This window comes from Mauremys reevesii, linkage group 9, assembly GCF_016161935.1.
Source record: "Mauremys reevesii isolate NIE-2019 linkage group 9, ASM1616193v1, whole genome shotgun sequence".
In the NCBI taxonomy this organism is placed as follows: Eukaryota; Metazoa; Chordata; order Testudines; family Geoemydidae; genus Mauremys; species Mauremys reevesii.
The window spans coordinates 63,787,652-63,850,400 of record NC_052631.1 but is presented as its reverse complement, the minus strand read 5'-3'; the positions used below and the strand labels follow the sequence as shown (position 1 = coordinate 63,850,400).

Sequence of the window (62,749 nt, the reverse complement as noted above, 5' to 3'; positions counted from 1 at the left end):
GACCTTGATTGTACCATGGTGCCTATGTCACCTCAATTTCACCTCTCTTTGGCTCAATTTCCAGGCTCTAAAATGGGGAGACTATTGAATTACTTTAGTAAAGCATATGGAGATGTATGGTAGAAAAGCACCATCAGTATGTGATCACTGCATAGTCTTAGGCCTGGTCTACACTAGGCGTTTAAACCGGTTTTAGGAGCGTAAAACTGATTTAACGCCACACCCGTCCACACTGAGAGGCCCTTTATATCGGTATAAAGGGCTCTTTAAACCGGTTTCGGTACTCCTCCCTAACGAGAGGAGTAGCGCTAGTATTGGAATTACCATATCGGATTAGGGTTAGTGTGGCCGCAGATCGATGGTATTGGCCTCCGGGCGGTATCCCACAGTGCACCACTGACCGCTCTGGACAGCAATCTGAACTCGGATGCAGTGGCCAGGTAGACAGGAAAAGCCCCGCGAACTTTTGAATATTTCCTGTTTGCCTAGCGTGGAGCTCAGATCAGCACGTGTGGCGATGCAGTTAAAAATCAAAATAAAGAAAGAGCTCCCGCATGGACCATGCGGATGTGATCGCTGTAAGGGCAGGCAAATCTGTTCTATCAGCGCTCCATTACAGAAGACGAAGTTCAAAATCATTTTTAAAAAATCTCCAGACAGACGCCATAGCAGGGGCTCAGCGCACTGCTGCGTGACAAACGTAACGGAAAGCCAAAGAATCAAATGGACGCTCATGGACTGGAGGACTCAAGCTATCCCACAGTTCCTGCAGTCTCCGAAAAGTATTTGCATTCTTGGCTGAGCTCCAAATGCTTCTAGGGTCAAACACAGTGTCCACGGTGGGTCAGGGCATAGCTCGGCAATTTACGCACCCCCCCACCCACCCCCAGAAGTGAAAGGGAAAACAATCCTCTCTTGACTCTTTAACATGTCACCCTATCTTTACTGAATGCTGCAGATAGACCCGATGCTGCAGCACTCAACACCAACATCCTTGCTCCCCCGCACCATGGGTGGCTGATGGTGCAAAACGACTGATCACTGTCCTCATCATCAGCCTATTGGCACATGGGGCAGTGCAAAAGGACTGGTAACCATGCAGACTAGCATCGGTGAGGTCTATCAAGGGTGCCTGGCCCTAATTTTTCCTGGTAGATGGTGCAGTATGGCTGATAACCATTGTTGTCATAGCAACAGGGGGCTGAGCTCTGTCAGCCCCCACCCTTCATGTGTAAAAAAAAAGATTCAATTGCCCCTGGACTAGCAGAGGGATGCTGGGCTCCTCTCCTCCACACTCCTTACTGTCCTGTCTGGACTATCATAGCAGCTGGAGGCTGCCTTCCACTCATTTCTCACTAACAAGTCAGTGTGTCTTATTCCTGCATTCTTTATTACTTCATCACACAAGTGGGGGGACAATGCTACGGTAGCCCAGGAAGGCTGGAGGAAGAATGGAATCAACAGGTGGGGTTGTTGCAGGAGCACCCCCTGTGAATAGCATACAGCTCATAATTTCTGCAGGATCTGACACAGAGTAGCTGTGCTCTCTGATACAGTGGTTCTCTAGTACACTTGCCCATATTCTAGGCAGGACTGATTCTATTTTTAGATACCAAAAAGGAGAGATTGACTCTGGGAGTCATTCCCAATTTTGGCTTTTGCGCCCCTGGCTAAGAGCAGCCAGGGGCACTTATGACAGCAGCAAATGGTGCAAAATGACTGGTAGCCATGATCATCTTTTTACCAATCTATGGATTGGTAGATGGTACAGTATGGCTGGTAACCATCTCTGCTGTCATGCAAAAGCAAAAGCATGCTGCTGTGTAGTGCTGCTGAATTGCCTCTGTCAGCGGCCTCTAGTACACATATGGTGACAGTCACAAAAGGCAAAATAGGCTCCATGATTGCCATGCTATGACATCTGCCAGGGCAATCCAGGGAAAAAATGCGCGAAATGCTTGTCTGCAGTTGCTTTCCCAGAGGAAGGAGTGACTGACGACATTTACCCAGAACCACCCGCGACAATGATTTTTGCCCCATCAGGCACTGGGATCTCAACCCGGAAATTCCAAGGGGCGGGGGAGGCTGCGGGAACTATGGGATAGCTACGGAATAGCTACCCACAGTGCAACGCTCCAGTAATCGACGCTAGCCTCGGACCGTGGACGCACACCACCGATTTAATGTGTTTAGTGTGGCCGCGCGCACTCGATTTTATACAATCTGTTTTAGAAAACCGGTTTATGCAAATTCGGAATAGTCCCGTAGTGTAGATGTACCCTTACTCTTCCCTCTGTATCCTCAGCCACAGAACGCTTCCAGTTCTATGTTGAGTTTTGAAGATTCCACACATTCTGCTTATAAAGAAGTCTGCAGACCCCTCTTAGAAGCTGATGCAGGGTACCTGGGGGCAGCCAACTCTTATTTCATCAGCAGGATTCAAAGCTTTCCTGCGATGAAGGCAGCAGGGCGCATGTCTAGAAAAAAAATGAGCCAGAAATGAAGTCAGGGAGATGAAGATTTAGACCTTGATTCTGCAGCCCTTACTCACATGAGCAGAGGTTGCAGAAGTGGTCCCACCAGTAGCATGGCAGAGGAACAAAATATTTACTTTCAAACTGCCATCTTTATTTATTTGAATAGTTGTCTATTGTTGAACTTATAACTATTCCTAAAAGAGCTGCAATTGCTACTAAATTGGCCTCAAAGATTGTGAACATAAAAATGTAAGAATGGCCTTATTGAGTCAGATCTAGCCGAGTATCCTTTCTTCCAACAGTGGCCAAAGCCAGATGATTCTAAGGGAATTAACAGAACAGGGCAATTCAGTGATCTATCCCCTGTCCTCCAGTCCCAGCATCTGGCAGTCAGAAGCCGATATTGTAAGTCTCCATGCAGCTGTATTTCAGGGAGATTGTTTATGTTATATTCTTCCTGAGGTCTAGGAATTTTGTAATAGTCTGCAATTAGTCTTGTCTTTTGAAGGTGATACTGAACTGGAATCTGGATGTAATATTTGCTTATTTAGAAGTGTCACCAGTGGGAGAATTAAGTAATATAGATACACAGATATCGATATTGATGTATTTGTCTATACGTTGTGTCCTTACGATAGCATGCAGAGTACATGTACTGCAGCACCCCACCCCCTCCTCCAACACAGGTTATAAATAGCAGTGCAGATGGTAACGCACTGCTTAGATGAGTAGAGTAAAGACACACCAGAACCTTAGGGTATGTACCCTACACAGCTCTCGACACACCTAAGCAGTGCCTCCCCCGTCTACACTGGTATTTTTAGCAGCGTAGTGTCCCACTGCTGGGGTCCTTTCATGCCACAGGGAAAGGATCCGGCAGCTCCCTGCTGCCAGAGCCTTTCCCCACTGCCTTCCCCCTTCATTGCCACATGTAGCGACTCACTGCAGTGAGGCTGTAGCTTTTTTTCACTGTGGTGTGTAGCTAGACTTGTAATATCTGCACCCCACACTCCTGGCCATAGACAGAAAACTATCACTGAGAGCAGGTCTGAGGAGTACACCCTAGACATGTGCAGAAGCAGCCGCTTCATTCCAATGTGTCGTATTCTTGCCATTCCTATTTCCTCCATCCCTCATCCTTAATCCTGTTCAGACCCAAGAGGAATAGTCACTGCAATAAGAATGTGTAGCACAAAACTCCCCAAGATTTAAACCCATTCACTGATTGATTGACCAAACTCACCATGTGTGTGAAGTGCAGGAAAAGCACCACGAAGAGGGCCCCAATGGTGATGAAACCGCAGAGCACAGAAACTGCAAATATGGCACATACTGCTTTGGATGTACTCCTTGCCTTCATATCCTCTGATCCTGAACAAGTCAATTGGAAATAAAGGGTGAATGTGGTGGTATTGCACTGGTTGGCAACTAATGCCACTTTCACTGGAGTAGTGGTCTTTTCAGGAGGGAATTTATAATGTCTTTTCTACATCTTGAATATTGTGTTAATATTATTGGGTTTTTCTATGTGCTGTAAGTACCAGCGGCTCTTTTCTCTTCCAGAGCTGAGAAGCAAAAGATACGGAAATAGAAAAGGAAATATTAGCAATGCAGGAGCTGGGTGGGAACATGTGACAGCCTGGTATATTGGAATTCAAGAATTGCAATAACCTCCTTCTGCAATTCAATTGGGGTCCAAAATCTAAGATATGCACATTAGAGTGAAAATGGAGCAGGCCCCTTTTGACAAGGTGAAACCAAAATTGATCCTTTTGTCAAAATACCTTTCAAACTACTTTACAAATCGAATCAATGTGATTTCTCTCTATCACTGCTGACCCTGGTGTGGGAGGGGGTGGGGAAATCAGACCTCTTTCTGGGCTTATTGAACACTCAGGCTATCCCTATTACTGATGCTGAGAGCTGTATCAAATCTGCTACATAATCTGCATTTTCCTATTTTGAACTGAGGTTTTGTTGATGGCTCAGTGTCCTTCAGTGCTCAGCATATCATCCATCACATACCCACCAGTATCTGCATTTCTATGGTTGAAATGAGGTTCAGACACAATTAATGTGATGCGTCTGGTTTGCTGTGGTACTTTGAAGATGACGCTATAGACTCCGCTGTCGCTGAGCTGCAGGTTCTGAAGGAGCAGAGAAGCATTTTCAGGGAAAAATTCAGTCCGGCCTTGGTATGTGGGATGTATATAATTATATCCAGAGCAGCGGGTGGGAATCCCCTCAGCACTGACAGAGCAGTTAGTCACTGTGTACAAAACTAATGGATTAGGGTTGTTACTGAAATTCCACTGAATGGACAGAGGAGAGGGAAATGGCCCCTGGAGCCTATAGGAGACGGGCAGAAGGACAGAATGACTGACAGTTCCATTAACTGAATCCAGAGGAACGTCAATGAGAAGAGCCTGGGAGAAACCTGCAATAAACCAACACAAATAGAGATCAGCAAATCACCCACCCCTGATTCAGGAGAGCGAATGCAGCCACCATTGTTCTCTCACCACCAGTGTGCATGACAGTTCCTGTTTCTAGAGCCTAACATGGGGGCTCTTTTGGACACACAGATACTTGTTATTGTGGGACTGAGCCAGTCCAGTTTGCAAGGGAAAAAATCCTACTCTCCCACCCCTTCCAAGCCTGGGTGTGTGAGGAAAACAAGCTCTCTACCCCCAAGGAGCACCTCTCCATTGTGTTTCTTCTACAGCTGGAGCCATGCAGGGAGTGGGAAGCCCATGGTAGCTCTCTGTGCTGTACAGCTCCAAAGGGAGGGAAAGTGGCCGGGGAACCTTTTTAGAAAGGCGATGGAGCAAAAATGGTGATGGAAGGAGGTTCTGGATCCTTTGCCCCACAAATGTTGTCTGGGCCTGGCCACTTTTTGGATCCCCCAGAAGTTGGAATCAATGCATGTGGAAGAGGCCTTTGCTCTTACTACTGTTGCAGCTGCTGTGTTTGTTTTGCATCCACAGTTCCTGCACTCTTCGTCTTCTGTGAGACTCCAGTACAACCCAACTACTGAGTTTTATATTGGAGGGAGCCCTGTCCTCCCCCCAAATTGTTATATAATAGGGGCAGACAGAGATCTTCAGCTCACTATGCCACTCCTTCCCAGTGCACAGGAATGTCCTCACACAGACTTGCAGTGAAATATCAAAAGGTGTGTATTACAACTGATTAACGTTTTTTATGCAAAATTTTGCAAACATCGTACATAAGCAGATTTAGAAACCAATTTACTTAAGATGGTACAACCAATTTCAAATTGAGTGTCTTCTATTGATTTACCAATTTAAGCTAAGTTGATGCAGGGCATTCTGGATCTGAAATTAGTTTTAATGAAATGTTTGAGTTGATTTAATTAAATGGGTTTCCAAACTAGCTTAATTGGGTTCTTGGTTCTCAATCAACTGTTTGTAGACAAGCCTTAAGCCTTTGTGTTTTGCTCTCATTTCATCTTCTTCCCTCACTGACACCCTCTTCCTAACTAGGCATTGGAGGAGGCAACTGAAGGCTTTTAGTCACAATCTCTGTCCCTCTGGAGGTGTGACCATAATAGCATTCTACAACCATAACCAAGGGGAAAGATGCCCATTGGAATAGGGGGCTTCGTCTGGGGCTGCAGAACCCTGGATACTCATGGGGCTTCTGTAGGTATGGGGTGAATGGAAGCCTGTACTAAATGTGTACTGGGTCAGGAGTCAGCCTACAAAAACCTTCCATTTCACACAGTTGGATAATGGAGCCTGGGCACAAGAGAGACTAAGGGAAAGGGGTGTCTAATTGTTGCTGGCAGTGCATCCCAGGTGCAAAGACTCTGGCAGAGCTGTATATGCTGTTGATCTCTTTCTGTGGATGACTTTGTGAAGAGCTGGTGCAGAGGAAAGAGGTGGCCCTCCACTGCAGCTGCAGAGGGGAGCAGCAGAGCTGAAGGAGTCTGATGAGGGATCTCCCCCGACCAAGCACCGCAATAGCTGTAATCACCATGGCTAGCTTAGGGGACGGAGCCTCCGAACCAGACCAGGCAGCATTTCCCCTAAGGGCGGATACAGACCTGCTCAAACTCTGGACTTCACTAACCATGGACAACAAACGGTGAGCGGGGGGCAGCAGAGGATGGGGGAGGGAGAAATGACTGGTAAAGGGCCATTGTCTTATTGGAAGTTGACATCAGCAGCTGTCGAACTGAGCTAAAGACAAAGTGGGATTGGGGAGTCATATTTAGTATTCAGATCTATCTGAGTTTTTATTGCTGTTTTCACACATTCATTCTGTGTCCCCTTTTCCCCTAATAAATTTGTCCTTGTTTCATGCAAAGACACAGTGCTTGTAAGCAGAGAAGAATTGTCTGTTAATGGGACCCAGGGAAGGTATCTGGCTTTTCCTAGGTTTCTGAGTTGGGGAAGGAGGGTCAAGCCAGTGTGTTTGTTAATTCTGAGAGGAATCCAATGATATTTGAATCCAGCCCTTTATGCTGCTGGCAATACCCGGAAGGAGGATTATTCTATAGAACACCTGCTCCTGACCCCAAATCTGACTATCCCCAACACTTGGGAGTGTTTAGATTCTGAACCTGGATTCAGATCCAAGTTCATGGAGAGCTTCTATCTTTGGGGAGAGTTAAAGCAAAACCCCAGCTCAGAACATCCCCAGACTTTGGACTGTTTAAAATCTGAATCTGACTTTGGCACCTTAAGCCGATCTATGATTTTAGATCAAAAATTCCCAGTTCTGTCCCATTCCCCAACTTACCAAGAATGAGAAGGATGAAAAAGCAGCTCTGGACCCTCCTGGAAAACATTGTGTGTCTCCAAGCTCAGACAGTGGCCCCAGCAGCACCTATGCGGGAGGAGGGTGATGTGTCACTGATCTCATGATTCAAGCAAATGGCTCTGAAATGTCCTCTGTGCTGAGGAAGGAAGTTGATACCACTGGGAGAGTTAATGTCCTTTAAGCACTTCCCCTCTTTTAAAACCTGTGAGTGACTGTCTTAACAGCTGGAGAACATGTGTGTGATTTTCATGTGTCAGCTGAAAGGACTCTCCTATTTCTCTTGAGACAGAGGAGAATCTCCTTTAGGTGTTGGTAATATAGAGTTCATGACACACAGCTGAGTCCTAATTCCCATCTGGTCCAGGGCATACATTTTAACTTAGGCTGGTCTGCTGTGCTATATTTCATAACACTCTTGCATCCCTCCACAGGGCTCATGTCTCACACTCATTCTGCTCCCCTTCATCCAACCACGTGGTGAAGCAGCTGTATAGACAACTTTTTATTTATTTTGGGACGCTAGAGTTAAAAAATAGTAAAATAATAGTTGTTAAATGTCACTTTAAGGAGTAGTTTTGTACCATGATCAAATATATCACTTTCAATTAAGTGAGATAATTGAGCTTCTCTTTCAAATACTTTCCTTTATCAGTGCAATCCCTAGTTTCTGGGAGGTGGTTAAGGCCCCCCAAGTCTCCAGATGTCTACGCCCACGTGGAGGGAAGCTGTGGTGCTTCACAAAATTTTCCTGTTCTTTACTCCCCACATGGGTTGGGATGAAGTCCAAAGAATCCTCTTATCTTTGCCCCCAAATGGCAAAGATAATGCTATTGTCCCCAAATGGCAGGGGAAAGAATCATGCTCTTCTCACATTTTTGGGGAGCTAAAAAGTCTCTCCTCCTCCCCCAAAGGCATCCAATACATATCAGAAAATGTTGAGAGACAACAGCTTAGAGCTGCCATTGTCCATTCTGCTTTAGTTGGGGACTGGTCCTACTTTGAACACGGGGTTGGACTAGATGACCTCCTGAGGTTCCTTCCAACCCTGATAGTCTATGATTCTACGATTCTATGATTCTACCGGAATGGAGCATTGGTTTATACTGTATTTAAGTGGAGCCCAGAAATGAAGTTTCATAGCTAAAAATAAGTTGAGTGTGAATCTTAGAAATTGCAGACACTTTAATTTCTGAATTCCTGGTACATCTCTAGTCTCATCTGGAGGTGTGAGATAAGAGGCTAAATGCTTTCAGATGATCTTGACTCTCCCTGTTCACCATCCGCTTCATCCATATTGTTTTGTGCCATTCATCAAGTATCCGAAACAGCCCTGTGTGGAAGTTAGTTCCAGGAAACCAGATATTATTTCTGTGTACTGAGATGCTGTGCCAAACATAAGAACATAACATAAGAAAGGCCGTACCGGGTCAGACCAAAGGTCCATCTAGCCCAGTATCTGTCTACCGACAGTGGCCAATGCCAGGTGCCCCTGAGGGAGTGAACCTAACAGGCAATGATCAAGTGATCTCTCTCCTTCCATCTATCTCCATCCTCTGACGAACAGAGGCTAGGGACACCATTCTTACCCATCCTGGCTAATAGCCATTTATGGACTTAGCCATCATGAATTTATCCAGTCCCCTTTTAAACATTGTTATAGTCCTAGCCTTCACAACCTCCTCAGGTAAGGAGTTCCACAAGTTGACTGTGCGCTGCGTGAAGAAGAACTTCCTTTTATTTGTTTTAAACCTGCTGCCTATTAATTTCATTTGGTGACCCCTAGTTCTTGTATTATGGGAATAAGTAAATAACTTTTCCTTATCCACTTTCTCAACATCACTCATGATTTTATATACCTCTATCATGTCCCCCCTTAGTCTTCTCTTTTCCAAGCTGAAGAGTCCTAGCCTCTTTAATCTTTCCTCATATGGGACCCTCTCTAAACCCCTAATCATTTTAGTTGCTCTTTTCTGAACCTTTTCTAGTGCTAAACCACAGCAGAAAGAAGGAGGAGACATAGTCCCTATCCTAAAGAATTTTCTCTCTGAGTAGACAAACAATACAGTTCATATACATAATACACCAGGTGTTAAATATTCTATAATTACTTAGACAGTGAGGCCCAGATCCTCAAAGGTATTTAGGGGCCTAACTCCCATGATTTCAGTGGGAGTTAGGTGGCTAAATATCTTTGAGGACCTGAGCTTTAGGGACAGATTTTCAAAGGGATTTATGTGCCTAAAGAGCAGATAGGTGCTAGTGATATTTTCAAAAGCATCTAGGTAGCTAACTTCCACTGAAATCACGGGAGTCAGGTATCTAACTTGCATAAGGCACTGTACAAACCTCACTAGAAAACCTACATATCTTTGAAAAACTGGCCCTAGGTCACTTTTGAAAAGATGACTCAGGCTCTTAAGTCATTTAGGTGCCTTTGAAAATTTTAGCCCAGTTGACCAGAAGATGAATCTAAAGCAGTGCAATTAAACAGAATCTGAGCTATATTTTGGCTTTAAGCCCTTGGCTTCATTGTGGCCAGAATTCCACTGGGGGAGCACAAACTGGAGTGGGAGAGTTGCACAGTGCACTCCCATGTATCCACACAAGTCCTCTGGGCAGCATGAAGGCATAATGAGGTCTTGGCCCTTGTTTCATCCTACATTTTACTACCACTTGTGCAGAGACTAATATCCCTGGACTAGTAGAGTATCTGCACTCCCCAGCAAGTATGTGGCTGCCCCCTTCACAGAAGCTGCACCCTCTCCTTCTCATTGTCCACCCACGCAAGGCCAGCCATAAACATTAATGCTGGTAAGCTTTGCATGATAAGAATGCTTTAGGAGTGATTTAACTGAGAGGAAAAGGAAATTCAATTCTATCAAGAAAATGTCTCCAAAGAGTAACAACTCCCTAATATCTTGCTCAACATGTGACAGTAACTGCCTCTGTTCCAAACATTTAGTCTCATCAGATAGAGGGAAAGGCTCAGGTCAAATGGTACCACATGAATGAGTTGGTCCAGTCACTGCAGAGCAAGAGAGAAAGTACAATGTCCATGAACATCTACAGTACTTCAATCACTCAGAATTATTTTATCTGATCTGAAACAGTAGGCAAAGCACTACAGCATCTCAGAGCTCTTATGAGGTCTCGAAAGCAGAAGTATTAAACCAAGCTTTTTTTGTCACAAGCTATTTCACAACCAGCTTTTGACTCTCCAGTTCCGTCAGTCGTCTCATCCTCGTCTTCCCTTCAGAAATAGAAAAAAGTTCTCTACAACTAGACATGTATTGGTGAACAGAACTCCTCTTCCTACCACATAGATCTCCCACTGGTGAGAATTCGTAAGTGATAATGCACAAACTCACTCTTCTGGCAAATGGTTGCACATCCACAACAGTGGCTGGTTGCATGTTGATAACTTTTTCTGCTCTCTGTTATGCTGGTGTAGCTAAGGGCAGAATTCACTGCCCCAGAAACAGAAGGTCAGGAGGAAGCAGTGGTCTCAGTCTAAGATCACCAATGCAGAAAGTGTGAGTCAGTTAGATCAAAGAAGCGTTATTGCTGTGCTTAGCTGGGCTCCTTGACTAGCAGAGGTTTAGATCATTCTGAATAGCATGAGGTAACCACATGTATTATGGGGGCTTGTGTCATGCACATACAGAAAGTTACAGGAAATGTTTGCTGCCTTGAAACTGTTACACCTTGAATAATATTTAAATATTTAAATATTTAACTTTACTGAGGTTATGTCCCCACTGCAGAGCCTACACTGGCATTGCTGTGCTGGTATAGTCCCCTAGTGCACACACAGCAGATGCTGACAGAAGGAAGAGTTCTGCCATTGTAGGAACACTCCCTCCCCAAATGAGTTAGAATCATAGAATCATAGAATTCAAGATCAGAAGGTATCAGAGGGGTAGCCGTGTTAGTCTGGATCTGTAAAAGCAACAAAGAATCCTGTGGCACCTTATAGACTAACAGACGTTTTGCAGCATGAGCTTTCGTGGGTGAATACCCACTTCTTCGGATGCAAGTGGTGGAAATTTCCAGGGGCAGGTTTATATATGCAAGCAAGAAGCAAGCTAGAGATAACGAGGTTAGTTCAATCAGGGAGGATGAGGCCCTGTTCTAGCAGTTGAGGTGTGAAAACCAAGGGAGGAGAAACTGGTTCTGTAATTGGCAAGCCATTCACAGTCTTTGTTTAATCCTGAGCTGATGGTGTCAAATTTGCAGATGAACTGGAGCTCAGCAGTTTCTCTTTGAAGTCTGGTCCTGAAGTTTTTTTGCTGCAGGATGGCCACCTTAAGATCTGCTATTGTGTGGCCAGGGAGGTTGAAGTGTTCTCCTACAGGTTTTTGTATATTGCCATTCCTAATATCTGTTTTGTGTCCATTTATCCTTTTCCTTAGAGACTGTCCAGTTTGACCTTCTTTTGGTTAAGGAAAACAAACCGAGCTCCTCAAGTCTCCTTTCATACGACAGGCCTTCCATTCCTCGGATCATTCTAGTGGCCTTTCTTTGTACCCGTTCCAGTTTGAATTCATCCTGCTTAAACATGGGAGACCAAAACTGCACACAATACTCCAAATGAGGTCTCACCAACGCCTTATATAACGGGACTAGCACCTCCTTATCCCTACTAGAAATACCTCGCCTAATGCATCCCAAGACCGCATTAGCTTTTTTAACGGCCACATCACATTGCCTACTCATAGTCATCCTACGATCAACCAGGACTCCTAGGTCCTTCTCCTCCTCGGTTACTTCCAACTGGTGCGTCCCTAGCTTATAACTAAAATTCTTGTTAGTCATCCCTAAATGCATAACCTTACACTTCTCACTATTGAATTTCATCCTGTTACTAATACTCCAGTTTACAAGGTCATCTAAATCAGTTAATTGTGCTGACAAAGGCACGCTGCCATCAGAACAGCTGTGACTACACTGGGGGGTTTGTGTTGCTAGGTGGTGTGTTTTTTTCACACCTCTCACTGATGTAGTTGTGCTGGTATACGTTTTAAGTGTAGACCAGGCCTGAATCCCCTTTGGACACTGAAAGCCCTCGCTGCCCCTTCACCGAAGGCATTTACTCTTTGAAAAGGAATGGCCCTTCTTGCATGTATCTAAAATCACTCACCCCGGACATGGCTGCACTTGCAAATGTGGAGCACTGTGAATTAAACGAGCCCTTGGAGAGCACAGTAGGGAAAGCACTGCAGTCTATCCACACTGTCAGATTCAAGCACACTGGCGTGGCCACTTTAGAAGCTCTTGCAACACCACAAAGAGAGCAGTGCATTGTGATAGCTATCCCAGCATGCAAGTGGCTGCAACATGCTTTTCAAATGGGGGAGGGGTGGAATGTAACAGGGAGTGTGTTGTGTATATGTGGGGGGAAAGAGAGTGGGTTTTGGGGGGGCTGAGAGCATGTCAGAATGCTGTCTTGTAAGTTCAGACAGCAGCAGACCCCTCTCCATCCCGCTTCTCTCTCACACACTCTCTCAAAAGCAGCATTCCACAGTAATGGCTTGCTTTGTCCCAGAGCAGATAAGCATGTCAGCTGTCAAAAACGGAGCTTTGAAAGGGCATTTCTGCATTCCTACAGCAGAGTTCAAATCAATGACAACAGTGGCCACTAACATCTGTTAGTCTATAAGGTGCCACAGGATTCTTTGCTGCTTCCACTTGACTTAAGGGGATTATGGGACGTTTCCAGAGGCCGATCAAAGTGCAGTAATACAACACCTCCTTCACACTGATGCTGGGGTGTTTCAGCCGAGGCACAGCAAGCATTATGCTTCTCGTGGAGGTGGATTACCAGGAGCGCTCGAGCTCAGGGCCGGCTCCAGACCCCAGCGCACCAAGCGCGCGCTTGGGGCGGCGTCCCGCGGGAGGGCGGCAGGCGGCTCCGGCGGACCTCCCGCAGGCATGCCTGCGGAAGGTCCGCTGGTCCCGCGGCTCCGGGGGACCTCCCGCAGACGTGCCTGCGGAGGGTCCGCTGGTCCCGCGGCTCCGGTGGAGCATCCGCAGGCACGTCCGGAGCCGCGGGACCGGCGGCTGGCAGAGCTCCCCCCCCCCCGCGGCGTCCTGCCCTGCTTGGGGTGGCGGAAGTCCTAGAGCCGCCCCTGCTCGAGCTGCAGAGTCCAGGCGCTGTAAGTGCCTTGCCAGTGTGGATGGGTCGTGAGTTAGAGCGCCTGGAGCAGCTTTAATGCGCTCTAACTTGCAAGTGTAGCCAAGCTCCCAGCCACCAGCCAGGAGCATTAACCAAATGCTGCACCATAGAGAGCCTCTCTCATTCCTGGGGCAATTTAGCAAAAGGCCTTTGGATTGACCTTCGTGGAGACTGTTTGAGGGAAGCACTCCAGGCAGAGTGACATTCCTCCATGTGAGCATTTCCTGCTGACCTCTGTATTTATGATTATGTGGCAGGAACTTTTTGTATTCAGAGTACAACGATTTTAACACATGCTCTTGCCTTCCTGGTTCTATACACAGTGACTTGTCACTTTCAAACTTGAACCTCTACAGCCCCATGTGGATATCTATGGCTGGTGTCCGATGAAGTACTGTCCTTTAGTGACCTTGTTTTACCTTTATCAGTGAAGGCAGCTTTGAGGATTTAGTGCCTTTCAAACGTAGCTTCTTTAAACCACAACAACATGCACTGGGCCAAATTTATCCCTGTGAGAAGGAGAAACAAGCCCTCTCTTCTTCTTTGTCAGAATTCCCCGGTACAATTGATTTCAGCTCTGTGGATAATACTCTGTAACACAATATAGTGTATAAGTTATACTGTGTGTTATCAAGTGGGTGGAAAGTTACGAAAGAAGGGGTTGAATGTCATTCTGTTGTTAAATATTTTCTTCAGGAGCAGATCACTTGATTTGCATTTGAAAAGTCTGCAGTTAACCTGGCTTTTCCCATGTGACATAGGCTCCATCAACAGAAACTTCTGAAATGTTTTACATTCATAGTTGTCTGTATCACCGGCAGTGAAGGAAATCACTCACAGGTTCTAACAGAGGTGAAAGATTGAGGGAAAATCAACTCTCAGAATAAAAGCAACTTCCTTCCTGGGAGGAGAGGGCATCTCTGACATCAGTAATGAGACAATCTCTTCCTCCATAATTGCTGCCACAGTTTGAGCGCAGAGAAACATGAGGTTTCACAGGAGCTGCCAGAGCTTCTCCCCAGTCCTCCTATTTATCGGTAAGTCTGGGAAGGGGGAAAAGCAGAAGATACTTAATAGAAAATGTAATAATTGGAGCTTGATAAATCTCAATAGCTACCAGGAAAAAAACAGAGGGAATCATCATGATGTAGAGCAATGGGTACAGGCTCAACAGCCAGGATCTTCTGTGTTCTAATCCCAACTCTACCAGTGACTTGCTGTGCAGTAGTGAGCAGGTCATTTCACATCTCTTTGCCTCAGTGTCTCCATTTTCAAAATGAGTAGGATACTTACCTCATGGAGGGGGACTTAGCTAATATCTGTACAAAGCTTGAAATGTGTTACTCAATATATGTAATATGCCTTTGAAAATATTTTTAATGATTTGTAATTAATTCTTTGTTTCACTCTAGACACAAAGAAGGGAGCAATCCCCAAATCTTTTTATTAGTATTTAATCCAATGGCCTGTATTGTCTGTTTATATAATGGTTTTGTTACAATATTTTACAGGCTAGAATTCTGAGATAGGGTTTATAACAAGATTAGCCCTTACACAGCGCTAGAGCACGGCTCTGTGTTTGCATGAAAGACACTATAAAGAATAGAGTCGTATTACATGGATGTTTCTGATAGCTGGTTAGAGCTGCATAGTAACTATGTGAATCCACCAGCCATTTCCATCTGCTTAGTGGCACAGCCTGTGTAGGAGCCACTGGGCCCTGTGGAAGTGCCTGTGGAGCTGCCATGCCATGGCCAGGAGATGAAGATTATAACTCACATGGAGAACCTCTGTACTAATCCTGTGTTCTTCAGCTTCTCGTGGAGTAGAGGCATTGGCCTTCCATTAATGAAACAGAAAAGTCCATTCCCTGAAATGATGAGTTTACTTGTACTTTTCAATATGGACAGACGCAGCCTAGCCCAGCCCACGGGTGTTATACTAAGACCCTAGAACTTGTTCCAGTCTCTAAGGAGCCTCAGGGTATTTGCTGTTATAAATGAACCAGAGCAGTAGCCTCTTCTTCTATGTATATTGACTCAGAATTGATTGTTCAGTGGATCTCCTAGGAATATTAACGCCTGCATTACTGGTACTCTGCAAAGCGACTGTATAAGATATATGAGATATGAATTTAGCCTTATCTCATCTGTATTGGGTTGTTTTTTATGGGACTTATTGTGATGTCTGGAAAATTAGCATTACAAATAGCATTACATTATCATTTTCTCTCCAGAGACAGGGGATTCTCATTACAATGTGTTTGCCAAATGACACTAGCTGCAGATTTGCACTTGTTTTGGCTGCAGGTAATTTTCTGGTCTCTGTGTGTTTATTGCAGGTGTTTCTTGTGCTCTTCTTGTTGAAGTTCCTCAGGATTCACTCAATGGAACTGTCGGTCAATCTGTCCTTCTCTCTGTCACCTACAAACTCCAGGGACCATTTCACTCTCCATTGGCAATTCAGTGGAATTTCAGCAATACCACCAATGTGCTTGTCACCTACACAGGGACTAACTTCTCTGTCAGTGCTGAGGGGATTCCCACCTGCCATTCTGGCTATGTTTTTATACATCCCTCATATCAAGGTCGCATTATATTTTTCCCTGAAAATGCTTCTCTGCTCCTTCAGAACCTGAGGCTCATTGATGGTGGAGTCTACACCGTCAACTTTAGACTATTGAAAAAAACTAGAGACATTGCATTAACTGTGTCAGCTCCTCATTTTAACAATGGAAACCCAGGTAAGCATACAGAAGTAATTTATAATATCCATAGCATTAAGGGAGACTGACCTATTGCTGGTGCAATCTATACACAGTCATTTGCAATAAGTAATTTTTCCTGTGGGATGTAGATCCAGGGCAAAGCATGAGAACCCAGATGATGTTACAGTCTCTGATATATGTGAAACTTTAAAAGCAGCAGCCCCTTAAACCCTCTTCCTCCAGATAAAACCAGAGATCCCAGACTTGTGGAGTATTTCATGGCTGTAGGTTTATGTACAAAACAGAAAGAAAATATTTTGATTCACCTATCATGAAAATGCGAACAGTTTTTTGATACATCATCAGCTTCAAGTGAAACAGACAGACAGGACCAGATTCTGCACATGGCACCTTGGTTACACAGCTATTTATTATGAATCTAATCCCTGGAGCATGTTTCAGGAGTGTTGATATTAATACAGAGTCTTTATGATTGATCTTCTTCCCTGGGAAAAGTTAACAATCCCTGAAGTCTCCATAGTTTTTAATCTTTCAGTTTCCATTTGCACTGCTGTGGAGGTATTTCCTGAAGGTTTTTTCCTCTGGGTTTTATACTGATTAGTAATTAGTTTGAGGAAATATGAATATTGTTCTTAGCTGAGCATGAATCTGATAGAGAAGGGGTAGTGCCATTTTTTTTTCTTTTTAATTATAGTTTTGGAGCCTGGTAAACCTTAAAACTTGTGTTTGTTCTCTTGGTCAGACCGAAGTATGTCTAAAATGGCTGGCTACATCTCTTTTATGGATAGGCAGTTATTTTAAATAGAAAGACCAATTACAATAATTACTATAAACCACAGTATGTCATGTGACAAGATCCGAGTCAGCCTAATCATGTCACAACCATTTATGATTCTTTATTGTCAGATTCCCGTGTATAACCTAAATAAGATCTAATGACAAACTCCTCTGAGATCCTGATGTGACCCCTACACTTTGCTAGACACTAACGATAAATGTTTACACAATAATATAGAGAATCCTGGCTGCCCTGCTAAAACAATTCAGTGCTAGACGTCCTGTAACTGTGAGAAAAATAAAGTCAGATTTGACTTTCAATATACTGTATGCAAAGTACTGTATTATACTGGCCCACCTGATTCAATTACATGGATTCTTCTTATTACTGCTATTTGTTAAGCATCTAGAATGGGCTTGGTAATGTACAAGACACATAAAAAGGCAGTGGTTGCGCAGAGGAGCCTACAGTGTAAAAGACAGACACATCTGAGACAAGATCCATTGGGGGACCTAGGAGAGGTGTTAGATTAGGATGTGTTCTTCTCTTTTTTTTAAAAGATATATTTTCTTCCTGTCTTTCCCTTTCCCTTAAATAACAATGGGATGGAGAAGGAATTTGACTGATGTGAGTGGGCCTTGTAAATTAACCTTTGGACACTGCAATATTACAACAAATGAATGTAACTCATATGTGTATTCACTGGAGAATACGCTATTGCAGAGCATTATTCCCTCGGAGCATGTAATCTGGCATAAGCCTACAACAAAGCCAAGAAACTAGTTCTAAGGCCTGAGATCCACAACAACAGTTTGCATGGACTCATAGTTTATCTGAGTTGCCCCAAGCATTGCTACCATTGGCTCTCCCTACATGTATGGGTCACACTGTGGAGGCAGAATTCTATACACACACACACACACACATATTACATCATAAATTATATCAGATCTTGAGGGGACTATGCCATGTAAATTGGCTCCTCCTCCTCCTGTCCAGCGGGCTATGTCTCTCTTCCAACCGTGCAGCAAATCTTCATCATAAATGCTGTGCAGGGAGAGGGGAAGGGGAATAAAACTTCATAGCTGCTTACCCCCTGTGTGCAAACTCCCATCCTTATTGCATGATAATCACATCTTTCTGCTCCCTTCTAGACTGCATGAAGGCATGAGAGGCGCACAGAGGCCAGTGTAAGAAAGGGAGCTTTAAGCCACTCTGTGCAGGTTTTCACAGCTTCTCCCCAACTGCTGAGTACAAAAGGTTTTTAGGGCCAACACTCAATCAATTTCTCTTAACTTCAGAAGAACCACTAACCAGTGCACTGAGGGGCCTTAGCCAAAAAGCTTCCTGACCTCTCATTTAGTAACTAGCTGCTGCCTCTAACAAAACCCTAGACTGTGGCTGACATTTTTCCTGTGGAAAAAATTGTATGTTTAAGGCAAACTCTAGCTACTGCTAGATAAAATACACATAGCTCAGAATTCTTGTATTTCTCAGATTCCAGTGACCCTACAGAAGATAACAACCTCGCCATCCCTGGGCACCCAGTAACCTACATTGCTGGAGGCTGCTTTACTTTACTCTTCCTTCTGCTGCTGCTGTTGTGCTGCACGTGGTGCCAGGGTGAGTAAATCAGCTCATTGGTTTCACTTGCTAATATTTGTGCTTTCAGTTCTTCAAAGACATTTTTTAAAGCAAATTCAAAGCTGTATTGGTGGGTTTGGAGGGAGATGGCATCACTCACAGTACAGGGCTGGCTGCTCTTCTATCCCCTTCTTGGTTTGTCTGAGTGAACCCCCTCCTGTGTCAAGCCCATTCACAGACTGGCCCCGCATTACAGCTCCCTGTGCATCAACCGAGCTTACCCAGCAGGTCTGACTGGGCTCAGCCCCTGCAGTTCTTGCCTTCAGGAGTCTGTGATCAGTGGTGCTCAGTAACAAAACATCCTTCTTAAACCAAAGGGGTGCTCAGTGTAAAAACAAGCAAACAAACAAAACACCCTTGAGTGACATAGTTATGTCAACCTAGCCCCCAGCGTAGGCGCAGCTATGTTGACAGAAGAGGCTTCTATCAACATCACTGCCATCGTTCAGAGAGCTGGTGTTTCTACACTGAGCGCTGGTCTGCACCGAAAAGTTACTTCACCATAGCTATGTCTCTGGTGTGAAAAATCCACACTCCTGAGAGAGGGCGTTAAGCTGACCTGAACCCCAATATAGACAGTGCTAGGTGGATGGAAGAATTCTTCCTTTGATCTAGCTACCATCTCCTGAGGAGTTGGATTACCTGCACCAATGGGAGAACCCTTCCCAACACTGTACTAAGTGTCTACACTGAAGGGCTACAGTGGTGCAGCTACAATGCTGCAGCATTTTAAGTGTAGACAGACTGACAAAAACTTCTTCCATCGGTGTAGGCAGCATCTACACTATGGGGTTATGCCAGCATAGCTATGGTGATGTAGCTGTGCCTGTATAGTCTCTGTAATGTGGACAAGCCCATTTAATCTGTTTCTCTTCCATCTCCTCCGGCATGTCTCACTCATAGTCTAAACTTAATATGGCCAAGCTAATCTTCTTAGATCTGAATCTGCTCTCACTTACATTCATTTTACACTGGTCTAACTCCATTAGAGTTGGGGGAAAAATGAAAAATTCATTTTCACAAAAAAAATTGACATTTCAGAGTTGTTTGCATTTGGAAGGGTTTGAAATGGACCCATTTTTCATTGTTTGGAAAATTGTCACTGATTTTTTTTTCAATTTTTTTTTAAATATTACTGCAAGTGCTAGTACCATGGTATCTGTAATTCTGTTGTTTACTCAAAATCCAACTGCATAAGAAAAATGTTGATAGCCATTTTGATATTTTTTTATTTTAAAATGTCACAATGTTTCACAGACACCAAAAAAGTCATTTAGTCTGACCAATTGTCTCCAAAACATTACTTTTCAAAACAATGCCAAATTTCACTTTTCTTTGTGCTACATTGCACGAGGCTTTTTTAAATTTCAGGAAGATCATGAGAATCATCAGTAATTGCCAGCAGTACAGATATTACTTGTATATGCAACATTGAGGGCACAGACTAATCATGTCTATACAATATGAGCACAATCTAACTTATCTCTACTAACTATTAAAGTAAACTTTACAGGTGCAGCTGGATCACAAACAACCAGAATTATAAAGCAAGAGCAGGTAAGAAATAATAAAACTATGACCTGGTACATCTGCATGGAAAATAAACCCACACCGTTTGAGAAGACAGAAAGTAGGATCTGGTTCTAGCTGAATAGTAACCACATGGGGGAATTTCTTTTTGTGGCCAGAACATTTATGTGTGGTTGCGTTTGGAAAATCAACTCTGTGGAAATGGAGTTGAGGGATCCCATTTTGATCATGTCTTGAGAATTTCTTTATCAGATGTGCTCAGCTCGCAAGGAGGATGATAACTTTCCTAACTCCCAGCCCAGTAAACTCGCAGCTGGCTCTGAGAATCAAACTAGGTGCTTTCCATCACATGCATCATCACCGGTGATACAGCTTTTGTAGGCCAACTTATACTCACAGTGCCACTCTTCAGAGTAGACCCAGGCTTCAATGAAACCTGCTCTTCCATCAGATAGTCTGGCTGGATCTAGAGAATAGCATGTGTGTGCTCATATGGAAAGAGGCAATTTTAATTGATGGCTGGCGTTGCACTCATAAGGGAATATCAGGGTTGTATGTACCTGCACCCTGTCCTTTTAAGGGTTGAAGGTCTCCTGAGGAGTTTGAAAACTTCCCCTGGTCTGGGAGCAGAATACTGGCACAATGCATTAATGGGTAATTCAAATTCTGGGCATCCATTAAATGGAGCTCATAGACACTAATATCTGAACTATAAGCAGTAGGGAATAGTCTGGGGACAAGGTTTCCTTCCCATCACCTTCCCCAAATTCCAAGTGTATTAGTTGAAGCTGGGGATGTTATTATATAGTCGCCAGTTACCCCCCACCCCCTGTCCCGATTTTTCACACTTGCTATCTGGTCACCCTACTCAGCATCAAACCCACAGCCCTTCTCTCAGAATCAGTGATCAAAGTGAGACGGAGCTCACCAGAGCTGAGCTCCAGCAAATCTATCGTGCTAAACCCAAACCAGAAACTCTGCTTCCTGCGGATGTCACAGGATGAGAACAAAGAGGCCAAAGGCTGAGAAAAGGAAATAATAGAAATTCGTGTAAAAAATTGAAAGTGAGGCGGAAGGAAGGAGGGTCAGATCAGATCTGCTCTTTGATGCTGCCTGCTCCTCTGTTTCCCTCTTCTCCTCCCTTCCCCCCACTCTCCTGCATATCATCACCCACTCCCTGCTCTCCAGCTCAGCCCTGTGCTCCATCGTGAAATAGTTTTTGTGCTTCCCCATTTACTCCCTGCACTCTGGTCCCTGACTCAGCCTGTGCTACAGCATTAGAGACTTCCTCATTCCTCGGCCTGGCTCCACCTGGCAGGCCTGGACTCAGCCGCTCTGTGAAGCTGCTACTCCCACCCGCTGAAAGTCTGTGTGGTTTTTCTCGTAGCTGTGCGTGGTTTGCAACACGCTCCATTCTGTGCTCTTGTGCTCTCTTTCCCACGCACTGTGCTGCCAGTATCTGCCCTTAAGAGAACAAGCTGCCTGCTGCTGGGGTGGACAAAGTGCTTCATTTTAAAAAACAAACAGCTCAGCCTGAACCTTCCCCTGTTTGCTAAGCCCCCTGGAGTTCTACTCATTCCTTCAGTACGTTACAGTTTGAAGAAGGGGAACCTCTACCCCCATTGCCTTCACTCATGTCTCCCAGATATTTGTCCTTCCCTCTTCCCAGCCCGAACCAAGACTCAGAGTCCACAAGACTGAACTTCATTCTCCCAGATACTTATTCATTTAAAAATGCATCACTGAACCACCTACTGCTTTACGTGATTTAAAGTAATTATTTAAAGAAAGCACAATCCATTATAAGCCACTCAGCTTAGTCTCCACGGTAGACCTCCCTTCATGTTAAGCAAACATCAAATAGCCCACCATTCCCTACTTTCCACAGGCAGGGCTCATGTGATCTCCTTTTATCCAGACCAACTCATGTGCCTCGTAGTCTCATCTTTATATTGATTTTCACTGTAGGTCCAGAACTCTGAGGACTCCCTTGTGGAAAGTACTCTGCATTTACAAAGCACTTACATGAACACTAGCGAAACCCAAGAACATCCTTTGACCAGATCAGAGCCACAGACTGAGTATGCCACCATCGGCTTCTCTGGACGATAACCTAGCCTGACACTGACAGCAGCAGGTTTGGGGAGTGAGAAGTACGTGCTATTCCATTACCAAAGCCATGTGATTGGTGGTTCTGTTGGAAACAAAGGAATTGTTCCTTTTCAGAAACATGGAAACTGAAGGCAGTAAGGAAGGAATGAGGTCCCATGATATTCAGTCCCTGAAATCACCCAAAACTGCCCAGACACTTTCACAGATTTCCTAGGCCCAAGGAAAACGTATTTTAAATATGGAGCAAAGAGTCCTGTGGCACCTTATAGACTAACAGACATATTGGAGCATGAGCTTTCGTGGGTGAATACCCACTTCGTCGGATGCATGTCATATTTTAAATATGTAGAGCTTCAATGGACTAAAACTGAAGAGCTGTCATGATCTCCAGGAAGAGCTAAATTCCCAATTTTGAGCACAAGAAGTGTTGCATGTTTTTGAGCTGGCTACCTCAGGAGCTAAAGTGACTTCTGCTCCCACACCCCTATGCAGGCATCAGTTCTAGCAGAGCTCTGAATGCCTGGAATATTCATTATGCATCAAAAACAGCAATCAGTCCATCCATACAGCATATTCTTTGTTCAGTGGACTGTACACCTGCCATTGTGAAGCATTGGTTAAATATAAAAGAAGCGATTTTCTTTTTTCAGCTGAAAGGACAGCTTTCTAAGGGACATATCTGTATGTTTCTTTACTGTTGCCAACTCATGATTTGATCGCAACACTCACAATATTTGGTGTATATCTTAAAGCCCCAGCTCCTCTGTGAATGCAGAAGAATCTCAGCTTTCAGTTGAAAGAAAGTTTCCAGCTCTCAGGGTTGCACACAAAAAGTTACCCTAGCAACTTAAAGGATAAAAACCCATAAGATCAATAAAAAGAACTCCAAATTTTTTTTTTATTATTATTATTAATCTCAAGTTTTCTATCCCCTTTTAGGATTTTTGAATGTTTGGAGTTGGTAATACAGTTCAATTTTCACCTCTTCATGTCCTTGGGAATGTGGATGGGGATAGATGGAACAGGGTTGTCTGTGCTAGAGGACAGGAATCAAACAGAAAAGTGCAAATTAGGCTCTTTTACAGCAAGGTGCCTTAAACAAATGAATGAAAGCAAATGAAGCAAATGAATAGTTTGAAGGAACTCACGTGAAATTGCAGAACTACTAACTGTGGTATGTAACCTATTGTTTGAATCAGTTTCTGTACCAGATGACTGGAGGATAGCTAATGTGATGCCAATTTTTTTAAAAGGGCTCCAGAGGTGACCCTGGCAATTACTTGTGAAGGAGCAGAGAGATTGCTGCCGGGCACAGCAGGGGTTAAAGAACACCTGTGGGCTCAGCTAGCCCTGCCCCATTATACCAGCAGCCAATGCCAGGCCTGGAGGGGGGAGAAAAGAAGGAAATCTGGCTCAGTCAGGGGCTGACTGGCAAAGAGGCAGGAGCTCTCTGTATGTCTGCTTGAAGGCACAGACCAGCAGCCTGCCTGCCAACACAGCCACTGGAGGCAAGTAAATCTTCCCATGCCAAGGGGAATCTACAGATAAGCCCCAGCTGTGGGGCAACTGGGCTTAGGGTGACCAGATGTCCTAATTTTATAGGGACAGTCCCAATTTTGGGGTCTTTTTCTTATATAGGCTTCTGTTACCCCCCACCCCCTGTCCCAATTTTTCACACTTGCTGTCTGGTCATCCTAACTGGACTAGTGGGGCTATACCCCAAACTAAAAGGACTTGCATAGGAAGCAGGCCAAGAAAACGGGCCCTGAAACCACCCGCCCCCAACCCTCCCCCTCCCCCCACCATGGCTGGGAGAAAGATCCATCTCCCTGTTTAGGGGTTGAGCAACACAGGACCCTGGGCCAGGACCTGAGAGAGAAGGAGGGGTCAAGTCACCCTAAAGCCCCCCTAACCCACGATCTAGCCACTAGGCTCCCTGGCCACTGAGGGCCCTATCACACAGACCATTAAGTCTCACTTCAGTACAAGGCAAATGGATTGAAACTATGGGTACGTCTACACTACAGGATTATTCCGATTTTACAGAAACCGGTTTTGTAAAACAGATTGTATAAAGTTGAGTGCACGTGGCCACACAACTCACAGTAATTCGGCGGTGTGCATCCATGGTCCGAGGCTAGCGTCGATTTCCGGAGTGTTGCACGGTGGGTAGCTATCCCATAGCTATCCCATAGTTCCTGCAGTCTCCCCCACCCCTTGGAATTCTGGGTTGAGATCCCAGTGCCTGATGGGGCAAAAATCATTGTCGCGGGTGGTTCTGGGTACAGCCTCACCCCTCCCTCCGTGAAAGCAGCAGACAACCGTTTCGTGCCTTTTTTCCTGGGTGAACTGTGCAGACGCCATAGCACAGCAAGCATGGACCCTGCTCAGCTCAATACTGCACTCGTGGACGTTTCAAACACCTTGCACATTCTCATGCAGTCTATGCTGAACCAGGACCTGCAAAGCCAGGCGAGGAGGAGGCGGCTACGGCAGCGCGGCAATGACAGTGATGAGGACATGGACACTGAATTCTCTCAAACTGCGAGGCCCTGCGCTTTGGAGATCCTGATGGTAATGGGGCAGTGTAGGGAGCCAGGGTGGCCCCCTACCGAGCAGGGCCAGGACGCGCCGCGGCCCCCGCCAACTGAGGCGGGGCCCCGGCACGTCCGCTCCGCTCCCAGCAGCAGAGCGGGCCGGGACACGCCGCGGCTTCCGCGAGACGGGGCGGGGCCGCGGCAAACTCACTCCGTCCCCAGCTGCGGGAGGGGCGGAGTAAGCCGGGACGCACCGCACGTTCCGCAGGAGGAGGCAGGGCCAGGGAAGTTTCGCTCCGTCCCCAGCTGTGGGAGGGGCGGGGCAGGGCGTACAAAGGGCAGGGCCCTTTGCTCCAGGGGGCGGGCGCCTTGGGCGGAGGTAGAGGCTGACGCCGGACTGCTTCCCCCCGCTTCAGCTGCTGACCCCGGGGAGACGGAGGACCCCGAACCCCTTGACGAGCCGGAGCTACCCGCTGCCGTCTACCCGACCGAGTCGGAGGTTTGTGCATCCGAACCCCTGCCCGCGGTCCCCTGCCAGAAGGGGCCCGCTAGAGACTTTTGCCGGCGTTCCCCTGCCTGGGGCGCGCCGTAGACCATTGCCCGCGGTCCCCTGTTACAAGGGGGCCCGTTAGAGACTTTTGCCGGCGTTCCCCTGCCTGGGGCGCGCCGTGAACCACTGCCCGCGGTCCCCTGCCACAAGGGGCCCGTTAGAGACTTTTGCCGGCGTTCCCCTGCCTGGGGCGCGCCGTGAACCACTGCCCGCGGTCCCCTGCCACAAGGGGCCCGTTACAGACTTTTGCCGGCGTTCCCCTGCCTGGGGCGCGCCGTGAACCACTGCCCGCGGTCCCCTGCCACAAGGGGCCCGCTAGAGACTTTTGCCGGCGTTCCCCCTGCCTGGGGCGCGCCGTGAACCACTGCCCGCGGTCCCCTGCCACAAGGGGCCCGCTAGAGACTTTTGCCGGCGTTCCCCCTGCCTGGGGCGCGCCGTGAACCACGGCCCGCGGTCCCCTGCCACAAGGGGCCCGCTAGAGACTTTTGCCGGCGTTCCCCCTGCCTGGGGCGCGCCGTGGACGACTGCCCGCGGTCCCCTGCCACAAAGGGCCCGCCAGAGACTTTTGCCGGCGTTCCCCCTGCCTGGGGCGCGCCGTGAACCACTGCCCGCGGTCCCCTGCCACAAGGGGCCCGCTAGAGACTTTTGCCGGCGTTCCCCCTGCCTGGGGCGCGCCGTGGACGACTGCCCGCGGTCCCCTGCCACAAAGGGCCCGCCAGAGACTTCTCCCGGCCTCCCCGGCCTGAGGGCGCTCTGTGGACAATTGCTGGCCTGCCCGTCTTAGAAGGGCGTGGGCCGGGCTCCTCGCCCCGCCCCCTCCGCAAGCGGAGGTAGCGACGGCAGCCCAGCTTACAGGCAGGTTCTAGCCATTGAACGCCGATTTGGGGTCAGGGAAACAAACACAGACTGGTGGGACCGCATAGTTTTGCAGGTGTGGGACGATTCGCAGTGGCTGCGAAACTTTCGCATGCGGAAGGGCACTTTCTTGGAACTTTGTGACTTACTTTCACCTGCTCTGAAACGCCATAATACCAAGATGAGAGCAGCCCTCACAGTGGAGAAGCAAGTGGCAATAGCCCTCTGGAAGCTTGCAATGCCAGACAGCTACCGGTCAGTCGGGAATCAATTTGGAGTTGGAAAATCTACTGTGGGGGCTGCTGTGATGCAAGTAGCCAAAGCAATCATTAAGCTGCTGCTACGAAAGGTTGTGACTCTGGGAAACGTGCAGGCCATAGTGGATGGCTTTGCTGCAATGGGATTCCCTAACTGTGGTGAGGCGATAGATGGAACCCATATCCCTATCTTGGCACCGGAGCACCAGGGCACCCAGTACGTAAACCGCAAGGGGTACTTTTAAATGGTGCTGCAAGCACTGGTGGATCACAAGGGACGTTCCACCAACATCCACGTGGGATGGCCGGGAAGGGTTCATGACGCTCGCGTCTTCAAAAGCACTACTCTGTTTAAACGGCTGCAGCAAGGGAATTACTTCCCAGACCAGAAAATAACAGTTGGGGATGTTGAAATGCCTGTCGTTATCCTGGGGGACCCAGCCTACCCCTTGATGCCATGGCTCATGAAGCCATACACAGGCAGCCTGGACAGTGGTCAGGAGCTGTTCAACTACAGGCTGAGCAAGTGCAGAATGGTGGTAGAATGTGCCTTTGGCCGTTTAAAGGCGCGCTGGCGCACATTACTGACTCGCTCAGACCTCAGCCAAACCAATGTCCCCATTGTTATTGCTGCTTGCTGTGTGCTCCACAATCTCTGTGAGAGTAAGGGGGAGACCTTTATGGCAGGGTGGGAGGCTGAGGCAAATCACCTGGCCGCTGATTACGCGCAGCCAGACACCAGGGAGATTAGAAGAGCTCACCAGGAAGCGGTGCTCATCAGAGAAGCTTTGAAAACGAGCTTCATCACTGGCCAGGGTAGGGTGTGACTGCTGTGTTTGTTTCCCCTTGATGAACCCCCACCCCCCTTGATTGACTCATTCCCTGTAAGCAACCCACCCTCCCACTTCGATTACAGCTTGCTTAAGGAAATAAAGTCACTATCATTTAAAAATCATGTATTCTTTATTAATTCATTATAAAAAGAGGGAGAGAACTGAGAAGGTAGCCCGGGTGTGGTTTGGGAGGAGAATAGGAGGGAAGGAAAAGGCCACTAAAAACATTTCACGTTAATGACAGCCTTTTGGTTGGGCTGTCCACAGGGGTGGAGTGGGCAGGTGCATGGAGCCTCCCCCCACGCGTTCTTACACATCTGGGTGAGGAGGCTAAGGAACATGGTGAGGGGGGAGGGTGGTTATACAGGGGCTGCAGCGGCACTCTGTGATCCTGCTGCTGTTCCTGAAGCTCCACCAGACGCCGGAGCATGTCAGTTTGATCACGCAGCAGCCCCAGAGTTGCATCCCGCCACCGCTGATCTTCCTGCCGCCACCTCTGTTCTTCCTGCCGATCTTCCTGCCGCCACCTCTCATCTCGGGTGTCCCTGCTGTCCTCACGTTCACTGGCATCTTTCCTGTAATTTGATACCACCTCCTTCCACTCATTCAGATGAGCTCTTTCCTTGCGGGTTACTTCCATTATATCCGAGAACATTTTATCTCGCGTCTTCTTTTTCCTCCGCCTTATCTGAGCTAGCCTTTGGGATGGAGTAGGGAGGCTTGAAAAATTTGCAGCTGCATGAGGGAGGGAAAAAAGGGAGAGAAGTATTTTAAAAAGATACATTTTACAGAACAATGGTTATACTCTTTCACAGTGAACAGTACTATTCACCTTACATAGCACATGTGATTTCACTACAAGGTCGCATTTTGCATCTTAATATTGAGTGCCTGCGGCTCTGATGTTACAGATCTCACAGACACAGGTCCGGGCATCAGAATTCAGCTTGCATGTGGCCATGGTAAGCCACTGTCTTTCGGCTTCTGTAGTGCTTTACCCCTCCTCCCACTGCATGGCTGGTACCATGAAAGCTCACTGCTAATCACTCCCCTTCCCCCCTCCCCACCGTGTGGCTGTTAGCTGGGAAGATCCCTGCAAACCAAACTCGAAAAAGCTCATCGGTATTTCACTCCTCCCCTCCCCCAGCTTGGCTACATGCAAGAAAGGATTTTTTTTTAAGCTGCAGTCCACGAACCCAGTAGGAAAATGGCCATCTCTGTCCCCTTAATTAAATTCCTGATTTTCAGCCAGGTTACCCTGAATGATATCATTCTGCTGAGGATAATACAGCGAGATAAAGAATGGATGTTTCTTGAATGCCAGCAATCACCGGGACCATACGCAGCTATGCTTTGCCATGCAATGATACCTGATTACTTGCTACATGCATGGCGTGGTAAAGTGTCCTACCATGGTGGACGGAACAAGGCTGCCTTGCCCAGAAACCTTCTGCAAAGGCTTTTGGAGTACCTCCAGGAGCGCTTCATGGAGATGTCCCTGGAGGATTTCCGCTCAATCCCCAGACATGTTAACAAACTTTTCTAAGTAATTTACTGGCTGCAAATGCATCCCAAGTCCTCAGCGCAAATCAATCATTAAAAAACGCTTGCTTAAAAAACAATGTTTGATATTTACAAAGGTACACTCACCAGAGGTCCCTTTCATGGCTTCATTGTCTGGGATAGTGGCTTGGGAGGGCTGGTAGGGTAATTCCGTCTGGGTCAGAAAAAGCTCCTGGCTGTTGGTGCTAACGGAGTGCTGTGTGCTCTCTGCAAGGTCATCCTCCTCTTCCTCCTCCTCATCTTCCCCGTCCGCATAATCCTCAGCCATGGCAGAGATTACAACCCCCACCTCGGAATCTACGGACAGGGGTGGGGTAGTTGTAGCATAGCCCCCTAAAATTGCATGCAGCTCAGCGTAGAAGCAGCATGTTTTTGGCCCTGCACTGGACCTTCCATTTGCTTCTTTGGTTTTCTGGTAGGCTTGTCTGAGCTCCTTAACTTTCACTCTGCACTGCACTGAGTCCCTGGTGTGGCCTTTTTCCATCATAGCCTTGGAAATTCTTTCAAATACTTTTTCATTTCGTCTTTTGGAACGCAGTTCTGTTAGCACTGAATCCTCTCCCCATATAGCGATCAGATCCAGTACCTCCCGTGTAGTCCATGCTGGAGCTCTTTTTCGATTCTCAGGAGACTGCATTGTTACCTGTGCAGATGAGCTGTGCGTGGTCACCTGTGCTGATGAGCTCTCCATGCTGGGAAAGCAGGAAATGAATTTCAAAAGTTTGCGGGGCTTTTCCTGTGTACCTGGCCAGTGCATCCGAGTTCAGATTGCTGTCCAGAGTGGTCACAGTGGTGAACTGTGGGATACCACCCGGAGGCCAATACCATCGATTTGAGGCCACACTAACCCTAATCCGATATGGTAATACCGATATTAGCGCTACTCCTCTCGTTGGGGAGGAGTACAGAAACCAGTTTAAAGAGCCCTTTATATCGATACAAAGGGCCTCGTAGTGTGGATGGGTGCAGCGTTAAATCGGTTTAACGCTGCTAAAATCGGTTTAAAAGCCTAGTGTAGACCAGGCCTATCATAAAGAACAGAATGATCAGACACATAGATGAACACTATTTGTTGGGGAAGAGTCAACATGGTTTTTATAAAGGGAAATCATGTCTCACCAATCTACTAGAATTCTTTGAGGGGTCAACAAACGTGGACAAGGGGGATCCAGTGGATAGAGTGTACTTAGACTTTCAGAAAGCCTTTGACAAGGTCCTTCACCAAAGGCTCTTAAGCAAAGTAAGCTGTCCTGGGATCAGAGGAAAGGTTCTCTCATGGATCAGTAACTCGTTAAAAAATAGGAAACAAAGGGTAGGAATAATTGGCCATTTCTCACAATGGAGAGAGATAAATAGTGGTGACCCCCATGGGTCAGTACTGGAACCAGTACTGTTCAACATATTCATAAATGATCTGGAAAAAGCAGGTAACTGTGAGGTGGCAAAATTTGCAGATGATACAAAACTACTCAAGATAGTTAAGTCCAAAGCAGACTGCAAAGAGCTACAAAAGGATCTCACAAAACTGATTGGCTGCGCAACAAAATGGCAGATGAAATTCAATGTTAATAAATTAAAGTAATGCACATTGAAAAACATAATCCCAACTATATTTACAAAATGATGGGGTCTAAATTAGCCGTTACCACTCAAGAAAAAGATCTTAGAGTCATTGTGGATAGTTCTCTGAAAATATCTGCTCAATATGCAATGGCAGTAAAAAAAAAAACCTAGAAGACTGTTAGGGACCATTAGGAAAGGAATAGATAATAAAACATAAAATATCATAATGGCTCTATAAAAATCTCTGGCACGCCCCCACACCTTGAATACTGTATGCAGTTCTGGTTGCTCCATCTTGAAAAAGATATATTAGAATTGGAAAATGTACAGAGAAGGGCAATAAAAATGATGAGGTATGGAACAGCTGCCGTATGAGGAAAGATTAAAAAGACTGGGACTTTTCAGCCTGGAAAAGAGATGACTAAGAGGGGATATGATAGAGGTCTATAAAATCTTGACTGGTGTGGAGAAAGTGAATACAGAAGAGTTATTAACTCCATCACATAGCACAAAATCCAGGGGTGACCCAATTAAATCAATATGCAGGGGGATGTTGTAAAGGCCAAAACTATAACTCGATTAAAAAAAAGAACTAGATAAGTTCATGGAGGATAGGTCCATCAATAGCTATTAGTCAAGATGGTCAGCGATGCAACACCATGTTCTGAGTGCCCTTAGCCTATACTTGCCAGAAGCTGGGAGTGGATAACAGGGATGGAGCACTTGATAATTTCCCTGTTCTGTTCTTTCCTTCTGATGCATCTAGCATTGGCCACTGTCAAATGACAGGATTCTGCACTAGATGGACCATTGGTCTGATCCAGTGTAACCGTACCGCAGTGGGTCATAACTGAGGATGCCAAATTCAGGACAAACTGCTGAGAAATAGGGCAAACACAACCCAAAACTGGTGATTATTCTTCCATAAGATATACCAAACCAGCAACAAAAGTAAATTTCTATCTCATCACACTGGCTAACAAGTCATAAAAGCAGTTTCTTATGTTCTCATGTCCCCTACTGGGATGAGGAGGGATTATTTGCTGAATCTGATCCTTTGTGTACTTTTATCCTATACTATACTGATTTCACAGGGGAGACCAGCCTCTCTCAAACTGGGGGTCATGACCCATAAAAGGGTTGTGGGAGGGCAATCACAAGGTTATTGTACTGGGGTCACAGTATTGCCACCCTTACTTCTGCGCTGCCTTCAGAGTTGGGTGGGCACCCAGCTCTGAAGGCAGCGTCGCCACCAGCAGCACAGAAGTAAGGGTGGCAATACCATGACCCTCGCTACAATAACCTTGTAACCCCCTCCCCAACCTTCTTTTGGGTCAGGATCCCTACAGTTATGTCGGAGAAAAACTCAGTTCTCGCTTTTTCGTTTGGGTGCAGCAAAATCAAATACTTTATTATTTCTCCAGTAATTACAATGGAGGGAGAGAGTGCCCTAGGACACAGGGTCGCCCCAATCCCGGACAGATCTCTCAACTGGTAAACAATTACAGCAAGCCTTTATACCTTTGTTACAAACAATAACTAGCAATAATACAGACGATAGAGAGCAACAACTGCATTTTGTTTATACATAAGCCATCCTGCTATCTTATTTGTCTCACTCCTAGAAGACACCAGGCTGCATATTTGGTTTATCAGTTACAAGGTCATAATAACTTTTTACACAGTTCTTTCCCTCTGCCTCACACTATCCTTGCTTCTAGAAGTCTCACGTCATTAGGGTTACAGCTGGGCTAACTCTTGCTAACTGACTGACATGCATTAAGATCCTCTTCAAATCCTTATTAATTCTTTCCCTGCTTCCACAGTTACAACACCATGACATTTCAGATTTAAATATCTGAAATCATGAAATTTACTATTTTTAAAATCCTATGACTATGAAATTGACCGAAATGGACCATAAATTTGATAGGGTCCTAGATATGACAAGGCCTTGCAATATCTGTGGGAGTGATCTTGCTTTATGAAGTTTGTGTATCATTGGTGGCCAGGGTCTGTATGTAATTCCATGGGGGAAGGTGATCACAGTTCCTCCAGAAACGAAGAACAGCCGGGGGTGACTAGGCAAATTTACTCAGCTTGCAGCACTTCCAGACAAGTATCCTATCTGGAGAGGCTCAAAAATATTGGTTCAAATTGGATTCTCCAGAGACCAACAGATAAAGAAATGTTTCTTGGCTAAATACCCTGAGTTTAAATTGACTCAGGTCTGCTTTTCTCATATAGCAAATGGACAGGACCTTCTGTCCAAGGGGAACCCCAAACCTTCCAGGGAACCGTTGGAAGGACTGTAGTCTACTGAGGCCCCAGAAGACTGAATGGTGACCTCTGGTAAGTTTCTAGTGTGTGTATAGGAACTTTTATTGTTTTAAATGTGTTCTCTATGTGATGCTTTCACCTTAAGAATAATTGTACTTGCCTATAAAGAGCTGTATAATAACTTATAACTGCTGGTAATCCCACTGTTCAGAGCTCTCAGAGAGAAAGCTAAGTGCAGACTCTGACATTCGGGCAGTCTGGTTTGCTTGGGATATCACAGTGTAGGCAGAGAACTCTACACCCTGGAAAAAGACAGGCCAGGAGGTAGATAGACATGGGTCTATGCCCAAGAAACGTGACAGCTTAGGAGCTGGGAGACAAGAGTGGCAGTCCTTGGTGGACCACCGAAGAGGAATACAGATGCAGTTGTACTGAACTGTAGCAGGCGATTTATATATATATATATTAGTAGCAGTAATAATTAATAATTAATTAATAAATAAGAATACTTAGCCCTTGTATAGCTCTTGTCATCAGTAGATTTCAAAACAATTTACAAATTAGTCACTCAAAAATTCAAGCTGACAGCATCCTTTGAAACTTTCCCATATAAAATCAGAAGAAGGAACCAAATGGACACAATGAATGGAAATGATCCAGCTGAGCAATGAAATCAGGAGTTGTGTATGGAAATCACTCCTCTTAGGATGAGTGCATGGACTCTTGCTAAACACATGACAAATTCTGTTCAAAGGAACTTCTGGCAATATGTAAATTAATCATTTTTAGAAAAAATATAATATCCACCTGCAGAACAGGGAGTTTACCCTGTAATGCTTTTTTATGAAAGACAAAGTTGGAATCCCACGTTAGTTTTTCCTGTCTTGTATAAGTCCATGTACTCAGGGCCGGCTCTGGCTTTTTTGCCGCCCCAAGCAAAAAAAAACCTGTGCGGGGCCGGAGCAGCAAAGGGCGGAGGGGGCCAAACCTGCCGCTCAGCCAGAGCGGCGAAGGGGTGGGGGAGAACAAACCTGACAGCCAGCCTGAACAGCAAGGGGGCGGGGGGGGGGGGAAGGAAACCAACCTGCTGGCCGGCCGGAGCAGCAAAGTGGGGGCGGGGAGGAAACCTGCCGGCTGGTCGGAACAATGAAGGGGGGGGGCAGGAAACAAACCTGCCGGCCGGAGCAGCAAAGGGCGGGGGGACGTGAAACAAACTGCCCGGCCAGCCGGAGCAGCGAAGGGAAGAAAAAACAAAACAAAAAAAATACCTGCGGGGCGGCGGGAGCGTGGGTGCAGGGGGACTCCCAGCCCTGCAGACCCCGGCAGCGGAGTGCACACCCCAGCTGGCGGGGGAGAGAGAGAGAAGGGGGGTGGCCAGGGCTTCCTTAAGCGGGGCGCTCGTCATGCGGCCCCTTCTGCCGTGCTGCCTGCCGGGAGGGCTCCGCGCCGCTCCGGTGGGCAGGCAGGGAAGGACATGGTCTGCGTGCTGGGCTTGCTGCAGACCTGGCACTGCTCCCAGCAGCTCCCCTCCTCTGCGCCACCAGCCCCTACAGCGTGGCAGGAGCAGCAAACCAAGAAGAAAAAAACCTGCAAGGACGGAGGAAGGAAGCGCAAAAAAAAAAAAAGGATTCGGGGGGATGCCGCCCCTTGGAATCTGCCGCCCCAAGCACCAGCTTGTTCGGCTGGTGCCTGGAGCCGGCCCTGCATATACTGCACCTGCAGTTAGTCCAGGAAAGTGGCTGAGAGATATGTACAGAGACTAGCCACTTTTGAAAATTGTGACTCAGCCATGGGATAATCATCGGAGTTTGAAGGGTTACCTTTTGCCATGTTTCTTTCCTGTTTGGTGGCACCAGACAGCTTCTTGGCTGCTGAGTCTTAAAATTTAAACTGTACTAACTGCAATGGGCTTTAATTTTTAATTGTCCCAAAACAGGGTAAAATTCCCCCATGGCACATTTGAACAATTGTTTCAGTTACCATGTTTGGATACTAATACACCTCTACCTTGATATAACGCTGTCCTTGGGAGCCAAAAAATCTTACCGCGTTATAGGTGAAATCGTGTTATACTGAACTTGCTTTGATCACCGGAATGCGCAGGCCCCCCCTCGCCCGGAGCACTGCTTTACCGCATTATATCCGAATTTGTGTTATATCGGGTGGCGTTATATCAAGGTAGTGGTGTACCTACATCCATAATTAATAAGTATCCAGAGCAAAACAGACAGGAGCAGAGAACCAGGATTTATTTTGTATTGGGGGGAAAAATGAATAACAGTGAAAGAGAAAGCCTTCTGTCTGTTCTGTGCAATCAAAAAGGTATCTCTACAGTACCTTCCACAACTGTTGTGGTGGGATTAGGCAAATTCTCCTCTGCTCCAGCTGCAGAGCTCTTCTCTTAAACATAGGACTGGAAGGGACCTCCGGGGTCATTGAGTCCCATCTCCTGCTATCGCAGATAGCCCAGTCATATAACCTCATTCAATAAAAAGTTCGTGATTTGTGTATATTCAGGTTGATCTTTGACCAAATTGAATAATCTGGTCTGGTTTACATTCCTCTGTTTGGGCATGGAATTGAGACTGTAGAACTGAATCAAGCAAAGGTTCATCCAGTTCCCCTGTGTATTCCCTACTATCAGCTACCCAACTAGACACCCTAACTCTTCTGTGCTATCAGTGTGAGAGACTTCATTGATAAAATTGGTGCTGTAGAGATTTAGCCCATATAGTCCACAGACTGCTCCCTCGGAGATACCTGTGAAAATCAGCCTGGAGGGAGGAAATCTCCACTAAGATTCAGGGTTTTCCAAAATTATTCTTTGGGGGAAATGGGATTTGCCCCCCTACACATTCTTCACTAACTCCACCAGAGAGGTCCTTTGGGGCCATCTGCCTGTCCCAAGTCAGGGTAAAGGAGGAGGGTTGGGCGTGGGGCTAGCAACTCCACCCTGTAAAAATCAGCTTGCTACAGAAACGCCAACAATAGAGTTAACAGAGACTTTTAGCCTAGAAAAAGAAGGGTCTTCAACTCGAAGATGCATGACGCTGGGTGGTGAAAGCCGTGAAGAAGCCACTAAGCCGATCACCCTTCTTGCAGCCAGGAGGATTACCATCGGCACATGGAACGTGAGGACCATGTACGAGTCAGGAAAGACGGCGCAGGTTGCAGCAGAGATGAGGAGCAACAACCTGACCCTACTAGGCATTAGCGAGACAAGATGGACGCAAGCTGGACAGAGACGACTGTTGACAGGAGAGCTGTTGCTGTATTCAGGACATGAACAGCATCGGGAGCATCTACACCAAAGCGCTACAGCGGCGCAACAACTGTGCTGCTGTAGCATTTCAAGTGCAGACAAGTCCTAAAGCACCTGACTTCCAGCCCTTCACTAAGACACCTGAAACCCTTCTTAGGATGCCCGCTAAGGGCCTGCTGCCATCCATGGAAAGACTCCCAGTGGGCTTTGGGCTGGGCCCGAGAGCTCCAGTGTCTGCAGTGTCAGACGTAGGGGTGCAGGAGGAGTCAGTCTGACAGTTGCCTTCGGTGTCACTGGGAACTGCGTGGCTCCTTCCCCAGGCACAGCTTTCAGTAGGTAGCCGTCCCCACCGAACACCTTCATGGCATCATCCAATTACATGGATTTCCTAGCATGATTCAGACCAATAGTTTGCGGGTGTACAGCCCCGCCCACCCCCCAAGGATCTCAGCCTGCTTAACAAACGTTCATTAGGCCTCAGAACCTGCTGTCGGGAAGTATTGTGATGCCTGTTTGACAGACAGGAAAGTGAGGACTAAAGAGAGTAAGGGCCTGGCAAGGGTCAGCGATAGAACCAGAACCAGAAATCTACCAGTTCTGGGCCCCAGCCCAATGGTCTCACCACTAGCCCATCCAGCTTGAGGTTCTGCTGGCCTTAGTCATGCACGTGGGCTCATTGGGCCAGAGCTTGGATCCCCTACAGCTTCCCCTATATTTTTCTAACCATTGCTTCATTAAATGACAGTCGGCCTTCCGTTCCCCCCCCACACACACACACACTCCCCAGCACAAGTTTCCTTTTTATTCACATCAATAAGAAATGGCTTCCAAAACGCCCTCTCTGATGTGCTAGGGAAAGAATTAACAAGGTAGTAGGACTTCGCACTGAGACTGGAGGTTACAATGAACACTTACACTTGTGTTGACGCCTCACGCAGCCAGATGACTTGGTCATTTATTTCCTAGGCTGAAGACCTCTGTCTATTTCTGAACCACTTCAGTGTTTTAAGCAGGTCAGTAACTTGGATAGAAAATAACAATGAACAGAAGTCATAGACCAAGAAGCTTTTCAAAGCAATTCCTTTCTTACAATGTCTTATGGCAAACACACGGTAAATGACAGACCAGGCCCCGATGAACTCGGTCTGAGATCCTGACCCTGGCCACGCAATGCAGGGTTCTGGTCACACACAGCCGCTTGCAGGGTAACAGCCCAACTTACGACAAGACACACCAGAGAAAGTCAAAAGCAATCGAGCAGGCGTAGTAAACAATGTGAGGGAATGAGGTGATGGAACAGCAGATAAGGTGACCGAAGGATGCATAGCCGATGAATGTGCACTGTAGATGGGTCTGAGTCTTACAAGATCAAATACATTTTGAGATGCAAACAAATGCACAAAATACTCTGTGCGATCCCCACAGTCCATTAATGAGCCATTAGCAGTTGTCACCACCAGTGGCTTCGTGACACACAAGTAGGCCTTGAGGAGAAGGAGGCCTGGGGTGGCAGTTCTGAGGGCTAGTTGGGACAGGAACTCTCTGCACCGGGGAAGCATGGGAGAAGTGGACAGACAGGCCGACAAGGTCGGCATCGTCGGCAGAGTGGAAGCAGTAGGCTCAGACAAAAAGAAGCGCAGGTAAGGAGCCGAGCCATGAAAGATATTAACAGTGAGAACAAGATGTTTAATCGACTGCAGGGAAGCAGGGTGACGTGGTCATAGCTACAAGGTCAGAAGACAATCCCAGCCGTCAGACAGGAGGAGGGGCTTGACCTGGCTGTCGGGAGGCCTGGAAAGGAGGTTGCAGGATCGAGGCCAGAGATGACGAGGGCTCAGAGAGTTTTTATGGTCCTTGGTGCCTTCAAAATATGTAGCTTTTGGTGCAGGGCTCAATCATCTCCAGGGCAGAGTACTCTCAAAACTCTGGGCCCAGGGCATTCACTCGCACCAACACCCCTGATGGAGGGAGCAAAGGTCACGGATCTCCCCAGTGGCTGCACTGCCAGGACTTCCAAAGCCAGCAGCTACTCGGCGGCTTTACGGATGGATGGGCAGCAGAAACGTATTAGCCCTGGCTGTGTTACATCTCTGCCATGAGCAATGCAAATGGGTGGGACAATGCTGGCCTGCCCACTGCCCCCTTTGCCCCCCCCCACTGCCTGCCTCTACCCCAGCCAGCTCCTTGGACCCATGTCACAGATGCAGTTACCAGCTCAAGGCATCGGTGCCCGTGTCACTCTGGTGGTACGGCTTGCAGCCCTTTCACTGCCCTTTGCTGCCCTAGAGTGTTGCTGCCGCCGAAGCGCCCCCTTGTGGCCAGGGATGCCTCTGCAGTGTCTTGCCTCTAGCAGCCCCTTATGGGCCCCTTAATCACCCCAGAGAGTCTTGTACCCAAAGCCACCGGGTCTCAGCCCTGTGGCTCCTTTGCTTGCCCTCCTGCTCCGTCCTCCTCTCAGCCAGCCACACACCTGCCTCTTATGTTAAATCACCTGCATCCACTCAGGTGAGGCTCCTCTTGTACTCCGGCCTGGCTTAGCCCAGACTCCAGAACCCAGGCAAGCCGCCCTGTTACATGCCCACAGAGGAGACGCTCAGGTGTGCACCTGTGTGTGGTTTCACAGGTAAGTTTAGGTCTCAGGTTTAGTTGCAGCTCCAAAAAGGCAGCTACTCACTCACTGCTGAGAGTGATGCCAAATCTCGAGATGTTTTATCCAGTTTTCAGAATCCAGAGATTGCACGAGAGTCTTGGCTTTCATCAAAAATGGTTTTTCGCTCTACTGGCTGAGGAGAAAAGCTTGAAAATATAACCCACGTGCACTGTAGCAGCTCAGAAACCAGACTGGCAAATAAAAAGAAACGTGTATATATATATAATCTCATGATTGGGGGGACCTGACTCATGACTTTAGAATGGCTAAGGTGTGGTTGACAATGCTGATCATGCATCCGTTCCCACTGGTGCTGGGCAAAACACTTTCAGGGGAACCTTTTTTCCATTGGAAAATGCAGTTTTGTCAAAGTCTAGCTGTTTTGCGGGAATGTGTCAATTCTGACAACATTTTGGATGCATAAAGAACCAAAATGAACCGTTTTGACTTTCTGGTTTCGTTTCGATAATGTTGAAGTGGTTCATTTTGATAGAGTCAAAACACAGCGTTTTGAATCTCCTCATTTTGATTCGTTTCGTTATGACTTTTATATTAAACCATTAATTTTAATGTAATTAAGATTGATAGTTTAATAGTGTGTATTGTTTTGACATTAACTAAACAAAACATTTTAATGGTTCCAAATTTAAATTTTTGGGATTTATTTTGTGGGAAATTTCAGCTTTTCAGTCCAATTTGGAACAAAAACCCGTTTCAGAACGTTGGCACTTCCATGTTTGCTCCAGTTTCCCGGGAACAGCTGTAATTCCTGTTATTCAGTGGGTGTCTCTCCGGAGAGTGGATTGATTTGCTCACCCCACCCCCACCCAAGATGACGTCTCATTAACTCTCCTGGTCTCTGTTTCTGCAGGCTGGACTCACACCTTGCTAAATTCCGGCACCAGCCACAAGCCTTGGGGGAGCTGAAGGGAATGAAACTGCTGGCTGCCTGCTTCATGTACCTGCTGCTCATCTGTCTGGCCCTGCCCAAAGCCGAATGCCGACTCCACGAGCGATCCATGGAAATCAGGAGTAAGTCCCTGTAACTGCAGCAGCCAGGCCAGCTCCTCAGCTGGTGCAGACTGGCGCAGAGCCACCCCAAATGGCTCTGCTGCCCCCCACCCCCGTTATCTCTGCCCTCCCCAGATAATTGGACCCAGCACAGAAGAGCCTAGGAGGTCGGTGACAGTATCAGTGGGTGGCATGGCAGGGTCAGTGTTTAATAGAGAGGCTTCTCCTGTCTCTCTCCCATGGTAGCCTATGTTCAGAGCCTGGTTTAGTCACAGGGTGGAGAGTCTCCAGAGCGCCCAGGCGTTGAACAGGGTGTAGTGCAGAGGTGCAGGAGCAGCGCTGTGCGCGTTTGAAGCCTGCCCGCACTCAGAGCAGCTCAAGACGCTCTGCCTCCTCCCTGTACCTCCCCGTGCACACTGACCGCAGCTGGGCGTGGGCCTGGCATGGCAGGAGCAGGGTCTCCTTGCACACACGCACACACCTGTGTAAGGACTTGTCCCAACCTGACCCCAAACACGTGGGGTTGTTCAAATGCAGCAAAAGTTTTTGAAAAGGCCTCTGGGCTAAGGCTGTCATTGCTAGCCACTGTGTGCTCGGGCCTGTGTAGCAGCGCCCTCTGCCGGTGAACGTGCAACATTGCGGGTCACTGCAAGGCTAGAGGCTGCAGCGTGACATGGCTGAGCTTTCTGTCCTTTCATTATCTAGGCTTTGTTCTTGTCCCTCCAGAATCCCCCTCTTGCTCCGCATAGCTTCCCCCTCCTGCCTCTGCATTTTCCCTCTCATCTTCTGCAACCCAATCCATCCTCCCCCTCACCCAGCCACTCCGCTCTGGCTCAGTCCAGGAGCTGGACTTCAAAACGGTCCTTTAGAGAGACTTCAGACACTTAAAACAATTCCTTACTTCTCTTAACCCCCTTCCTCCCGCCCACCCCGAAGGCCGTTCTCCCCAGCAAGGCCTACAAAGGGCCGACAGACGGAGTTTCCTGGCCCAGCCGCGTTGCAGATTCCATGAGCCAGGAAAAGTCTAGAGGAACTTTCCAGACAGCAGAACTCAAAAACTTGCAGTTTTTAATCAGCCTGTCCAGCAAATCTCTTCCTACAACGTGTGTCACGGCAGCACCCGGTGGCACCCGACGCGATCAGGCCGCTCTGTGCTAAGCGCCAGGCACACCCCTGGCAGTAACAGCCCTTCCTGAATGAGTTTGCAATATAAACACACCAGACACTGGGGCGGTGACTTTCTCGAGGTCACAGGCAGGGTTAGAACCCAGCTCTCCTGACTCCCCAGCCCACCTGAATTAGCTTGGGCAATGGAGTTGCCTGGTGCTCTGGTGGTGGGGCAGCCTATACACACACCGGGCTGTCGGCAGTCTCAGGATGACAGGGCCCCACGTGCTCATAGCACAACGCCCATGTTCTAACTGCCGCGAGGACGCACAGGTCGCATGTGAGCAAGTGAGTCACTGCAGAGCCAGAGAACTAAGCACATGGGCCAGATCCTCAGCAGCTGTGAATCAGCGGAGCCCCACTGATTTCAAAGGATCTGCTCCAAGCCGAGAATGTGGCCCTTGGTTCCCGTCACCCCAGCAGGGCCCTGTTTGCGCTGCGTGGCTCAGGGTGCCTGCTGTTGGTTTTTAGCGGTGGTTGTGAAAGGGGCTGGACGGCAGTCCCCGGAGAATCGAGTCCTGTGCTTCTCCATAGGCCTGGCACAACGGGAACCAGACAGGGGAAGAGGGTTGCACCCCATTCCCAGTGCCCTGAGTCACCCAGTCCCTCCTCTGTATGGCTACCCCCTTCCCTCCTTCATTACTATGCAAAAGACATTGTCATTTTAAAATAAGCGAAGGCCACACCACCTGCTCACCACTGGCAATGACAAGGCAGATGCAACCACTGGCAAGTGTATGTTACAGGTCGGGGCCTGAGCCACAGAGGATATGAGCAATCACAGCCTAGAGCTTGGGAGCTTTAACTCCAGCTGGACCAGTCCATGGTTTTAGCTCGGGAAGTCCCTCCTTCTCCATCCCAAGCAGGTGGCTGTGACACATGCTCAGGAGAATTAGTCCTCAGCCTCATGTTCTAAAGACTTCCTGGCCTTTGCCTTCTAGACCCTGATATCGACCCTTCCTGGTACACGGGGCGTGGGATCAGACCCGTGGGACGGTTTGGCCGGAGGAGAGCTGTCGTGGAGAGCTCCCGGAAGTCGGGCTATGGACACAGGCAAGCTTGCTTCCCTCTAGAAGAAAGTAGTGAATCCCTTCAAGATGAATGAAATGGCCAAGACAAAGAATGAATTTGAATGATGATAAGAAAAGACCCTTCTCCTCTCTCCCTTCCACATCCCAGCCTCTCTTCTAGGCACATGAAAATGTTTGGTCTCATTTCAATGTACAGTATCTTTGTGGCTATAAATGATAGAAACCAAAGAGCAGTTGATAACTCCAGTATTTTTGCAGACAATTTCCCTCTTGTCTGTTTTTTCTTTTTCTCTCCCCTGTTCCCCATTTGTCCCCATCTCTGGCTTTTGCTCTCAAATCTAATGTGATTTGTGCCAGAAAATTGCTGGGGGAAAGAAATACAAATTCCCATGTTAATTATCTTCCTAGAACATGGGCTCTTTTATACAAACCAAAAAAAAATTAAAAAAATTGAGAAACCGAGCCCGGCACGTGTCTGCTGTGACTTGAAACGTATCAGACTTGTCTCAACTCTCCTGGGCACTAGGATCTTTAGAACCGAGTGGCGTCACTTTCCCCTGAGATTGCGTCTCTCTTCCTGAACAATTTCTCTTCCACACAATAAAATCTTTTGACGTGATCACCGGGCAGAGGAGCCAGCGTTTTAGTCTGGATTCTGAATCGATCTGAAAGCAGGTGGAATATAACTGGCCCTACTCCCCTGACCAATGTGTCATGCCAGCAGGAGTAATACGCTGGCGAATCAAGATGACCATTTCAGCAGGCCCCACACAGCTGGCTCTGCACAGTCCAGATGGCAGCCATCTTGCCATTGTGCATCTGTGCAGTTCCACCCACCTCCTAGGACAACAAACACTTATTGCTCTGCTGAGGCCTGAGCTGGCGTCTCTAATTCCCAGCTCTGTTAGTCACTCACTGCGGGCCACCCCTGCCACTCTGCATGAGATTTGCCTATTAGTCAGGTCAGACCAGATGATCTAATGGTCCCTTCTGGCTTAAAAGTCTAGAAGATGCTGACTTAGGGTGACCAGACAGCAAGTGTGAACAATCGGGATGGGGGTGGGGGGTAATAGGAGCCTATATAAGAAAAAGCCCCAAATATCGGGACTGTCCCTATCAAATTGGGACATCTGGTCACCCTCTGCTGAATCCACGTAGGCCTGACTTCCCCCTTCCACCAAACTGCCACGTACAATGTCCCTGCTCTCCTTTTAAACACTGCATGCCTGCTGCCCCGCACTGAGCTGGCTGGGCTGAGCTCCCCGCTGCTACCCTGCCGTCTGCGGCCCACCGGCAGCCAGCCCGGAGTGCCAGGCTGCACTACGGTACTTGAGAAACACTGCGGAGTAGGCCAGATCCGCTGCGGGTGAAACTCGGCCTAGCGCCATTGGCTTCAGTGGGGCTGCAAGCGCCTCTGGAAAAGGGGGATACGAGTCTCGCACCACGTTTGGCAGTGGGAGCAATACGCAGCCGCTAGCACAGAATCAGAAATGAGGGTTGCCAGGTGTGCGGTTTCTGACCGGAAAGTCCGGTTGAAAAGGGAACCTGGCGTGTTCGGTCAGATGTAGTCACCGGACACTAACAGCCTGGTTAATGCAGGCGGGGGGGTAGTGGCAGCCTGTTACCCAGCCCTGAAGTGGCGGCTCCCGCGGCAGCAGGCACCAGCTTGGGCGGCAGGCAGCCCCTTTGCAGAGCCTGGCTTGCAGGGCTGTGGCAGGAGACAGCGTGCGGGACCCCTGGCGAGTGGGGGAAGGGGCTCTCAGCAGGCACAGAACGTTCTCCGGGCGGGAAGGAACACGAGCTGCCCCCCCAGCCGGCTGGCGCTTCCCCTGGCTGCGCTCTCAGGCGGCTCCGGGGCAGAGAGGTCTGGAGCGGGCGAGGAAGGGGGCTGCTGGGCAGGCAGCACAGAAGGAGGCAGGAGGCTGCTTTGTCCTCTGGGGGAGCAACTTGGGTGCTGAGAGCTGCCCACTGGCCTCTGCTTCTACTGACCATGGAGAGCCCCACCGTGCAGCCTGCGGGGAAACAGAAGCCCAGGGAGAAAGCCCAGCCCTGAGCTCCTGCATCATGAACAGCCGCTGCCAGGGAAAGCAGCAACTACTACATAATTAGGGGCCGGATTCTCCTTTCTCCCCCCAGGGTAACTCAGGAGTCACTCCACTGAAGCGGGTGGGGGAAATTCTCCACCTCCAAAAGTGACACAAGCCTTGCACACAGTGAGGCTGCTGGGCAGGAAGCAAATGGAACGACAGCCCAGGGTCTGAGAAGGCTTCTGGAGTGTGTCAGCGCTGGGGTGAATGTGTCCCACGCTCAATCAGAGAGGAAAAGGGTTAATGTTCTGCAAAGGGAGCCAGGCCCCAGAGGCCCCGCTCAGCCTGCCAATTAGAGGCAGCCAGCTTCCAGCTGGGCTTAGCAGGGCAGGTATTTAAGCAGGAAGAGGCAGCAGCCTAGGAGTTGCTAAGAGGAAAGCCCCTTAGACAAACCCCTGGATTCTCTGTGTGACCCAGAGCCCAGCCAGTGATCTGCTCCTGCTGGAGGTGGCTTGTCTCCTGAAGACCCTTTCAGATAAGCCTCTCCCTTCCCTTTTGGTTTTGAGCTGCCTGGGATGTGGGTGATGGATTGTGCCTGACAGGTCTATGCTGGAGGCAGGGCTGATTCACTTCCCAGAGCCAGATCAGTGCATAGAAAAACTAGAGACCCAGGCCTAAGGCTTCAGTGCCTGGGATCCCACTTCTGACCCTCCTGGTTGCAGGGCAGTGGGTGGAAAATGTGACCTGAGACTAACCAACATGGCGATGTCTGCCTGGGGTCTGGCCCTCCCTTGAAAGGCTTTGCCCCCATGGATTATTCCAGACTCTCCCCGCCGCCGCAGGGGAAACAAGCTGTCCCAGTAGAAGTGCAGTTCTGCTGTGTATCGGCACTCCAGGCTTGGTGCAGGCACAGGTGTGTTACACAGGGGTCACCCCCCCGATCCAGCCATGATGGCAGAAGGCTGTAGTGTAGACCTGGCTTGAGCCAGCAGATGGCCAGAAACAACCACCCTGAGAGGTGTGAACTGCCCCATGCCTCTAAATGTGTCTTTACAACAAAACCCACTGCAAGGGGGGCTAATGTGCCACCCAAGCAGGAGGGGAAGAGAGAAGCATGCTTAGTCCACCATCGAAACAGATCCACCCTGGCTCCTTGAGAAAATACACCAGGGGGATGGGGGCACCTGACATGCCTGTGTGACACATCCAGGACCAAGCCTGCACACTGCTAGGAGCTGTCCTGGCCTCAACACAGGTGATGGGAGGTTCCTCTTTCTCCATGTGGTGCTAAGTGCACTTGTCTGTAATACTTGAGTTGATGTCTGATGCTAATAGCAAGGTGGCCCCCCTTGCTGTATCTCAACACAGGCCAGTGACGGCCTCTGAATTCCCTATACCCTGACATAGGAAGCAAGCTGGGAAGTTTTCCGTACTGTCTGTCTAGAGGAGAAGCTCGTATACAATTGACACCTTTGCAAAGCAATGAAGCTCAAAACCAGCTGCAAGATGCAGCACCTCAGTGAAGGAGTGTGGCCGTTTGTCAGTAACTAATTGCAGTGAACCCACCACAGTGCAAGCAAAGTTGCTAGGTTCAGCCCCAGCTGAGTCAATGTGGCATACTTCAGCCATGGAACTCTGTAACGGTTCCCCGGGCTGAGTCTGTCTGGGGTGGGATGATGTGTATAAGCAACAGCAGGAGTTTAGCGGTGAGATCATGTGACGTGCTGTAAGCACATGTGTACAGGAGGATGACTTCACCCTCCTGAAATAGCAGAGACTGGCTGGTGGCTGTTACAGCTGCAGTGAAATGAGCCCCTGCACTTCCCAAATGTGGGGTCATTGAACCAATTCACTGAGTCTTGAGCACTGGTTATAGCAAATGCCCTGTAGACCCTCAGCTGTGACCCCTTCCAGGGGTGTTTTCTCGCTGCATGTGCAGTGCTCCTATTGACAGTACATCTCACCCTGGCTTTATCTTGCAACGTTGGCTGCAGTGTAAATACTGTAGCTCAGATGGTAAAATGGCTTCAGTTAAAGTCCGTTTTCACAAGCTCATGATCCTGTGCCTTTTCAGATCAAGCTTTCCATGCTTGGTCTCCACTGGAACTTAGGTAAAAAATTCAGTAAACCTGAGCAAAGTCCCTTCAGCTCTTTTGTGCTCCTCAGACATAAGTGAATCAACTCCCTCCCGCCACACACCATTAAAACTACTGCCTCTCTTCAGAGGGACAATTCCCAAGTATCAGAGGGGGAGCCGTGTTAGTCTGGATCTGTAAAAGCGGCATAGAGTCCTGTGGCACCTTATAGACTAAGAGACGTATTGGAGCATGAGCTTTGTGGGTGAATACATCATACATTCGGCGAAGTGGGTATTCACCCATGAGAGCTCATGCTCCAATACGTCTGTTAGTCTATAAGGAGCCACAGGACTCTTTGCTGAATTCACAAGTAGATGATCTTTGAATCTTGACATGCCCTTAGCATTGAGGCATCGGTGATCAGTTCACAACTAAGTGTGCTGAAATTAACAAGGTTAGATATGTTAGTAAACTGGTTACCTGACAAGTGCAAGACAAAATTTGATTTTTTTGCGTAGTCTGCAACAGAAAAAGTTTGCTGGGCTTGGGTAGCATCCTGGCAAACCCTTTTTGTGTAGATGCAGCACCACTGTGCCAGCTGGAGTTTCTAGTGTGGACGTGGCCTAAGTGAGAAGGTCTGATTCTCTTATTTACACCAATGTAAGTTAACGCCGTTCGCTTTAGTGTTGCAAGTGTGTAAGTTTGAGGAGAATCAGGCCCTGGTTTATTTCTATAAATCTATACTATTGAAGTATTGCCAATCCCAGGTACTCAAATGAGAAATCAGCCCCCATTTCCTCCCAGAAATTCATGAGACTTTTAAATAATGTTCAGAGTCTCCTTATTTACAATCTGGTTTCTGGACCTTCAGGATGTGCTTGTTTCATGTTCTCAGTTTTTTCCACAACCAGGAGGGCCAGAAAATGTTAGTTTTGGATTTGTTGTTTGTTTAAAGATTCCCAAGTGATCATTTGACTCCAGCAGCTGAAGCTTTAAGAAACGCCCCAAAAATCACAAGACTCATGACAAAATCATGAATTCTTAAGGCAATATTAAATTCGAGCTGCATGTTCTGGCTATTCCATGTCTTGCATTTAAGATTTGGTGACCTTAATGTTAACAGCCTCTGTAAAAGTTTTATAGAATTTGCAAAGGTGAAGGAGGGGGGGGAGAGAGATAGACTACTCCTCCTTTTTGCTGTTTTTATTTGTGAAGCTACTTTGCACTGTATTCTTGTATAATGATAACACTGAGCAAACACCAGCGAGAGGAGACTTGCAGCGCTTTTCAGGTTCCTTGCATTCGGCAATATCTCCTCTCGTACCGTTCTTCAATCGAACACTGACAATAATGAAAAATAAAAGCAATAATCACGGTCTGACACACCAGCTGCCCCCTAGAACCATGCTGCCTGCACACAATACATAGGGCCAGCCTCCCTTCCGCCCTTCCCCCCTCCCCCCAATAAAAACACACTTGATGGTAACCTTAGGTCAGTCTGCCATTTCCTTTAGTTCATGCAACACTTCTTAGTGTGATTGCTTGGCTCTCGCAGGTCCACGCGTGACTTCTTCCAGGGCTGAGGCTGAGGGGCTGGTTCCTTCTGTTGTTCCTATTTCAATAACTCGGGAGCTGTGAAGAAACTCAGAATAAGAAATTCTCGGTCCTTCTCTGCTGAGCTATTGTAACATTTTGTGCTACATACTCGGAGCCTGCTCTGACTTTGTTAGGGCAACTTTCCATCCGCTAATGGAGCAGCTACGGGTTCCCCTGCTGTGTCCCCCTCCCATCAGCAGTGGGCTGGGGTGTGGCCCAATCCCCAACCAGCAGAATGGTTCCTGGTGGTGAAACTTAGAGCAGCCCCAGGGCTCTTTCAATTTATGCCAAGGACTGACCCACAACAAGCAAGAGAGAGAGGAAAAGGAACCTTAGGAGCCACTTTCTCCATCCCTCATGTGCTTTTTGGCTAGGCCTGGGGATCTGCCCCTCTAAATTTATTAAGATTTAAAATATCTAAATATGAGCAACAGGGGATGGATCACTTGATGATTACCTGTTCTGTTCATTCCCTTTGGGACACCTGGCAGTGGCCACTGTCAGAAGACTGGATACTGGACTAGATGGACCTTTGGTCTGACCCGGTATGTTCTTATTTATAATGTTGATTTAAGTTAAGTTTACATTTTAACTTTATTAACTTCCTATTTTTTTACCTTGAGACCCATATGTTTCTTGGCCTAGGACTCCTGCACTTACTATTTAACAAACTTCCATCCACAATTTTCCTCATGCTCCTTTGTTCTTTCTGGAAAATGGTCCCTCCCTCAGGACTCTCCCATACACTTCTTCATTCCCCACCCTAGAACATCTACAGATTCCACCGCACCTGCATCATGGACATCCCCCTAAAAACATCTCAGGACAGCAAATGTTGTATTGCACCAAGTTGTCTGTAGGAAATCCCATTATCAGATAGAATGGTGGTGATGATGTGCAAATCACATCTCTATAAGCTTTAGTGAAATTCTTTTTAAAAGGAAGTAGAAGTAGGAGACCCTAACTTGAAACTGGCATAAGATGGGTGCTAGGTGTCTCATGAATTGTCACTCTCAAACTGCTAGCATTCTTAAGGACCAAGAATATCTATGGGGTAGTAAATGCTTATTATTGGTTCATGATATGCTGTAGGTGGAATCTGTTGCTGCCGTTGTGTCCTATTATTCTAGAGCTTTCTCCAAGCGGTTTCATTAATAGGAACAAACATGAGAAGACTCTAGTGCCATCTCACGGACTGCCAAGGTAATGGCAGCGGTTTGCCATTTGTGCACTAGTGCAGGGTCAAGCGGGAGGCATACCCCACGTTTGAATCCCCATATGGCAATACAGGGTCAGCTGGCTAACGTCTGTGGGGTAAGCTACGTATCAGAGGCCCAGGAGGCGAAGTGGGATGGGTGGGACAGAGCCCCAGGGTTCCAGGCCTGGGCCAGTCCAGTGGAGCGAGGCTGACTCAGTCTAGCTGAGCCTCTGGCTCTGTTGCCTAGCCCCGTGGTTCTCAACCAGCGATATGCAGAGGGCTTCCAGGGGGAACATCAGCTCATCTAGATATTTGCCTAGGTTTCCAACAGGCCACATTAAAAAGCAGTAGCTAAGTCAGTACAAAGTCCAATTTTATACAGACAATGACTGGTTTATGCTGCTCTGTGCACTATACACTGAAATGTAAGTACAATATTTATATTCTAATTAATGATGGTAAAAGAGAAAGTAAGCAATTTTTAGTAGTTGTGTGCTGCGACACAGCTGTATATTTGATTTTACAAGCAAGTAGTTTTTAAGCGAGGTGAAACTTGGGGTACGCAAGACAAATCAGGCTCCTGAAAGGGGGACAGTAATCTGGAAAGATTGAGAGCCACTGTCCTAGCCGGTTCGAGGGCTTTATTCTACCCCCTAAGGAAGAAGGATGCAGGGATCTTGTTTTGCAGCCTGGGTGAGGCCTCTGATCTCTGGCCTGAGGGATGAAGGAAACATGGCTTGGTTTGTCTGGGGATCATAACTGGGGCCAAGGGGAATGGGTCTCGGAGAGAAGAGCTCCTCTGGGAGTGACAGTGAGGAATCTGGGGAGTGGGGAGAAATTCCCACTTCCCCATTGCTAGGGCCGGTGGCTGGTGTTCCAAAGGGTGGGTGAACCTCCTCCCCATTCAGCGCTCAGCAGGTTCCACCCTCACCCCGGCGGCAAAGGCAGAACCACTCCAGAAGTTTGCTTGTCTCAGAAGTTGGGGGGGGGGGCAGCAGGGGGGCAGCCTGTCTGTGTTTGCAATGGGGAAGCCACTGCTCTGGATCTGTCTCGCTCGCTCTTGGCAGCTGTGAGGCTTGACAGGCCAGAGTGTACCAGTCACCTCTTGTCTAGGCCTACAGGCAAGGCACTGCTGCAGTCACAGTAAAGACTTTCCAGTTCCTGGACCTCTTCAGGTCAAGTGACTCAACCCTAATTGCCCCTGAGCAACTGGGAGCAGACAAGCGGTGCTGTGCTATCGCTCACAAGGCAAAGAGCTGACACAGACCTCTCTAGTGCTGTTACCTGTCCAGCGGCTTCTCACTTGGAACTTACCTATGGCCATAAGCACCTCGGTCACTTGGTGGTTGGATTTTGCCGACGTTTCCATGTAGATTAAGCTTTCGCTCTTTGCAAACTCCTCCGCCTCCTAGTTGGGTGGGGAAGGTACAAAACCAGGGTTATTTCAAAGTAGACGTAGGTGTGTTCTGCACGGTAATCACATCCAGCTTGGGAAATGTCCTGGAAAGTGGTGGAAATAAGGGCTCCATTTACAAGGTATTGGCTCTTGTCCTTAGGCCTGGCAGGGAGGCACAGCTCCTCCCTGTATGATTAGACACCACAGGCGTGACAGGGCCCTGCTCAGTGTGGACACGGCTGCATGGTGCCAACCTGGAGAAGCAATCTCGGAATGGACACAAACACTAGTGTAGCAGGGCAAGTTGCGGTTCTCCTGACTAGTGGCTGAGAAGTAGGAAGAGGAGCATGCAGAAATCTCCAGCTATTTGCAAGGGTGGCTCTGGAACAAATCTCCAAGCCGGATGCTGCAAACTGCCTTAGGGCCTCGTACTCCCGTCGTTAGCTCCAGCACTTGCACTGTCAGACTAATGATGTACAAGGAGCCTTAAGGCTCAGAACTCATCTGCATGGTGCATTAGTCTGCACTGGAGTGGGACACATTCCAGTGTGTTGTGCACTAACAGGCCTGTGCGTGCTGCAGTGACGCACACTAGGGAACTCTCCGTGCGTGCCAGCAGGTCCTTATGGGCCAGTTAATGCACAACACACAAGTGCACCCTAGACCTTGCCCCCCCACTCGTGCAGACAAGCTCTTAGTTTACACTGACTTTAGTTCCCCACCTTTCTGAAGAGCAGCGTGTCCGGTGATAGAGCCACCGTTGCATTCCAGCAGATTCTGCCGAAGCCTAAAGCTTCCTATTTCCCCAGCTCACGCTCCTTCTGTTCCAGGCACACGGTTGCAGCCGAACTGTTTAGGCCACGCTTGTTTTCTCTCTTGCACAGCTCAAGGCATTGCAGCCGCTCTCTGACTGGAACCTGTTAAAACTCCCTGGCTCACCGGGTTTGGATGCACTAGCCTTGCAGACGGCTTGGTTTGGACTGGACATATTCAGAGCGAGATCTTGTCCAAAGTGTGTGGGAGGGTGAGGAGAAAGATGTCAACACATTAATACCACAGGGTCAAAGCAGGAGCACAACTGCAACCATAGATGCACTAACAGGCTCTCCTGGGCTGAGATTTAAAGCCCACAAGCCAGGAAGTTGGCAGATAAGGCTACTGCGCGCAGCCTCCTTGCCCCCTGCTCCCCCTCCCCCCAGCCCAGACTAGCCAACAGCTCTGTGTGTGGCACGATCACTGGGGGTGGGAAGCCCAGGTTTGAATCCCTGCTCTGCCTGGTGACTCTGTTTCTCACACAATGGAAGTCTTGTTTTCCAGCCAGTCCTAACCCCCACCAGAGCCCTGGAGAAGAGGCATCACAACAACCTTTGTCTGCATGATCAAATGGTGCTAGGCAAGGGCACGTGCTATTGATCACGTGTCCAGCTGACACACAGCCTGCGGCTATAGCTGTATTTCACCCTTGTATGTCTTCAAAGCGCTAGCTCAGGTGACTGGCACCCAAGTTGACCAGCCTGGCTGGCAGCAGCCACATGGCAACTCCCTCCCAAATTGTGTCCCCACTGGTGCTGCGCACTCCTGTTTGTGTTGCTCTGGCTTCTGGAGGCACAGCCCGTGGTTCTGTCTGCTGCAGTACGCTGAACCACTCTAATTCCTTCCCAGGGGATTGTGGGAGAACTCCACGCACTCTCCTCCTGGGTGCACCAGGGGAATTGTGGGAAGACACTGGAGGCCTATCAGCACTGGAATCGTTTATTCTGCACCCTCACTGCAAAGTGGGTGGGTTTGTGTGTGGATGGGTGGGGGGTTAACGGCACTGAAGACCTACCCATGTTTGACACAGAGGCCCACTAGTGGTTTGTTACTCTGTGTCAGCGACTCTTGTCGGGCATGACATACTCACCAGTGTGGTGAGTGATACTTATTTAAAAGGTGATGTGGAATATGTCATTTGAAATTTAACACCACATTGCACCGTCACTGTGAAATGTTTGGAAGAACTCTGTAGCTGAAATCACAGATATTCATTCCCCGGGCTGGCCTTACCATGAGGCAAACTGAGGTGGCAGCCTCAGGTGCCAGACTGTGGGGGGCACCATTAAGCCCCAGAGTGTAGAAAATTGTGTCTGGTGCTGGTGCATATGTATTCTCCCTGCTCTAGATGCACAGAGCTGGTGGAGTGCTGTGCTGGAGGAAGGAGGGCACAAGAGACATAACAGGAGGCAGGAGAAAAGGTGAGAGGGAATGACAGAAAGCAGCAGGAGCTGCAGGGAAAGAGAGGAGGCGGCGCCTCTTATGTACCTCTCCAGCACCCCCAGGAGCCTGGACTGATTCACACCAGCTTCTTAGGGAGCTTCCTGTTTCCTGCTGCTTCCCTGAACCCGCTTGAGGAGAACAGGCAGTCACCTGACATAATAGGAGTCAGTTAGGCCCTTAAGATGCTGATATCTTCCCTCACTCAGGCCCTGCTACCAGCCTGCTTATTTGTCCTCTTCCATTGAGTGTTGAGAGCCACTCTAGCTGGCACAGAACAGCAGTCATGAGTGAAAGAAGAAAACGCCCCTCTGGGGCAGCATTCAGAAAAAGGAAGAAAGCAAAAGAAGCTTTTCTATCTAAGCAGGAAGGAGCTCTCCTGAGATACATAGACACAAATGTTCACCGTGAGCCTTCCGGCCCCAGTGATGATGTGAGTGGTGAGGAGATGCCTGATCTTCCAGTTAGTCAGAGTGCAGGTGACCTGGCAGCTACTGCAGCATCCATATCTCCCATCTCAAATGGATGTAACCAAGCACATTCCTGAAGAAAAGCGTAGATCAGAGAAGAGTGTGGTGGAGGCACAAGAAGCAGCTGCTGCTGAGTTTAGTTCCTTAAGTCTAGATGATCCAGGATTGTGGACCCACTTGAGCAGTAGCCTGAGGGACTTCCTTGTTCTGCATGGGCCACAGCAAGTGAAACTTCATGTTCCCCAAAGACAATGAAAATAGAAGTTTCCATCCAGCACATTACTGGCGTGAAATCCCTAATGGTGACAAAGTGGAGAGGCCACGGCTTATGTACTCAGAAACCCAGAATGCTGCATACTGTTTTTGTTGCAAACTCTTCCAGTCTAATGTTCCAGCCACATTGGGTTCTACAGAAACAAAGGACTGGAAACATCTGGCAAGAAATCTGGCATGCCATGAGAAGGCAGCAAATCACCAGAGAGCATTGCATAGGTGGAAAGAGCTTGAGATGAGACTAAGGTTAAAGGCCACCCTAGATGATCAGCATGAAGAGAAGATTGCATCAGAGTCTCTGTACTGGCAAAATGTTCTGAAAATGCTTCCGACCCAAAACCTAGCACTTCAGATCAGCTGTCTGGGCCAAACAATGGAAACTTCCTTAAAACTGTGGTGCTGATGGCTGAGTTTGATGCTGTACTCCAGGAGCATCTAAGAAGAGTCACCACTCAAGAAATGTACATACACCACTACCTTGGAAAAACCATTCAAAATGAGATCATATAGTTACTGGTAACAAAAATCAAACAGAAGATTGTGGCAGATTTGAAGTCAGCAAGATATTACTAAAAAGAACAGGAGGACTTGTGGCACCTTGGAGACTAACAAATTGATTTGAGCATAAGCTTTCGTGGGCTACAGCCCACTTCATCGGATGCATGCAGTGGAAAATACAAGAGGAAGCTATATATACACAGAGAACCTGAAACAATGGGTGTTACCATACACACTCTAATGAGAGTGATCAGTTAAGGTGAGCCTTTACCAGCAGGAGAGGGGAAAAAGAATTTGTAGTGGTACTCAAAATGGTCCATTTGCAGCAGTTGACTTCTGGGCTGCACACCTAACATCAGCCATATGCAATAAATGACTTTAATGGTGCATTTTGTAACAAGAGAAGAACCTAGTGAAAATGTCCTTGCAATGGTGACGGTCAGAGAGCATTTTCTAGAATTTATTGACATTGATGATACTCCAGGAGCTGGTATGACAAATGTGCTTCTTAAAAAGCTGGAAGATACAGGAATGTGATAGCTGACATGAGAGGTCAGGGCTACGATCATGGTGCCAATGTGAGAGGAAAGAACAGAGGAGTGCAGACACGGATCCGAGAGTTAAACCTCGAGCTTCTTTTGTCCCATGCAGTTCTCATTCATTGAACTTGGTGGTCAGTGATGCAGCATCAGCTTCTAGTGAGGCTGCTGAATTTTTTAATGTAATTCAAAGCATCTATATATTTTTCTTTGCATCGACTCATTGATGGCAAGTTTTGAAGCAACATCTGGGAACATTCTGTCTGACATGGAAACCTACCGATGCACACTCTGAACCCTCTGAACAAACCCACCAAAGCTCAGAAAAGTCTCTAAGATCCAAGAAAGTTAGCAGCTGAAACAGATGGCAAAATGGGATTTATGACCTCTAACATCGCTGGCAGCCAGTGGGTCCTTGCTATATTGCTCACTGCTAGGAGAATGGCGTTCACGTAAACATTTACTTATAAACTGTTCAGTGTGAAAGCCTGAAGTGCAGCACTTGGGAAACACGCTGCCGTGGTGTTTTTGAAAGAGAGAATCTGCCAAGTGCTGAGATCTTACTGCAGTGCACTTACCTCAAAGGTGAATTCACGCTGAGCAGCAAGATCTATCTTATTGCAGACTAAAACAATCACGAGCTCATCGGGAAGAAATTCCTTCTCTAATTCACTCAAACATAGCTTTGCTCTCGCAAAAGTTGCCTGGAAAGGTGAGAGAAAGACACACACACACAGCGACATTAAACCAACAGATACTCAGCAGCTGTCACATGGCCCAAAGGAGATTGGCAGGTGAGGGGTAAAAATGGTAGAAACAAATGGGTAATGCGCTTGACAGATAGTGATGCTAGGAGCACTACTCAGCATGGAACCAGCTCTAAATATACTTGCTTCCCCAAAACCAAGGATGACTTCTCCTCCATCAGACATGACCCAACCACCATGGATCCCCAGTGGGTCGTAGACCCAGCCTACAGGTGATGGGCTGAGGTGATTGGGCTCTCTTGTGATGGGGCAAGGATTCTTAGTAGCTTGGTCTACCTCTTCCATAAAGCTCTGTTACTGTGAGATGTTACTCGTCAGCAGCCGATGGTCTCCTCCTTCTGTAACTACCATGGCAGTAATACAGACATATGGCCCTCGGTGTTGCGGTTCCTGTGTGTTGCGTATTACCAGTAGAAGGGAAAAAACCTTCATAACGTAGTGGGAGATAATGCGACATGTCCCCCTGGAACAGTCCATCAGAAACAGACATTAGTGTAACTCATTTTATCTCTCTCTAAGTCAGGGCTTGGCAACCTTTCAGAAGTGCTGTGCCGAATCTTCATTTATTCACTCTAAGTTAAGGTTTCGCGTGCCAGTCATACCTTTTAATGTTTTTAGAAGGTCTCTTTCTATAAGTCTATAATATATCAACTAAACTATTGTTGTCTGTAAAGTAAATAAGGTTTGTAAAATGTTTAAGAAGCTTCATTTAAAATTAAATTAAAATGCAGGGCTCCCGGACCAGTGGCCAGGACCCGGGCAGTGTGAGTGCCACTGAAAATGAGCTTGCGTGCCACCTTCGGCACTCTTGCCATAGGTTGCCTACCTCTGCTCTAAGTGGTGTCGGTGCCACTAGATGGGACAGGACGCCACACCCAGGTGTGGGGTTACATGAGGGTAGGGGAACAAAGAGCACTTAGTGATGCTAACCTCATTACCTACTTGGCTGGTGAGCTGGACTGGGCTGGGAGGCAGGGGTAGACAGAGAAATCTTGGCTTTTATGGGGAAAACGTGAGCATTTATTGCCCACTGTCAGTGAAATGTCTGTACCAGTTCCTTGCATGTCTTCACCCATCTTTACCAGAAGAGAAGGATAAACCTGCCCATGATGTGTAGCCCTTACGTGATGTGCGCAGGAAAAGCAGTCTTGGTTGAAATGTCTGGAGATGTATTGGGAAGCGACCCTACACTAGAACTATTGCAGCCTACAAGCAGCGTGGCTGCATGATCAAGATTCAGTTGGGATATTTTAGAAAGATAAAGGCAAACCCTTCTGGAGGAGAGAGGCAGGAGAACAAGCCATCGCTGCTCTTACCTTTCTGGCTATGTCAAATACAAGAAGGGCAGCATTCGCCCCCCTGTAATAAAGATGGCAAACCCCATGGTACTTCTCCTGTCCTGCAGTGTCCCAGATCACAAGCTTGATCGTGGCAGTCTCTAAACATACCAGCTGGGTAAAGAAAGAACCTGGAAGCGCAGAGATGGGACAGCTCCTTGAGAAAGCCATAGCATGCACCTTAATTAATGTTAACCTTCATCTCAGTGATCTGTGTGAAAGATGGGTGTCGAGATTCGGTTGGAAAGGGCTGCAGGGGGAGGGAGGATGAGAGAGAGAATTAAACACCCCTCCCCAAAAGCAATGTAACAAACAGGCTGGTGAACTGGTCTTACCCAATTACAGCCCGGTAGTACAGCAGGGTGTAGCTGGGAGATGGGGAGGGGAAGAGGAATGAGAACAATGGTTCTTGCTCAATCCATCAATATTAGTGGCATTAGCAAGCTTTGGTTTTGCAGCTGTCTAGCTGGAGGAAATGTGATGGCAGGGTGGGAATTAGGAGTCTTGAGTTCTAATCCAGCTGTACAGTGCCTGGCCCTGTTGGGTGCTGCTGTAACAGAAATACTGCAATCTCCCCGACACTGATTTGTATGACCTTGGGCAAGTCACTTAAGGCTCGCGTGGGCCCCTAAGCACAGCCCTGATTATACAGAAGCAGCGCTGTCCCAGGAGTAGCCCCGGGGAGGTGCTCAGATGCTTCTGAGCTACAACTGCTTGTTCTTGCTCTTAGCCCATGCCAGCAAACCTGCCCCACCCCCAAACTGGCAGGGCTCTGCTGGCCAGTGGGCGGGTGACACCAAGGCCATGCCTGCTCCCCTCTCTCCCTGCTCTAGGGAAGTGAGAGGTGCACGTTTGCTCCTGCACACCTGGCCCAGAGGCGTAAAGGGGGGCAGAGGCCTTTGCTCTCCCATACTCCCCCAGGCAAATGTGTGGGCCAAGTCCCAGCCTAGCCCCTAACCTTTCTGTCTCAGCTTGCCCAGATGGATAATGGGTCTAATTAAAATCCACCTCCCTGGAGTGCTGCGAAAGCCAGCAAATGTCTGCAAAATGTTTGAAGATCCTTGGTCTGAAAGTGGTATAGCAGCTCAAATGTGCGGCTGTGCACAGTAGATAGGCAGAAGCCATCTGTTAAGGGCCAGATTGTCTGACAAATACACGGGCTTGAGGTAAAGGGGGCGGTACAGAGCCCAAGCTCTCCAGAGAGCCCTGGGAGGGACAGAAGCTTTCTCTGAGTGCCAAGTAACGTTGGCGAATGACACCGCACTCCTTGGTGTAGGCACTGTGACTGCCTGGTGTGTGTGGCAGCGTGGGAGACCCCTTGGGCCCTCCATCCCCACTCTCCTGGCAAAGGTCAGGGCCCTTCTTTAAAACAGGAAGAAAAGGGTCTTTCTGCCTATTTCTGACGTAAAGACACCGAGCCAGATCCTTGCTTATGTAAATTGGCCTTGCCTCCATTGAAGTCAACATCTAACAGGTGGGGATCAGTCCCATGAACATCAATGGCCTCCCTAGCTCATACCAGGGTCTGTAAGCTTGCAAAACTTCCTAAAGAGACTTAACCGATCTTGGGTTGACATCTCCACTAAAAACTAAAGCCATGTTTTCCACCAATGTTGCCTACTGAGATGAATGTTTTTGCTTCTGATGATGGGAGCGCGTAGCAGAACTGGGTGAATAATGGTGGTTTGGTTTTGTTGTTGGCAATTTGAAAAGTCAAAACAAAATTGATTGCAAGTCCAACACCACATGAAATGTTTCAAAGATTTTGACTCTACGTCGAGAGAAATTTTATTCTGGGTCAAATGAAACATTTATTTTAACTTTGACCATTCTAAATAATTTTTTTTTAAAATAAGACTAAAGGAATTTTTGAAAGTCATTTCAAACCAAAAAAATGAAACATTGTGATTTTTTTTAAAAACAATTCAGTGAAACTACCATGAACTCACAAGGTGGGTGAGATAAGATCTTATCTCGGACCAACCTCTGTTGGGGGAAGGGACACACTTTCATGCTACACAGAGCTCTTCTTCAGGTCTGAGGAAGGAACCGGAGTGTTACAGCTAAATCCTCCGCTTCCTACCCAGAGCCCGAAGAGCTCTGTAAAGCTCAAAAGCTTTTCCACTATAGGGTGACCAGACAGCAAGTGTGAAAAATCGGAATGGGGGTGGAGGGTAACAGGCACCTAGATAAGATAAAGCCCCAAATATTGGGACTGTCCCTGTAAAATTGAGACATCTGGTCACCCTAGTCCTCTCGACCAACAGAAATTGGTCCAATAAAACACCTACCTTGTCTGCAATATTCTGGGACCAACCTGGCTACATGAACACTGTTACCATGAACTCCTAAAATGTGGTGGTGTCCCTGGATCTGCAGCTTTTTCAGAAAAAATGTTCTGCTGAAATTTCACCTAGTTCTAGTGTGAGTGGTTGTCTGTTAAAACACCAGGAAAATGTCAAAGGCAGGTTTGCTGATCACATTGGAGAGGCTAGATGGGCTGCTTTGACTAGAGTGACTGGAGCGATATCATGGGCAGAGCTGCTGGGAGTCTGGGAAGATAGCCTTTTAAATGTCATCCGTTGGAGGCTCCGTTGTCATACGTCCTCTGTCACAAACAGGGCAGAACAGAGTGTTACATCTGTTTTTCTGACACCCAGGAATTCTACAAGGGGTGGTTCCAACCCAAACCCACTAGATCGGACTCTGAAGCGCAGTTCCTGGGATTCCAGGATGCGCCTGTGTCAGTTTGTGCAGCGAGAGTAAGAACGTGGTGCAATGTCGCAGTGAGCGCTGGGACTGGGACTGGCACCCATCCAGAGATAATGCAGTGCGATTGGTAGTATTTCTGTGGGAGCAGCTGGGAGAGCCAGGACTAGGGGGAGAGCACGGAGAGAACGCAGAGAGGAAAATCTAGAACATTTAATAGTAAATGGTGAACACTCTCTTGGGTTACTCAGAACTGGCAGGTGTAGACCAAAACTCTCCGCTGAGGTGACCTATTTAAATGCTGCACTACCTGCAATGAACCGCTAGCTGTCACTCTGACTCCACAATGAACACAGCTGTGTTGCTGGTCCCCTGTTCATGATTTCCTGTCTCCAATCTACCCCAGCAGAGAAATGTGTCCTGCCTGTGGCCTGAGCCTCCCTGCCAGTGAACTCCAAAGGCCCTTTGCCACTGGTGTCGGTGGAGCAGGAGATGCTGAGGCCTGACTTTTTTCAGACGTGCTTCTTAGGTTGGTGCCTAAAGATCCAGCTCTGAAGAGCAGCGTCAGACAAGGCCCAGCTTTTAAAATGGGCACATCCGCTTGCATAGCTTGCGCCACCTTAACCAGACTTTTCCGGATCTCGCCGTTGTCAGTCCTGTGCCTGAGCTGAGAAACCAAACTAACCCCGCGCTCACGGGCTGTAACGTTGGGGGTCTGTTGGGTCACGTTCCGTTAGCCGCCAGAGCTGCCAGCTGGAGCCCCTAACCCTGCCTGCTGAGTGACGTCCTGCTGCTGCTCTGCTGGGCCTGAGAGCTTAAGCAAAACCAGACTTCACGCTAGCGTCGCTCCGCTGACTTCAGCAGAGACACTCCTGCTACAAGGGAGACGCAGATCAGGCCCTTTGTGTTGCACCAAAGGATTGGTTCATTGCTGCCACTCACTCACATCCCACAGTGGGTACGGATTCCCTGACGCTGCTTTTTCACACGGCGGAAGGCTGTGCTTGACTTTCCCATGGCCGCGCTCCCAGCAGAACCACCTTGGAGATGTAGGCTTGCTCCGTGGACGGCCCCGCCCCCACCTGCTGCGTTCTTCTCGGGGCCATATTCTGCAAAGAAGAGAGAACCCTGTTCAAAAGGCATTGACAGTGCGCTCCAGGGCCCTCGGATGATTAGCTGTGTACACTCTAAAGAGTTAGGCCCCAGGCCTCGATTTCCCACTCAGCGTAGCAGGAGACGTGGCTCCAGTTTAACCCTGATATTCTATGATTCTATCTGCTATTCTATGATGCTGTATGATTTAGTTGGGAATTGGTCCTGCTTTGAGCAGGGGGTTGGACTAGCTGAGCTCCTGAGATCCCTGCCAACCCTGATATTCTATGATCCTCCCTGCACCCCCGTTCCAATCATTCAAGCTCAACATGCTTAAAAGAATCCTAATGGGAGTCGAACCAGGGCCGGCTCCAGACCCCAGCGCGGCAGTTGTCCTCAGGGGCGGCAGATTGGGCCGGCGGACCTGCCGCAGTCACGCCTGCGGGAGGTCCACCAGAGCCCCGGGACGACCGGACCTGCCGCAGGCATGACTGCGGACAGTTCGCTGGTCCCGCGGCTCGGCTGGACCTCCCGCAGGGATGACTGCGGCAGCTCAACCGGAGCCGCCGGACCAGCGAACCGTCCGCAGCTGCGGGAGGTCCAGCCGAGCCGCGCTACTAGCAGACCCTCACCAGTCAAGCCAGCGGAAGGTCCGCTGCTCCCGGGGCTCCGGGGAGTCTCCCACGCATGACTGCTTGGGGCGGCCGAATATGTAGCGCCGGCCCTGAGTCTAACCCTACGGGTACATGTACAGTACAGGGGGACTGTACCGACATAGCTCTGTCACTGTATTGGCCAGTATAACACCATGGTATAGACACAGCCAACACCAGCAGAAATGGGGTTTCCTTTAGTGTAGGCCACCACTTCCCCGACACACAGGCGCTTCAGCGATGGAAGCCTTCTTCTGTCAACACAGCTGCATCCACTGTGCAGGTTAGGTTGCCATGGCAATGTCACGCAGGAGTGTGGCCAACCACAGGGCAACGTGCTGACCTAACTTAGGTGTAGACCAAGTCTAATCCATAGACTCATCAACAGCCTGAGCTGCTGTGGCCACAGTCACAATGTCAGGTGGCCTCTCGTAGCAGCACTGTGAACTCCAGAGTCCCGATCCTAAATACTGGTCATAGCACTCCAACCTGTTTCCCCCCCAATACCTGACCTCCTGAGAGAGCTCTTCTGTCAATACACTGGCTTGGGCTCTGGAACCAACTTGATACAGGTGGTCCCAAAGCTTCCAGCGCTAGGCTCTCTCGGGGCAGTCCGGGTGCACAGCCGTGAATCAGTCGGTGTTTTTCCTTCCCAAGAAACCTCACTGGCCCTCTCCCTGGGGTGCTCAGGAGTCTCAAAGGCCAGGGGAGGCTGGCTATGGTGGGAGGCCTGGGGGTGGGGAGGTGGGGAACCATCAGTGGCTGAACTTTCAACCCTAGCAAATAGCTTCTCTTGAAGTCAGTTTCTAGTGCTTGGTGTTATGAAGATGGGCCACGTTTTCAAGGCTATATTCAGTCTCTGGTCTGGCTCAGCTCAGTGCACCAACTGAGTGTGGTGGGGAGGGGTGTGCAAAGAGGTCATTCCTGCAGCTGGGGGTCCTGTCCTGCACTTTAGGAGCGGAGGGTTTCTTAGAGTTCTTGCTGATTGGCCATATAGGGTCTGGGTGTTTCGCTACATCACTAAATTAGCACAGAAGTCTTAGCAAACTGTATTTCACCCCTCTAATGTTGGTCAAGATACACATGGTGCCAGTGATGACCTGCCAAAATCTTAACAACCGGTTCCCTATAAAAAGTTCTAATTTAAGAGGGGGGAACGGGGGAGGGGCCAGGGCAGGGGGAGACATACCCGTGGGGCCAGGAGCCCCTGCAGGGCCTGGGGCAAATTGCCCCACTCGCCCCCCCGGCAACCCTAGAGCTTGCAGCCCCTTCCCCCCTTACCTTGCTAGCAGCTCAAAGCAGCAGGACGACTCAGGATCTCAGCTGAGCTGCCCAGCTGCTGGCCGTGCTGCAGCTCTGCGGGGGGGCGGAGGGACTGGGGGGGCTGGAAGGAGACATCCTCATGGGGTCAGGGGCCTGGGGCAAATTGTCCACTTACCCCCCCCCACACACAGGCCTGGAGCTTGCAGCCCCCTTACCTTGCCGGCAGCCCAGAGCTCAGCTGAGCTGCCCAGCTACTGGCCATGCTGCAGCTCTGCGGGGTGGGGGAAGCAGGGGAGGCCCAGGGGAGACATCCTCATGGGGCCAGGGGCCCTGCAGGGCCTGGGCCAATGGACCCACTTGCCCCCTCCCCCCTGGCCAGCCCTGGAGCTTGCAGCAGGACCCCCCACACACACCTGCTGCCTCAAAAAGCGGCAGCAGGACGACTCCCGAGCTCAGCTGCCCAGCTGGTGCCGGCGGCTGGCCATGCTGCAGCTGGGGGGAAGCGGGGGAAGGGCCGGGGGAGCCTCAGCCTCCCCAGCTGGGACTCCTGGGAGCAACAGATCTTTGCCCACCCCTGGCCCTTTAACAACCGGCTCTCCACGGAGGTCTAATTTTAGCAACCGGTTCTTGGGAACCTGTGGGAACCGGCTCCAGCTCCCCCCTGCATGGTGCCTCCATGGGGCTCCACTGCTGAAACCTATGAGACACCAATGGTGCCCAGAGAGCAGCAACCACTCCTCTGTGGTGTGGTTCAGCCTGCCCGCCCTTGGCCAGTGTGCAGTCACTGGAGCCTGCTAGGCAAGAAATGG

General features: G+C 48.4%; 3 protein-coding genes and 1 pseudogene across 3 annotated transcripts; 2 read left to right on the top strand and 2 right to left on the bottom strand.

Moving 5' to 3' along the window:
• Positions 1-2,182: 2,182 nt before the first annotated feature.
• On the bottom strand, positions 2,183-7,360 carry LOC120372227. Its single transcript, XM_039489142.1, has 4 exons — positions 7,245-7,360; positions 4,507-4,914; positions 3,721-3,848; positions 2,183-2,477 (listed from the first exon to the last, which is right to left on the bottom strand). The coding sequence occupies exons 1-4, from the start codon at positions 7,291-7,293 to the stop codon at positions 2,430-2,432; spliced, it is 633 nt and encodes a 210-aa protein (XP_039345076.1). The 5' UTR covers positions 7,294-7,360; the 3' UTR covers positions 2,183-2,429.
• Positions 7,361-14,359: 6,999 nt separating this feature from the next.
• LOC120372226 lies at positions 14,360-22,984 on the top strand. The gene is made up of 5 exons (XM_039489141.1): positions 14,360-14,477; positions 15,782-16,183; positions 18,444-18,569; positions 20,104-20,147; positions 22,089-22,984. The coding sequence occupies exons 1-5, from the start codon at positions 14,426-14,428 to the stop codon at positions 22,230-22,232; spliced, it is 768 nt and encodes a 255-aa protein (XP_039345075.1). The 5' UTR covers positions 14,360-14,425; the 3' UTR covers positions 22,233-22,984.
• A 13,979-nt stretch (positions 22,985-36,963) lies between these two features.
• LOC120372607 (prolactin-releasing peptide-like) lies at positions 36,964-42,216 on the top strand. The gene is made up of 3 exons (XM_039489850.1): positions 36,964-37,572; positions 39,454-39,614; positions 41,702-42,216. Exons 1-3 carry the CDS (start codon positions 37,490-37,492, stop codon positions 41,863-41,865), a joined length of 408 nt encoding a protein of 135 aa, XP_039345784.1. The 5' UTR covers positions 36,964-37,489; the 3' UTR covers positions 41,866-42,216.
• A 5,144-nt stretch (positions 42,217-47,360) lies between these two features.
• LOC120372606 lies at positions 47,361-60,304 on the bottom strand (annotated as a pseudogene).
• Positions 60,305-62,749: the final 2,445 nt, after the last annotated feature.

Excerpts from the sequence above, each read along its gene's own strand:
- LOC120372227 (XM_039489142.1), bottom strand. The coding sequence starts at position 7,293 with ATGTTTTCCAGGAGGGTCCAGAGCTGCTTTTTCATCCTTCTCATTCTT. Across the intron at positions 4,915-7,244 it reads TTTCATCCTTCTCATTCTTG|GTTTCTCCCAGGCTCTTCTC; the intron begins GTAAGTTGGGGA and ends GGTTTATTGCAG. Across the intron at positions 2,478-3,720 it reads TCCTGCACTTCACACACATG|ACATGCGCCCTGCTGCCTTC; the intron begins GTGAGTTTGGTC and ends TTTTTTTTCTAG.
- LOC120372226 (XM_039489141.1), top strand. The coding sequence starts at position 14,426 with ATGAGGTTTCACAGGAGCTGCCAGAGCTTCTCCCCAGTCCTCCTATTT. Across the intron at positions 14,478-15,781 it reads CCCAGTCCTCCTATTTATCG|GTGTTTCTTGTGCTCTTCTT; the intron begins GTAAGTCTGGGA and ends TGTTTATTGCAG. Across the intron at positions 18,570-20,103 it reads GTGCTGCACGTGGTGCCAGG|GTGCAGCTGGATCACAAACA; the intron begins GTGAGTAAATCA and ends TAAACTTTACAG.
- LOC120372607 (XM_039489850.1), top strand. The coding sequence starts at position 37,490 with ATGGGAGAAGTGGACAGACAGGCCGACAAGGTCGGCATCGTCGGCAGA. Across the intron at positions 37,573-39,453 it reads TCAGACAAAAAGAAGCGCAG|GCTGGACTCACACCTTGCTA; the intron begins GTAAGGAGCCGA and ends CTGTTTCTGCAG. Across the intron at positions 39,615-41,701 it reads GCGATCCATGGAAATCAGGA|ACCCTGATATCGACCCTTCC; the intron begins GTAAGTCCCTGT and ends TTTGCCTTCTAG.